This window comes from Myodes glareolus, chromosome 1 (assembly GCF_982192425.1).
Source record: "Myodes glareolus chromosome 1, mMyoGla1.1, whole genome shotgun sequence".
Classification (NCBI taxonomy): domain Eukaryota; kingdom Metazoa; phylum Chordata; class Mammalia; order Rodentia; family Cricetidae; genus Myodes; species Myodes glareolus.
Window position 1 is genome coordinate 140,737,472 of NC_142026.1, and position 70,807 is coordinate 140,808,278.

Below are 70,807 nucleotides of genomic sequence, written 5' to 3' on the forward strand. Positions count from 1 at the left end.
AGCTCGGGAGCCTCAGGCCTCAGGTCCCAGCACTTAAATCATTGGTTCCAGAGTTACGCTCCATCCAGAATGCACCTAACCCTTCCAGTGGGTTTGCTAAGACAGCTCTTCATTAGCTCCACCCTTCTGGACATCTTCTTAAGAAGACAGCTTAAGGTGGGGCTGTGGTCAGATGCGGCCGAAGCTGAGCTGTAAGCGTGATGATCTGACTTACACCTCTGCCCTCATGTTGCATGTGGCCACGACACTTCAGTGGAGTCTGAGCAGATTCAGCAGATGGGAGAGGGCTCTTGTGCTTGACCCACACTTCCTCCTTACCCAGCATGGGGCATGGTGTGCATATGTGTACATATGTGAACATGGGTATCTGCTGGCATGTGCAGATTTGAACATGGGCCTCATGTGTATGTGCACACATGAACGTAGATTTCTGCAGGTGTGTGCATTTGAGAACATGTGTCTGACTGAATGTATGTAGGCATGTATGGTAGATACACAGAACATGTAGATAGCTGCATGCATGTGCAGCAGTGGGTATGAGTATCTATATATGTCTGCATATGTCACCATGGGTGTTGGTATGCATATGTGTGTTTGTATGCATATTCACAAGTGCACCTTTGTGTGCATGGGTGAACATGGCTATCTGCATGCATGTACACATGGAAGTGTATGTTCATTCACAGTGTCATGTGCTCGGCTCAGTGACAATTTCAACATGGGTAACACATATAAAGCCAGTACAGATTTATCCCCTGTGTACTTCTCAAAATGGGCACGTGCAAGATTTGATCTTATCAAATGACCTTATACCAATTTAATTCATCTTTAATGATTTGATCACTCAAAGGCTCATGCTTAGGCTGTGTTTTCCCAGAGTGATGGCCTCGTGGCTCTGGTGACCCAGCAGAGGGTGTGGACGTCCCTGCAGGACCACCACTCCCACAGTATGTGAGTGAGAGGCCACTCTGTATCTTTCCCTTAAAACACAAATGTGCTCCTCATTGCTATAGAAACCTACAGTGTCCGCAAACATCTCCACCCAGCACTGAGGTCACCGCCCTCCATTTTCAAAGCGGTGTTTGTCCAAGTATTCTCTCTGCCATGTTTCCACCTATATTGAATTATAAATTCTGAAGCTTCCAACTCCGTATACATACATGGACACGAGAACACGTCTTCCTGCTAGTTTCAGGTTGCCGTGCTGGGCTTCATCCTAGCACACTCTGTGTGACAAGGTTTTAAATTACCTGAATGTGCTCCACCTGAGCAAGAGAACTGGCCATCGCCAAGTGCTCTGGTGAGATGGAACCCTCTCAGCTCAGATTGTGGAAGACAATGGCCTTACTTCTTCCCTCCAGATCCCAATCACAGCCCCCATCACCACCCCTCCCCACTTCCGTGGCTAGCACAGGAACCCCTGCAGGTGAGTTCTGAGAACCTTGCCTCGCTGCAGGTGATGCCAAGGTGGGAACTCAGCTCAGCAAGGGAAAAGGTGAAGTGGTGGGAAGCCTCTAATCTTCACTCCTGCTGCCTGGTCCTCAGGGAGCTCCAGCCTGGCATGGAACAGCACCGTGCGCCATCTCAGCTTGCTTTGCTGAGTTTCAGTGTCCGGAGGGAGTTCAATATGGCTGTGCACTGGGAAGGAAGAGAAGAACCTGGGAGGCGTGGAGTTCGTCAGCTAGGCTAGGCAGACAAGTGGGCTGTGAGGAGTTAGGGCACTACATTCCCAGGCTGGAGAGTGGGTTGGCTGAGGAATCAGGGAATCCTGCTCCATGTCTCCAGGACCTTTGTCGTCACCCAGTCACAAACCCACCTGCGCGTCTCATCACGTCCGTGTTTCTGTGCGGCTGCCCAGCGTGCCTCTGTGCTGGGTGGAGTCCTTTCTCCAGGTGACGCTGATGAGATACTGTGTGCAGGAATTGACTCAATTGGCAATTCTGAGCTCAACCTGAGTGGTTACCAAGGCCAGCTGGACTGGGACTGAACGAGCATGTGATCAAACCGAATTCTCTGAATGTGGCTGACATGGGGGCTGACTGAGAAGCCATTGACAATGGCACTGGGTCTTGTTTCCTCTGCATGTACTGGCTTTTTGGGATCCTAGTCTGTTGGGATGCTCACCTTCCTAGACCTGGAGGGTGGGGGGAGGAACTTGAACTTCCCACAGGGCAGGAAACCCTGACTGCTCTTAGGACTGGAGAGGGAGGAGGAGAGGGAGTGGGGGGAATGGGAGGGTATTGGGAGGAGGGGAGGAAGTGGAATTTTTTATAAATAAATAAATAAATAAGTAAAGAAAAAAAAAGAAATGTAGGAACTCGAGCCACAGGACTCCATCAAAGCATGCATTATGGCGAACATCGTCACCTTCTAGCCAGATACTCCAATTCCCTTTCATCTCAGTCCAGGGCGTTAGCTGGGGAGTTTCAGCATGCTCCCTGGCAGTGCTGTAGTAAATCCCCACAGTTGTTTATAAATGAAGTACAAGAGGCCAGGAGAGAGACGTGACTTGGCCATGGGCCCTGCAGAAGGTGGCAAGTTCTGAACCTGGCAGCTCTTTGGCCGTCTAGGCCCAGGGGTCACTCTTGGAGCTCACGTCCGCTCCAGCGAAAGTACGTCCCAAAGTCAGGGTGTGGTCCTGCGGGAGGGTAGAGCAGGTCCCGATCTCAGAGCTGGGGTCAGGCTGTGGTCCTGCCGGAGGGCAGAGCAGGTCCCGATCTCAGAACTGGGGTCAGGCTGTGGTCCTGTCGGAGTGAAGAGTTATGTAGTAGTATTCCATTTGTATTTTAATAAATAAAGCTTGCCTGAAGGTCAATGCAAAGCAGCCGCAGTAGTCAGCCATACATATCAGGCAGTGTTGGCACACACCTTTAACCCCAGCAGTCATACTAGTTAGCTATAGAGGCTGGGTCATGGTGGTACAGCATTGGAGAGGAATATAAGGCGGGATGAGACAGGAGCTCTCTTTCAGTCTGAAGATTTTATGGAGGTAAGAGCTCTCTAGTGACTGACTACTTTGATTTTCTGATCTTCAGGTTGAACGCCAATATCTGTCTCTGGGTTTTTATTATCTGTGCTACAGAGCTAGGCTGTGGTCCTGCTGGAGTTCAGACAGAGCAGGTCTGGATCTCAGAGCCAGAGTCAGGCCATGGTCCTGCTGCAGTGCAGAGCAGGTTCAGAGTGGAGCTGTGTCTACTTAAGATGCTCTCCGGAGTAGTCACGCTGAAGAGGACAGGACGGAATCAAGGAAATGTCAGGAGACGTGTGTGTTAAAAGCAATTATGAGCGAGTGTGAGACCGAATTATGGACGACTGCCATTATCATTAGTCTCCGTCTCTGAAGAGGACCGTTGGCCCGCGTGTCGCCTCCCTAAATGTATGCTGTCATTATCTCACCGCAACCCTTCATTAAACCGCCATCTGTGTGTCACCCAGAACTGATGCCCAACGGGAGCCCCTGTCAGGATGGGAGGGTTCAGTCCCACTGTCCCCCGTGACTACAGAGCACCCGTGAGACAGAGGCAGGGTCACACATGGAGCCACTGCACCTGAGTTCCCGCGATATCCCGACCTCTGAGTGTGGGTTTAATCACAGAGCCAGAAGAGGGCACAGGCTCACGGTGACTGGGCGCGCCTGCTCCGGCTTCTCTAAGTCTGACTTTAAGCACCCCGGATCAGCGCCAGCTGATGGGAGGACACATTTTTTTTTTTTAAAAAAAAAAGACTATAATTAACATAGACAGTGTGACAGACAACTCAGTGAGCACGATTTGATTTTTGGTTTAATTATTTTTTTTAATATAGTTAATGTAGGGGCAAATATCCTGTTGCTTTGGACCGTCATGTGAAACAGGCTGTGTGTGTCCTAATGCACACTAGCACATATAGCAGTGTGTTATTTGTGTTTTAATAAACAAAGCTTGCCTGAAGGTCAGTGCGAAGCAGCCACACTAGTCAGTCATACAGGCCCAGCAGCGGTTACATAATCCCAGCAGCCACTAGTAAACCATAGCAGTCAGGCAGCAGTGGTACACAACTTTAATCCCAGCTCTAGGAAGGAATAGAAGATGGAGGAGACAGTCTCACTCACAGTCTCCATCTGAGGATTCGTGGAGGCAGAATCTCGCCTATTTTGTCTAAGATTGAGGTAGCAGCCTCTGCTTTTGCTTTTCTGATCTTCAGATTGAACCCCAATATCTGTCTCTGAGTTTTTATTAATCATGCTACAAGCACAGCCCTTCACCCTTTCCTCATGCATGAAGCATGCGTTATAGCTTCATTTAAAACTGCAAGAGCTCCAGAATGAGAAAGGAGAAGGGTCTGTGAGAATCTGGAAGAAGCAATGGTTCCAAAGGCAGAAGAGACAGAAATATGTGACTCCTATGAGTCCCTCGACACACAGGGCTTTTCTGTGACGATGCAGTTGAGAAGGTCAACGTTCATGTTCCACATTCTTCATGCTTCACTTGCTGGAAAAGTTCAAGCATATACAAGTTAAGACAACAGAGATAGATGGGGGCAAACGTTTAAAACATCTGAGGGTAGAGGGAGGGAGGAGGCGTGCATTGTGCTGGCGTCGCACTGCAGGAACCTGTGGGCCCCAGGCCACCAGGAACTGATTGTCAGCCATGACCCAGGGCAGACAGAAGACCCGCGTGCCCCAGGCCACCAGGAACTGATTGTCAGCCATGACCCAGGGCAGACAGAAGACCCGCGTGCCCCAGGCCACCAGGAACTGATTGTCAGCCGTGACCCAGGGCAGACAGAAGAGTGCCCTGGTCCCTGAGCTTCTACCGAGTGATTTTGTTGTTGTTTTGAGATAGGGTCTCACTATGTAGTCCTGGCTGGCCTGGACCTGACAGAGCTCTCTCTGTCTGCCTTGTCCCCTCAGCGCTGGGATTAAAGCCTGCACTCGCTTCACTAAGAGTCTTTGGACATTGCTGCTGAATGAAAAAGTGAGAAAACCAGGGAGCAACTGTTCTAGCGGGAGGAAAGACGTTCTAAAGAGAGACACCCCAGCCCCACAATGACTCAGGAATGTTTCTAGGTCACTCATGCTGAGAGAGGAAGGATGGGGTCCTGGTACCAGCCAGAGGAGGGGCGTGTCCCCAGGAAGGGATGGCACAGGGTCTATGTAACTTGTCAGTGGTAAAGACAGGCAGGACCACGCCTGGTGCGGGACTGCTTAACTCTTTGTGACTCTTGTCCTCTGTTTAAAGCTAAACCTCATGTCTGGACTCTGAAGACGAACTTGATGCTATTTCCCTTCCTGAAGTGGCATATTGAATGATCTCCTCTGCTCTTTACTTCCTCTTTGGGGGCCTGTGGGGGGCATGTGACTGACCCTCACTTGTGAGGGCCTCCAGGGACAGGGAACCTGGTTGGTCCACCTCTGTAGATGTCCTGCCATGTGTCCGGGCCCAGCCTGGACAGGCGCCTCAGACTTCCCCTGCCCTTCCCACACATGGAGAGGGCACAGTGACAAGATTGGAACCTTTGACCCCTGAGGTCACACACTGGGTCTCCATGCCCCGTGGAGTGGCGGAAACTGTTGAGGGCCTTGAGATCAGTAGTTGATGTGAATTAGTTGATGTGAATTAGTTGATGTCTGTCCTAGTTACCATATTAGATAATGAAAAGATTTTAAATATTTATTTTTTATTCATTTAATAATAGTAATAAAAAGTAATTAAAAATGTAATAAAAGTAATAAAAAATATGTTACCCTAAATAATCTAACTAAAATTATGTATTTTTTAAAAGAAAAGAAATTAAATTAACGTCTAGCTTAGGAAAGAGTAGCTGAATTGGATTCTTGGTCTGTTGCCGATGTCAGTCTCTTAGGTGACTGGATTTGGGATAGGAGAGAGAGAGAGAGAGAGAGAGAGAGAGAGAGAGAGAGAGAGAACACTATTTCTTCAGGGAGGTGCCCATACGTGGACGTGTGTGGTAGAAAAGGGATCTTTCTGGTTACCATGGATATTCTTCTCTGGCCAGTTTCTGAAGATTAAAATACACCACTCCGGTCCTCCCATTTGTTCCTTTCTTGTTCTTTGAATGGATCTCTCTCCCACACCTGATTCAAAACCTCACTCATGAGCTGGTTGCTGGGGATCTCTGGATTATCAGATGTAGACACTCAGAGGACCACCTCTTCGGATGGACAGTGACTAGATCCTGGCAGACGTGGCTAGATCCTGGCAGACGTGGCTAGATCCTGGCAGACGTGGCTAGATCCTGGCAGACGTGGCTAGATCCTGGCAGACGTGGCTAGATCCTGGCAGACGTGGCTAGATCCTGGCAGACGTGGCTAGATCCTGGCAGACGTGGCTAGATCCTGGCAGACGTGGCTAGATCCTGGCAGACGTGGCTAGATCCTGGCAGACGTGGCTAGATCCTGGCAGACGTGGCTAGATCCTGGCAGACAAGTCTGGAGATGACCACTGATCCTGAGCAAGCCAACTCATTTGCATTAACTGCAGGATGTAAGGTTTGAGTGTGTTTCGTCAGTACTTCAAAGACTCTCTTTGGATGGATTTTAGTCCAATTAATATGCCTATAAAATAGATGTCATAGCAGCCTCAAAAGAGAAGGAATCTAAGACAGAAGCAGACCGGACTGTCCCGCACAGATGATCAGGTGGCAGCCACAAGTGCGCGTGCGTTCTCAAATATCTGAGCTTGAGAACTATCTACACTTAAGGGAAGAGAGCGTGCAAATTGGAAATATAACATCACTCCTTAGATGTTATCTATAAAATTCTCAATTTCTGGAATCTCCATTCCTCTCTCTCAGCGATCACACCAAAATACAGCGGTGGGCTCATGTCAGGGCAGCTTTCCCTGGGAGTCAGCTGTCTGTGGGCCCCACACTGTGCACCAAAGGAGCCTGACCCCAGGTCTGGCACACTGCATGGGGGAGAATTGGTTTCCCAGATGAGCAGACGGGGTTGTTTTCTCTCTGTCGTGTGTGTGTGTGTGTGTGTGTGTGTGTGTGTGTGTATGTGTGTGTATGTTTGTGTGTTACTAACTGTTGTTCTGTGCATGCCTGGAGGGCCGTGGGTGCTTACCAAAGGTAAACACACATCTTGAAAAGCAGCTGTTCACTTAGAGCCGGCTGTTTCCACAAAGAGCCATTGGAAATGTGGATTTCATAGAGACGTAGTCAGGAAACTACATTTATGTCAGGCTTTCAGCCATGAAGAAATTCATAGAGTTAGGGGACGGCATTTGTGGGTGCCATGCTGAAGGCACTCTGCCAATGGCTGTTCTCCATACAGGGCAGGAAGGCCAGAGGCTGACTGCCCACCAGCAGAGCCTGTGTTCCTGTGGGTGTGTGGGTTACTGCTGTCTATCTTGTCGGGCTGTCTCCACCTCCCCTCTGAAAACCCGTTAAAAGGTTGTACTGGAAGAGTCTGTGATCTGCCTTCTCTGTGCTGCAGAGGTCAGGACGCCCCATTGGCTCTGGACTGGGGTGGCAGGAAGGTTGCTTCTAAAGCCCAGGGAGGAGTCAGGTCACAGTTGTAGCAAAGAAGTGGTCAGCAAGAATGCGTCCTCATTGAACGATGCCCTGTGTGCGGGTCCCCTGGGCTCTTTCCTGAGGATTCCCAAGCTCGAGGCAGGAGCCTGGAGCCTGGTACAGCCTCTTCTATCCAGCAATAAGCTCGGAAATCCCAGTCCCCCTTTAACTGAGTGACCCCTACCTGCCCTTCGGGAACCCACAGTGTCCTGATAGTACCACAGTTCAGAAATCCCCTTGGGGTGTCTCAGAAAATTCCCTCAACTTTACTGGAGTGAGTTGGTCTTGAATTTGAGTTGCATGGGAAGACGTGTAGGCACGGTCTGGAACCCCAAAAGGCAGGTCAGAACTCCGGGGGTTGAGTGCCCAGCTCCCGCCTGTCTCTCATCCGGCTGAGCATCATTAGGGGCAGGACTCTGCCCACAGGCTTGCCTCGTTCTGGGGTTCAGGCTCAGAACAGCCATTTCCTAAAGAAATTCAGTTGTGATGTTATTTCGAGGATTTCCCAAATCCGAAAGGAAGAATGGGTAGAAGAAGTGAAGTGTGAACCCTGGACTGTTCTACAGTGGGAACCAAAGGGGCTGAGGGGACTTCAGCCCTGCTCTGCTGGTACAGCCCGGATGCCTTCTTGCAAGAAAGCACTTCCTGTGATTTTCCCGGATGCCTCCAGCAGGTGGGCTACTTTCTACACGGAAGGATCTGTCCACTGTTGGTCACCAGTGAAAAGCAAGTCAAGACTATAGTGTCATCCATAAGGGTTTGTAACTTTGGATCTGGTCACATTAAGAAAAATAATTAAAGCACTTAAAAGTGTCTCTGACATGTCTGTCTATGTGTGGTGCACCGATTTCTTTTTGTAATCAGCAGAGAACAGCAGAACGCCGGGGTCAGGCAGCACAGTGTCCAAAGCAAGCCCACTGCCAGCCTCAGATGTGCGTTTGGGTGGCCACCAGCTGTCTGTGTGCTGGTGCATGACATTGAGAGCCGTGGGCAAGACACAGTGCGTGCCCATCCGTTCTTTCCAAGGGCCTTAAGCTCAGCTGCTGGTGAGGGCTAGCAAGTATGGCATCTTCTCCACAATGAGGTACCAGTGTCCTCTGTGCTCTCTGCCCAGGGTGTTTGTAAATGAGGCAGCTCAAGCTCATGCTGAGACCAGGGTGAGCTCTGCAGACACCCCCTGGCCTGAGGGCAGGAGAGATTTGTGTTCAAATCAGTCACCCAGCAGGGCATGACCAAGGGGCAGGCAAGTTTGGCACCCTGCCATGTACGTCAACATCCTTACATGTCTTTTGTCAAAAGAAAAATTTACAAGATTTGGGGCTAATATAGCTAAAGATAAAATTTTCTCTGTCAAGGTTCTCCTTGGAAGCGATCAGGAGGATTCATACTGTCAAATTCAAAAGAGATTTTGAATTTAAGGTTAGTGAGAACAGAGCGAGACTTGAGGCCAACGCCTTCCCCTCAACAAAAAGAAACCACAGAAGGAGTGAGCAGCTGCATTTGTCGGAGGAGGGTGCTGGTGTGCAGCAAGCATGCGACGGGGATGCTTTGGAGCACACACACCTTGGATGTAGCAGAGTAGGAAAGGAGCCCTCTCTGCTGCTCTGATGGCCTAGGAACAACCTGAACCCAAAGTCTTTCTTCCAGAGTCCCCTCTGGTAAGCAGGGATGTCCAGCAATCTTCACTGAAAGCCAGCCTACGACCCTGTGGTTGCAGAACCCAGGTCCTTACGGTCCCAGCTTGTGCTGCCTTGAAGGGACCCACGCCACACCCTTTCCTGCAGAGACTTCAGCTGTCCCAGGACTATCAGCACTGTTCATGTACCATAGGGACAGCTAGCCACGCATCTCCCCCTTTCCTGCAGAGACTTCAGCTGTCCCAGGACCATTGGCACGGTTCATGTACCGTAGGGACAGCTAGCCACGCATCTCCCCCTTTCCTGCAGAGACTTCAGCTGTCCCAGGACCATTGGCATGGTTCATGTACCTTAGGGACAGCTAGCCACGGCATCTCCCCCTTTCCTGCAGAGACTTTCCTTTCCTGCAGAGACTTCAGCTGTCCCAGAACCATTGGCACAGTTCATGTACCGTAGGGACAGCTAGCCACGGCATCTCCCCCTTTCCTGCAGAGACTTCAGTTGTCCCAGGACCATTGGCATGGTTCATGTACCATAGGGATAGCTAGCCACAGCATCTCCCCCTTTCCTGCAGAGACTTCAGCTGTCTCAGGACCATTGGCATGGTTCATGTACCGTAGGGACAGCTAGCCACAGCATCGCCCTTCCACAGAACTGTGCTCATAGATGCTGTCTCTGGGAAACAAGGCCCAGCACAAGCAACCTTGGCAACTGCAGCAGAGCCCAGACAGTGCCCTGGCTTCAGTTGCTAGCACCCTTGCTCTGCAGAGAGGAAGCCGAGGGCAAGCAAAGGAGATCAGCCATCCATGATAGCATGGAGTGGACTGCATGATGTCTGGAGGGAAATTAGCTAGCCCTGAGTGTTTGGGAGCCTAGGGACACCCTTGTCTTACACAGGAGGTCACAACCTTCCACATTAGCTACTATATATGCCTGGGAGCCTGTGGTGATGCCCCTCAAAGGAGACTATACATGATGTGATGAAAACAGCCGTGGGCTCCTAGGCTATTGGGACATTTTCAGATGCATCTCATCTTGATGTAGCCAAAGAGACTGCATGGTGTGGAACAATTCTGTATTCTGTCAATTATGTTTTAAATAAACGCTGATTGGCCAGTAGAAAGGCAGGAAATATAGGTGGGACAACCAGACAGGAAGTAGAGGTGGGGCAATGGGAACAGGAGAATTCTGGGAAGGAGAAAACCCATTCCTCCCAATCCTGTCCAGACACCTACGAAGGAAGATGTGACCTGCCCCACTGAAAAAGGTACCGAGCCATGTGGCTAACATATACTAGAATAATGGGCTAATATAAGTTATAAGAGTTAATAAGAAGCCTGAGCTAATGGGCCAATCAGTTTATAACTTATGTAGACCTCTGTGTGATTTTCTTTAGGAAAATCACTGGCTGTTTCACTGGCTGTGGAAACTAGGCAGAACAGAAACCCCAACAAGCAGGTCCTCATGTTACACCTACATTCAGGCTGTGAAAACTCACCTACCCAAAACCGGAACCAACAAAACCTTCCTAGGCAACATCCTAGCTTTCATCCGTAGATGGAACTCTCCCTGTGACAACCGCTGTGTAAAACACAGACATCAATGCCTGACATAAGAACTGTGGAACCTCAGCAGAGACCCACTGCCAAAGGAGGCTTGTAACAACTAAAACAAATTAAAAATGGCAATCTCAGTGAAACTAAGTAAGTCTGAATGAGTGCAGAGAGGCATTCCCCGAACTCAGGAAAAACCATTTAGGATTTGATTTAGCAAGGAGATGGATGTCATCAAAACTACACACTGACGTAGGTCCTGGAGGTAAAAACTTCAACAACAAATCAAGGAATGCTGGCTTCAACAAGAGTCTGTCTTACAAAACACACAGCTGTCATTTGCCTAAACAACCTCACACCATGGCCCAGGTAAGTTAACCTCGGGCCTTCCCTCATCACAGCATCACAAAGCTGTAGGAGGTGGTTCCCAGATCACATGACATCCCTGTACATAGAAAATAGCCCATTATGTAAAATCGGTGGTTGCCCTGTGCGTGCATGGGTCCTGGGGCATGGAGAAGCAACGTGTGGAGGCAGGAGACTCCGGCCAGTACTTGCTTCTGCTTTGGAAGCCAGAGTTTCACTTCTGACAAGGATCAACTTTAAAGAAGGAGTAAATCCCCTTTGCAGCATACATTAAAGGAAACCACAGAAAGTTCCATTGGACACAAAAGCTTCTGATGACAACATGGAACGCCTCTACCTGCACAGCGAGCTCCTCTGCACAGCGCCATTGCCCAACAGCCCAGCTCCTTGCTGCCCAGCTTGCTGTTGTACCCACCTGTCCCTCAGCATAGATTTGCAATTGTTTTGTGTGAGTTTGTCCTTGCAATGGAGAAACAAATGAAAGACAGTGTTGCAAGCCAGAAATGGACTGACCATTGTTTTATGCTTATTTGCACTTATTTAAACACTCCTCCTTACCAGAAGATTCACTTTCTCTGCAGCTTTCTGTGTCTTTTCACTCAATTTGCCACAATGTATCTTTTAGCATTTATAAGTCTGCAGGCAGAAAAGCCCTTCAGACTTCAATTCTAAAGGTCTTAATTTCTTTACATTTTCAAGATTGTTTTTGTCTCCCCACCCCAAGTGGTATTCCATTGTGGAGGGAAACTGGAGGCTTACAGAATTTAAAGGTCACCAGACTTCGGTGGTCCTCCCTGGGGCTATGTATATAAACAGTTGCCAGGAAAGAGGAGACCCTTATGTGAGGCTGTCTGCCAGTTGCACAAGGAACCCAGTGAGGAGTTGCCCAAGTCACCCACACTCCTGCAAGAAACCACAGTAAGCTTACAGGGTCCCTAAACTAGGTTCTTTTGAGCTGCCCTAACTGCTGTGTGTGGGGTGGATAGGTGTTTTCTTCCAACTCCCCAGGGGAATTCATGCAACAGTTGGCCATAGAATTTCTGGGAGACTTTTTTTCTCCTCTTATCAGTTTTTTAATTATTGTTCTGGCATTGACGTTTTCTGGTAGGAATCTGGTTGTTAATTGATGGGCCCCATCTCTATGACAGAAAACTTTTGAGGCTGGGGATTCAGCTCGGTGGTAGGGCAGCTGTGTAGGATGTGAAGGACTGTGGATTTGCTCCCCTGTTCCACAAAAATTCTTTGTGTCTCTCTAGTTTGTTGAACCATGGTTTCTTGAGATTTCTTTCATTTTATCAATCTCTCTTCTGTGAGATTCTCATGTGTTAACTCTTACTATTCATCAGATTTTTGTAGGGTTGAGCTATGATTTCTTCAGATATGTTCACGTTCAGTTCCTCACTCTCTTGCGCGTCTCTTTCGGGAACTCCCAAAATGCACATTGGTCTTTCTCATGCTGTCCAGGAGGTGCCTGGGTACTTCTGACCTCTTCATTCTTTGCTTTTCAAATGTAAGATGACTGTTTCTTTTTTTAACCCCACTTTTCACCTTGAGGGGTGTTTAACTAAAAAACACACGTTGTATATATTCAAAGTATGCAATTTACATTTTTCATCTACGTATGTGTGGTAAAATGACTTTCAGCGTCACACTGACGAGCGTTGTCTGTGTCTCCGCTGTCTGCTGTGTCACAAGCTCAGTTAGGCTATAGTCTCCTTACAGATCCGGCTACACGCTAATGGCTATGAATGGCACCTCACTCCTCTCTTACAATGGCAACTTGTGGTCTTAGGTCAATGCTGCCCGTTTTCCCAGCCCGGGTCCCTGGTGAATCCTCTTCTCTCACTGGAGGGGTTTAAGTTTTGATCCCATGAGTGAATCTTTTGTTTTAGTTCATATAGTTTTCAGCTACATGGTTCACATTTGGTCTTTGAGCATACTTTCTCTTTATTGATAGTCTCATTTTCCCACCTATTACTTTATGGGTCTCCTTTGGTTTTCTTTGTAAATAGTTTCTTGTAGAATTTGAGTGTGTATATGGCAGTGAGTTACAAACTTTGCCTTGTGTGTTAAGAGCATATTTCAAGGGCATTTTCTGTTTTGTTTTGTTTTGTTTTGTTTTGTTTCTTTGGACTGTGACAAACTTTTCTATTTCTTTGTATGTATTGTCTATTTTTATTGTTGCTGAAAACATTTGGATATCATAATCAGACCAGCTGGCCCCTTATTTATTAATGATTTTTTCAATGTATCTTTGAAAAGATTGTTTCGATTTTTGTGTATGTATAGGTAGTATGAACTCAGTCAGTATTTCAGAGATTGCCTTTGAAGGAACTGAAAAATACTTAAATAGGAGTCTGTCTCTCCCAGTCTCTGGAATGTGGCTCCATACTGTTCTTTGTTTCTCCTGAGGATGGAACCTGGGGCCTTACACATGCCAGCTGAGCCCTGTAGTCTGAGTGACATGCATTTCTGCTCTGGGTCTTTTCCTTTAATTCTTATCTAGACAGTTCATACTCCTACCTCCCGTTCTGAGATCGGCAGAAATGAAGGTTCACGGTCACCTCTTTTCTGTTCTAAAGAAGCTCCTTCACTACCCTTTCCTCCCTGGCTCCTGTTGTATATTCCAGCTGGGCCATCCACACACCACCTAGTGTGTTGGAACAGAGGAAGCCAGCAGTGTTCCTAAAGCTCCGCTTGTCTCCCTCTGAAAACAGAGGTTAGGGTCACACCCTGGAGCATGGCTCCTCTCAGGAGGCCTGCAGCCGAAGTGGAGGAGGGAGAACAAGGCTGGCGAACATGACACAATGCTTTCCTCTGGGGTCTGAGTTGTCTTTGTCCTTATACTCTGTGTTCGCTCAGTTGCCTGAGACGTTCACCTGATGTGTTAATTATTTTTCTCATCACCTTAACAAAATAATCACCAAAAGCAACTTAAGAGTAGAATGGGTTATTGGTGCGGGACAATTGTCTATATTCTGTCAATTATGTTTTAAATAAATGCTGATTGGCCAGTAGCCAGGCAGGAAGTATAGGCGTGTCAATGAGAACTGGAGAATTCTGGGAAGAAGGAAGCTCCCTCTGCAGTCCTGTCCCAACCACAGAAGAAGGAAGAAGATGTGATTGCCCCGCTGAAAAGGGTACCGAGCTATGTGGCTAACATAGATAAGAATAATGGGTTAATGTAAGTTATAACAGTTAATAAGAAGCCTGAGCTAATGGGTCAATCAGTTTATCATTAATATAGACCTCTGTGTGATTTCTTTGGGGTGAAACGGCTGTGAGATCTGGTGGGAGGACAGAAACCAGGCAGGACAGAAATCCAGACAACAGGTTATTTCGGCTCACAGTGTGAGGGTGCAGTCCATCACGGTGGGGAGGCAGGGTAGCAGGCGCATGAAGCAGCTGGTCATGTGAATAAGAGATATGTAACTGACACCCCATGTAGGCATGGCTGTGAATCTGGCGCAAGTACCATCTCTCTTGGGACCATTTCACAGTGAGGGTCTTTGAGTAGCTCGTGTGGACTGCGAGCTGTTTTCAGCAGACTCACAATTTGTTCATTAACCAGCTAAAAGATTGTCTGTGGTGTAAAAAGTGAACAGGGCTCAAAGGGTCATGGAACGTGGTCTGTGTCTCACACAGCCAACATTCAAGTGCAGTTTACATGCAAGGGAAGTGTGCCTTCATGAGAACTCACCGTTGACGAGGCTTACCCCAGTGTCTGTAGATCTAGAGCTGGCACCAAGCAGGAGGTGGGCATGGTACCTTCACTCTGACCCACAGAGCCTTACAGTCCATGGAAAAGAAACATCCATCAATCCAGACATTCTAGAGAAGGGAGCTGGGCCACTGAGGGCAGCTGTCCATCTGTTAGTGTAAGAGTGTGAAGGAGAAGCAAGTTTGCCCCTAAGAACTTAGGATAAGAGTCAACCTGACAGTGAGGGTACTGGGAGTGAGTGCTCCATTAAAAAGAAACGGCATATGTGGAAACATGGAGGTGAAGGGGTGGTGAACCCTTGGGGCCATGGTATTGATGTGGCTTGACTAGTGGTGGCACCAAGATTGAGAGCTGCCTGTCATATCCAAGCCCCTGCCTGACCTTTGCGGAGGGCACTGAGAAGTGCTGCTGGGATATAAAAGAGTAACCTGGATGCTTTCACACTCTTGAAAATTGACTCAGGAATCAGGAGGGAAAGGAAGACACGAGGGGGGGGGGTTGGGAGTGGAGACAGGAGCCCTGCCAAGAGCAAGTCAACAGGACACAAGGCTCTGTTTCTGCTTCAGAAACATGGCTAAGCCCCGCTTCATGCTAGCTCACAATTGGCAGAGAAGCGCGGAATGACTGGGCATGTCTGATCATTCAGGGCAGCTCTAGTGGGTGGGAAGAGCTCTCAGGCTGAGGCCAAGAGATTTGCCTGCCTCTTAAGACACATAGCGCACTGTCAACCTGCGATCCAACCCTTTCATCAGGGGACAGATGCTGACACCACCCAGTGAGTGCGAGAGGCTCCTGTGCCCATGACAACCGAGATGGTGGCTGCCACAGTCACTTGTCCTTGCCAGAGACTAAGCAGGCAGAGGGAACGCACATCCTGGTGGGAGAGGGATACTGAGGGGTGCTGCCCAGCTGAGGGCTTCTCGGGGTGAATAAGGGGTGTGTACAGGCTCTCTCTGGCTAGTGTGAAGGTGGAAGTCAGATTCAAAACTGGAGACAGACAAGTTCTGTTCTTTTGGGCTGCTGGACCCTAGTGACACAGGGTTCGTCATTGGTTTTCTGGAGTCACTACTGCAGGCTGGGTTGGGGTTCTGTTGTCATACACAGTCCACTGTTGCCTATCGGTGTGGTGTGTGTGGTGTGTGTGGTGTGTAGTATGTGTGTGTCTGTTGAACACATATGTTGTTACCTCGACTCTCATTGCCAGGTGCCATCCAGTGAATGCCCAGCACTAAGCCCCCTGCTAGGACCTGGGAGTGCATTTCAGCAGTGTGCGTAAACCTGGGCTGTCTAACCAGAAGAGCCTAGGGTTGGCATTAGCAGCTCAGGTCATCTGAGCTGGAGTTCCCACGTCTGGGTGTTGTGACTTGATCTGGTTGGTTGGAATGAGTCTAAGGGGTCAGTTTGGGGCCCAGCAAGGAGGACATCAGCCAGGAGAAGCAGATGTGACCCTAGAGGGTGAGACAAGAGGGACTTCCATATAGCCATGAAGCCATGATGTATACAGGAGTTTGTCAAGTACCTGCTTGTTACCAAGTCACGGTTGTTGCTGTTATATGAGCACAAAGTGTGAGTTCCTAGCATCCATCTGCCCAGTCAGTGACTAAAGAAAATTCTGTGAAAACAAGCAGTGTCTATGTTAGCCTCCTCCCCTAAGCGATGGTCCTTTGTGTTTGAGGCAGTTCCTGAAGGTCCTCGTGGCTTTTCAGAGACAGGCGCAAACTCTGCACGTGCCAGGAAGCTTCCTGTTTCTCTGATTCTGTGTTAATCAGACTAGCAGCTGTGCTGTGCATTACTCTCGTCGCCATGGCTTGTGGTGAAGCCTCAGGGGCCTGTTGAAAAGACAGGTGATGTCTGTCCATCTTCTCCTGGTCTGAAGTCTGTCCGAGGCCAAGGCTACCGCCAGGGCCAAGGATGCATCTTAGCGACAGGCTGGGATGTCCGTCTGGGTAAATGCTCCTCTGTCGTGGGTGAGACCATGCTATACCACTGTCCATACATTCTGCTCAGTTGGAGTTGCTGTCACCGGTTCTCAAGAGTTCACTTCTACGGAGATGCACTGGTGGCCTCAGAAGGCTGTGGTGGTAATGGCTCACTCCTTACCTGGGCAGGCCTGACTATGTCATGAGCAGCCTACACGTACCCGCCACATCCTGCCAACCCCCAGTGGCGCAGCGTAAACCCCCCTTCTCTTATCCCTTCCAGATAAACCAGCCGCCTTTGCTCTGCTGCCCTGTCTCTGAGACCCAACTGCAGCGTTATGACTTTCTCAGGACCCAGGGCACTCTGCTTGGTCTCAGTGTTTTTACTGAGCTGGAAGCAGAAGCCTACGGGAGGAGCTAGTCCGCACTGCACGGGAAACCCAGTCACACTTAGAAACAAAGGGTTGCACTTAGCCCAAGCATGCCACCAGCTCAGACAATGCTGACTGCGGCGCAGGGAGCAAACAGCAAACTCATCCAGCAGCGGGGCTGGGGTGAGAACGCAGGGCTCAGAAAAGAAAGCACTACACGAATCCCATTCACACCCAGTGTCGGGGCAGCAGCTGCTAGGCTGAGCCGTGGAGGCGCTGCCAGGGTGGCTTTCTTTGGGACAGTCAGATCAACTTTCAGGGAATTCCACTCATCAGATACGACAGCGCGGCAGAGCAGCGAGCTTATCGCAAGCTTTTGTTTTAACAACTGCACGGCAGGGAATGAACTGGGCCTTTAGTGTCCCTCTGTGGACTGAACTCATCCTGGCACCGACTGTCACGTTTAAAGTACACTGTGTATTTGAGAGGTAGGAAAACGATTTATTTAAAAGACAAATTAGGTTGGCATCAAGCTCGATGTGGATTGAGTTACATTTAAAGATGTAATCTGGGGGTTGATGAGGTGGCTGAACTGCTGTATAGGTGTGCGGACTAGAGTTCAGGTCCCCAGAATCCACATTTTAAAAGAAATAGACCTATTGTATGAACAGTCTGGATGCAGAGAGAGGGGATTCCTAGGAAAATCAAATAAGCTGGAATCAGGGAGTTCTGGATCTAGCAAGAGACCCCAATTCAACAAAGTGAAGAGAGATCCAGGAACCTCATGTCAACTCTGGGCCTCTATGAACACGCATGTGCACACCTATACACATCTAAACTCACACACATATATGCATGAATACGCGTGTAGAACACATAACATGCAAAAAAGACATAACCTAACCCCTGGAGCAGACAGATGCAGTTTGCTGCCTTGAGGGGCCACCGAGAGTTGCTACTTTTTTTTCCCCCCCACCACTAGGGGAGTGTAGGACTTTTCTTGCAACCAAGGTCTGGTGTTTCGTTTTATGTTTTTGTTTCGTTTTTCCAGCTTGGAGGTTGTGACATACCTGCTCTCAGATGCACGGAGCTGGAGCCCGCACCATTCCGAAATTCAACTTTGTTCACGTCATACCATGGTTGCTTAAGAACGAACACACGCCTACCCGCAGTGGTTTGGTGAACCTTTGAGCTAGGCTGCCATGCAATTGGCCCTGTAAAAATGTTTCTGATCGAAGGTGTTTGGAGTAAAGTATTCCATGCAAAGACCTGTTAATATATGTGTTTATAATCCACTGACATGGAAGGAACGTATGAAGTGGGGTTCATGTCCGAAAATCAAACACCATAGCTCAAACCACTAAGGCTTTACATCTTTATTAAGGTGAAAATTCTTGAAAACAGAACAAATGTCACCAGCGCTGTCAGTCTTGTGACTGTTAGAAGTGGAGACGGCTGCCAGAGTGTGGTCTCCTAAGACACAGGGATCCCAGAGTGCGACCTCCTTAGTTGGTGTCACAGGGATCCCAGAGCGTGGCCTCCTAAGGTGGTGTCACAGGGATCCCAGAGCGTGGCCTCCTAAGGTGGTGTCACAGGGATCCCAGAGCGTGGCCTCCTTAGTTGGTATCGCAGGGATCCCAGAGCGTGGCCTCCTAAGGTGGTGTCACAGGGATCCCAGCACCTAGCAACAGGGATTTCCCGCACTGCTTATGTAACGCTGCCTTGTGAGGGGCTCTGCGATTGTGTCTATCCCCTGAACGCTGGCTCTCTGGGGTGATACCATCCCGGCTTTCTGGCACGGGTGGAGCACTGGGGGCGGGGCGCTGCTAAGTGGCTCCGATACAGTGATTTTCTTGCCAAGTTCAGGAAATTAATGCCGGGCTGGCTTTACCCAGTGATCCGCATCCGCCCTTCAGAGGCTGCCTGCCAGTTGGTGTTACATTTCAAAGGGAAGCCACAATGGATGTGCTGGTGCCAGGCGGAAGAGCTGGCCCTGCCACAGCGAGGGAGACTACCTGTCTCAAGCCCCCCTGACGCTGTTGGGGGCAGAGTGAGCTGAGCCACCCCAGCCTGATCCCCTCCCATGCTGGCGCAGCTCGGAGCTGGCATTTCAGTCATGCAAATTGGTAGAACCTGAAGCTCCCAGGTGTCTTTTGTGCTAAAAATGTGAAGTGTAGAAAAATGTTACTTGGGAAATTGATCCATCAAGTAAAAATAGAGATAAAATTAGCAATGTACAAAATAGACCCTCAAACAGCTAAGTGTGAGTAAGCAAGAGCCACGTAGTTGGGTGTCTTAAGGGAGAGGCGAGGATTACATTTTAGAAAAGCACCCAGCCAGCCTGGGGCTAAGCTGGCTCTAAGGTGATGTGGGGCCCACTGCTTCTAGGAGGACAGGGGTGTCCACGGCCCTGTGACCTGAGTCGGCTGCTGTTCTGCCTGATGTGGTCTGACCGTCAGGTGCTGAGAAACCTCCCCTGCACCTTCAAAGGTCATTCAGGTGGGGTGGTTCCGTCGGCTGCAGGCAGAAAAGCACAAGGATGATGGCTGAACAACTGGAGAAGGCCTTCAGAGTTGTCCTCCTCCTCCTTGGAGGAGCTCGTATCAAGAAGATGAAAACAGGGCAATTGATTTGGAAAATGAAACTGGCTCCCTGGCGGTTGGTGCAAAAACCCACAGATGAATTAGTGCATGTATTACTACAGCAATCTGTTCCCTTGTCTTCCCAGAAGACAGGAAAGGGCTCCCATGACCCCAGAGCAGTGCTCCCACTTCCGCCTGATCCTGAACTGCTCACGATTTGATTCCAGGGCTGCAGAAGTGACTTAAATGGGCGAAGGAATGGTTGAGAGAACGCAGGGGCCATCAAGCGAGCAGATTAACAACAGAGCGAAGGAGTTGTTGAATTGACAAAGGGTTCACGGGTGTGAAGACACTAAGTGTTTACAGAAGGAACACTCAGATGGAATGAGGCCTGACTGCTCCATCTTAAGGGACGAAACTGGCTTCCATGAAGTCTAAGGAACTGGAGTGAGAATGATGGTGGCAGTGGAGGCCAGCCCTTCACAGCCCAGGCTCCGCTGGGAGCAGCCTTTTGGCACCACGCCTACAACATCAGCAAGAGAGAGCCGCTCATCTCTCCTTTCTCCAGGTGCCCTGCTCCATGAGGTAAGTGGATGCCAACCCCAGAGGCGGGCCCAGGGGTGGGTGCCTGCGTGTGCAGGCTCACAACAGAGCCCCCGGCACCACGGGCAGGGCCCTTGAATTCACTGGGTTTACTTTCTTACAAGATGCACTGTCCCCAGAGGGGAGACTGTGACATGTATCTCCCAGGCAGGACTGTCCCAGGAAACATAAGCTGGAGGAGGAGGCAGACCCAGCACACGCCCTGGGCACCCCAGGCATCCTGTAGGCTACAGGGAAGAGCCTTCGGTGAGGCAGGAGCTGGCAGCTCTTGAGAGCGTTGATGGACTTTAGTTTCTGCTCCGTACAGCTCAGCTCCATATCACCCAAGAGAGCAGGGACTGGGCTGGGCTGTTTATTCTGGGTGTCCTCAGATAGGACACCCCATTGATCTAAATCACCATAAAGGATTTAATTGCTGTCAATAAATACTTTGCAGTGTGAGTTCTCCGAGTGGCCACGTATTTGGGGAAGTACAGAACACACTTACCTTTTCTGGCTGCTGTGTCCAGGCTGTAAGCCATCACATCAGCTCCATGGTTTACTAATCACCTGAGAGCAGCTTCATTCCCGGCCCCTGCCCTGTGCACATCTTTGAGCCTTGTTCCTAGCCTATCTTTAGCAGCTGTTACACAGATGATGAAACTAGCTTCCTTCCCCTCCCCTCTCCTCCCCTTCCTTCCCCTCCTATCCCTTTCCCTCCCCTTCCCTCCTCTCCATTTCCCTCCCCTCCTCTTCCTCATTTTCTCTCTCCTCTTCTCTTCCTTCCCTTCCCCTCCCCTCCTCTCCTCTTCCTTCCCCTCCCCTTCTCTCCCTCCTTTTCTCTCTTCTCTTTCCTTCTCTCCCTTTCCCTCCCTTCCCCTCCTTTCCCCCTCCTTTTCTTTCTCCTTTCCCCTTCCTTCCCCTCCCCTCCTCTCCTCTTCCTTTCCTTCTCCTCCCCTCCTCTCCCTCTTCTCCTCTCCCTTCCCTCCCCTCCTCTTTCTTTCCTCCCCTCCACTTCCCTCCTTTTCTTTCTCGTTTCTCCTCCCTTCCCCTCTCCTCCCTCCTTTTCTCTCTTCTCCTCTCCCCTCCTCTCCCTTGCTCTCTTTTTTCTCTCCTCTCCCCACACCTCCTCCTTTCTTACTCACCCTTTCTGAATTTTCTACAGTGATTGTCTATCCATTTGTAACAATAGAGACTAAAGCAGGGGTGCTTATTGTGAACTGAAAGGGAGGTGAGCACAGACAGGATTTCTCTGCGAAACTGAGATAACAAGTTAAGCAGAGACGGAACACGCAGTGTGCCTCAGTGTGTGTCCTCTCTGGTTATCCCCACAGCCTCCCAGGTCGCCCTATTACCCTGGGCACCGCTCCTTGGGGCCCGAACGGGAAGAGAGCTCCTTGGACAACTGAATGGATGTGCAGAAGGTCACGGGAGCCCTTGGCCTTGGCTTGGGTCCCAAGTGACACAAACAGAAGATTCTGGATGGCCACTGTTGACCCAGGCCTCCTGAACCAAGTGTGATGTCATGTTTTCAGTAAAACCAGACCAAAGGCTTACCCTTGACTCTTCATGCCACCAGGCGCCGCTCAAGGGGCTGCGCTCACCCGGGCATGTGGAAGCTGCAGGATCTGCCCCAGACAGCACTATGAGCTGAGCCGCTGATGTGCTCAAGAATGGAGTGGATCACCCTGGAGCAGCAAAGCCAGAGACCCAGGGGTGGCTGAGTGGCACCAAGAGCAGGTGAGCTTTGGCATCTCTCTGGAAAGCGACTAGTTCATAAAATGACTAATTCAAACAAAAGTTTCATTAGCTGTAATATTAAAAAAATATGTAAGGCAAAATTTAAATAGTTTCCTACAGCAATGGGTCTCTCCTGGGACTCAAATACAGCTCAACTGAGAGGGACATAGCGTTGTCCTTTGCAAACCTCCTTCTCCATATTCTTCCACAAGTTGAAGAACCCCTGGGTTAGAAAGGCTTAGAGGGCATTTCTAAGTCTGCTTGCTGATATAAGAGTCTGAAAATGAATCAATTGCAGACCAACTGGCCCCCAGGTAGAGGTGAAGGCTGCTTTCAATCCTGGTTTTCAAAGTATTTATTTAAAGTGAGTCCTTGCTGTGTCCCGTGGAAGAGCCCACCCTCTCCTCTTGACCTCTGTGACCTCATCCCTGGGCACAGCGCTGGGGATAATTAAAGCTGTTTATTCTTCAGGAGGCTCCGAGAGGTCACAGGAGTTTTAAAAATTAACCGGGTCCCCGAGCAGCTGTGCGTGCCCTGCTGGGGTCTTGGGGCTGTAGACACTCATGCTGAGGTTCCTAGCGGGGAGGGGACAGCCTGTTTTCTGACCCCAGAGCCAGCAGTCCTTAGAGTCCCTACCCCATCTGCAGGTCTCTGCTCCTTTCACATGCTTCTTGGCAAAACAGACACTGGGGATTGAACAGAGGGCCCCCACCAGCCAGTCAAGCATCTCCTGCTGAGCTCCACCATCATCCCTGGTTTATTTTAAGGCAGGGTCTCACTAAGTTGCCCAAGATGGCATAGAATCTTGCAATCCTTCTGCCTCCTACTGAACAACTGGGCTGACAGGCCTGCGCCATCTTGTCTGACTCCAAACTCTCCAGAGGTGGACAGCTTCCTACAACTGAAAATGAAGGACCAAAGTAAGCCAGAGTCTTTTGACAGAGGAGCTAAGGCTCCTTTCCGGAGAGCTCAGCACACAAGAGAACGGTCACCTCAGGATCGGCAGCCTCATGCTTCCTCTCCCAACCTCCAGTCCCTGGCTAAAGACTTCCTCTCGTGACATAGCTGGTTCAGCTCTAGGTGCACCCACAGCCCGGAGAGTCCAAGACAGTCCTCTCTCGGAGGCCAAGAGACTCAAGGGTGTGTGAGGTGGGTGGGGAAAGTACCCACAGAGTGGGAAATGGGGAATGCCAGCCCTTCCTCCATACAACTTTCTCTCACCCTAACCTGCCAGGACCTAGGAAGCCTTTCAAGAATGTGGAGGGAGGGAGCAATGTCATTGTATCAACCTCAGAGCTGGGCACCTCTCATCTTTGTGTGAGTTCACTTTCTCTGGGGACGGGATGTCGTAGCTGCTGGGGAATATGATTGGGACTAAGACCTGCGTAAAGATGTTTTTGTCAAGAGTCTGGTCAGCCTGGAACCAGAAAGAATCTGGAATCGTGCAAAAAGGTCAGGAGCAAGGAGAGAGAGAGAGAGAGAGAGAGAGAGAGAGAGACAGAGAGAGACAGAGAGAGACAGAGAGAGACAGAGAGAGACAGAGAGAGACAGAGAGAGACAGAGAGAGTGAGGGTTCAGACAAAAGCTGAGGCCCCAGTGAAAGCACCTGGAGTGTGTCCTTGGCCTCTCGGATTGTGCCCCACCCAGGAGGCTGTAGGAGCTAGGTGGTGCTCCTGAGGAGCCCTCAGCTCTGTGGGTGGCAGGCACCTTTGCTGGGGCTCCAGTGTGGGACTGCTACATGAACTGAAGGCCAGAGATAACTGCTTTGTATTTCCCTCAACTCCTATTTTCTTCTCTAGGAGAAGGAACCCATGGAAACACAGCCATGACGAGGGGCTCATCTGCCCCGCTCTTGTTTATTTAAGAGGCAGGGGACATGGCCAGGGCATCTGTTTTCTGCTTTTAGAGTGTGTCAATAGGGTCACAGCAAAACAACAGCAATGGTGGCAGACTCAGCCCCCGCCTGAGTGTGGGTTCCATAAGGACACAGCAGGGGAGGAGCCCGGCAAACAGACGGCACCCCAGTAAGAGAATATTAGAAACCCGAGTGGGCTATGGGAAAACAGTTATCCTCCTGCCTGAGACACGGTGCTGTGTGATGAGGGTGCATCAGGAGCATCCTCTCCTTAGTGAGGACCCAGGAGTCCGAGCCAGGATCCCAAGGCTCATATAGTATCTGGTGCTGCTGAGTGGGCTGTGGAGTAAGGCTGCACAGGTTCCGGGGAACTGTCACTCCGCCCTGACACAGGGATCCTGGGGGTGGAGAAAGCCTGCCTTCTGCAGCACACCAGGAGTGCAGGGCCTGGGATGGTCTTGCCTCAAGGAACTCTGCGCATCCCCTGGGCTTTGTGCAATAGTAACAGGAGGCAGAGATTTTGGACCAGCAGGTTTTCCTCAAGTTCAACAGCTGCAGGAGAAATGAGAATTCAAAGAAAGTCAGTCGTGGCGAAAGGCGAGGCCGAGGTGTGTGTGTGTAGGGGGGGGGGTTCACAGGAGGTGTGTACCCTGGAATTAGGACAGTATGAGCATACCTGCCTCCCTGTTCTCGAGCCTAGGTCTTCATTATAAGGCATTGGTTTCACGTTATGCTCATATTCAGACCACAGGGAATGGGGCTGCTTTTGTTGGGACTCCAATCAGAGTTGGCTCTTCTCGACGGTAGTGGGAAGCCCAGTTGGGAAACGAGGGCTTGCACAGCCTGTATGTCTCTAGCGGGAGTAGGCATGTCTGTGCCGATCCTGGAAGCAGTGGCGAGGATTCCACACAGCACACACAGCCCCATCCCACCCCAGGCTGCCAGAGCAAGTGTGAGAACCACAGGTAGTGATGATGGACACCAAGAGTTTGAGTGCCAGAGTCTGCCATTCTCTGGGGTGTTTGGGGTGAATGCCAAGGATGCCTCTCTGCCATCAGGCTCATTCTGGGGTGCCACCTGGTGCCACTCGAGGCTGAAAGTCATGCTGCCAAGGCAGATCCGTGTCCACTGAGACCACCTGTACGTTCAGCAACGCCAGAATCATACCTCTGGGGGTTTCTGTCTGTGGAAGATCTCTGAGTTCTTAGCCCACAGGCTTCCATTTTTTTTAAAGAAAGCAGTGATTGCAGAGCACCAGACTTTGCTCAAGACTAAGGAAGCTGCCACAGTACCTGGAGTGTTCTGGCCACCAGGAAATCATAGGCTGTCATGCACTGTCTTTATGCGCGTATAGAAAACACCGTGCACTTATACACTACATCACACATACACACACACACCATATATACCACTAAAACCCACATCCAGATATAACACACACCACTGCACATATGTGTGTCACACGCCACACAGTATATACACGGATACCATACCTACCCACCCCCACATCCTCACAACACACAGACTGCTAACACATACTCAGGCACACAGCCTCGCTGCTGTGGGGTGATGACAAGTAGGCGTGTTCTACCAAGGGCGCTCTGGTTGCCCTTTGGAGTGGGGTGGCAGGGTAGAGTCTGCACAGTTGGGATCTTGTTATGTGTGAGAGAATCTTGTTCCCTTAGTCGCGAAACAGGCAGCATTAGTGGATGTCGGAGCCGGGGACTGGTGCTATCCTGGTTAGTTTTTGTTGACAATTTGACACAACCAAGCATCACCTGGGAAGAAATCTCAACTGAGGGACCGTCCAAATCAGACTTGTGGCTATATCAGTGCCGAATCGTCTTGGTTACTGACTGATGTAGGAGGGCCCAGCCCACTGTGAGATGTACTGTTGGTTGGGCAGATGGCCCTGGGGTGTATAAAAGAGAGAGCTGGGAGGGAGCCAGGAAGAAGTGCGCCTTGGTGATCCCTGCTTCAGTTGCTGCCTCCAGGCTTCTGCCTTGAGCGCCTGCCCTGACTTTCCTCAAGGATGGGCTGGTACCTGGAAATGTCAACTGAAATACCACCCCTCCCGCCCCATTGCTTTTGGTCGGAATGTTTTATCGCAGTGACAGAAAGCAAAGAGCAGGTTCTGTCTGTCACTGGTCAGGCAGAAGACTTCAACTATCTCATTAGCATAGGTGTGTGGGTTTCATGCCTAAGTCTGAACACCAATGAGAGACAGGTCGCCAAGGCCACTGTTTTCTTCTGTCAACCAGCTCAACAGACCAACAACCAGGGTGTGCTAACTCCTGGTCCTCATAACAAGCTTTGGGGAAGGATGAATCGGCCTCTTGTTTTGTGCCTACTTGCCAGCAAAGTGCATAATTCATATTTCACTCACCCCCCTGCAATTTGCCTTCTGATTATGACCGAGGAGACTCTTGTTCTAGGTGTTCCTACCAGACGGGCCAGGTGGGTGGGATTCTTTTTTTTTTTTTTTTTTTAGAAAAGTCAAGTCAGTAATCGATGCCGTCTCTGGCCCACCCAGGTGTCCAACCAGAGTGAGGTGCAGCCAGGCTGTAGGATGTGAGTTTTTTTGTGGAGGAGCTTACACCCAGGACACAGAAGGAAGAGACAGTCCGCCCATGAGATGAGAAAAGAGCATTGCTCAGTTTAAACAGAGCTCAGCACCATCTGTTTCCCATACTGGATGGAGCCAGATGGTTGGGTGGGATCTTCTCCCAGGCCCAGGAGCGATGGTACCTCAGAGCCGGGCCACGCGACGACCATCAGCGGCAGTCGAGAAGCAGCAGTTGTGCCCTGGTGTCTCTCCACATGGTGTGGGAAATGACAGGCACGTGGGGCTGTCCATAGGCTAAGGCTGAGCCCGACCAACCCTGGCCCTTAGGTAGACATACACTGACCATCTATGGTGGCCACAGAAGGCAGAGCAGGTCTCTGGATTTGCTGTTCAAGGAATAACACACCATATCCCACTACATGGAGCTGCTTCATTTTCAGTGAGCTGATATTTCTGCCTCTGCAGAATGAATACAATGCTTCCCCCAGCGGGAGGCCGCGTGCCCCTTTCCCAGACATTCTTCCTGTTGCTAACACAGAGCACACAGCTGCACAAAAGCCCCAGAGGAAGTCCGAGTGAGGCTTCTGGTGTGGGACCAACCCCTGTACTCCACCTTCGCTGGGAGGGCATGGTAGGACGCACACACAGGGCAATTTGTGCGTGCTGTGTGCAGCCCCACGAAGTCGCCTTTCTGGAAGCTGAAAGCACCTCTGTTCTTTCAGAGGCTGGAAAATGTCTTTCAGGAAACATCCAGTTGGTTATCTTCTCAACCCTAGCCCTGCCGGTCCAGAGACACTTTCATCCAGGGCTCACTTTAAAAGCCACAGAAACCAGGGCATTCAGGTCCCCACTGCCCTGTGGACCTGTGGGTCCTGATAAGAGATCTTACTACAAAGGGGCCTTGCTGGCTGCCAAACACAGCCCCTCTTTCTCATGAAACAGGTTAACCGCTTGGCTGCCTGAGCAGGGCTTCAAGGTGATGGCTTCAAAGCAGAGGAAGCACAAATGGGTTCTAGCTCTCTTTGAGGACCCAAACCTCACCTGGATCCTGTTTCCTCCCCACCCCCTTTCCTAAGAAAAGCCTTGTGCAAAAAAACCAAAACCCAAAAACCAACTCTTTCGTGCACACAGCCTAAGAAAAATCTACCTTTAAATAGTATCATGTGGGCAAGTGAAGCAATGTATTCCACATGCTGAATTACTCGCTCAACTCCCGTCATAGCTGTGATCTAGGAGGCTCCTCTGTGGAGGGAACAAGTCTGAACAGGGCAGAGTGGGCGGAGCTGCTCCTTCTAAGCCCCCTGTTTACCCAGGAACCATTAGGTAGGCCTGCTGCGGAGGCCTGCTGTCTTCGGGGAGGTAACTGTAACTACAGGCCCGGTGGCAGCATTTGCTCTGCTTCCTCCAATTTTCCCTTTCCATCCAAACTCGTTAATCACCCTGGCTCCATTGTGTGTGTTAATTCTACCTGCACGGGTTCCATCTTCCACCTCAAAGCCAGGGAGGCGGGGCTGGGTTCTGCTGTGGGAGCAGCAGCAGGCAGGCACTGCCCCTCAGAGTTGTTCCTGGCCCGGGGCTCAGGTGTTGCACGAGGGTCTGGAGACCCTGGGTTCTGGATCAGGGACCCCAGTGCTGGCAGCTGGTCCTGTCTGTGTTTAGGACAGCAGCCTGGGAGAATTATGGCTATTGCTTTTACTTCCCTCATCTCTGAAGTTCCAGAGATTTCCTTCTTTATTTTTTAGATTCAATTTTATTAGTTTTAATTATATGTATGTATGTGTGTCTTCCTATGGGTGTGAACATGTATGCAAGTGCGCAAGTGGACCAGAGGTGCCAGAGTTCCCGAAACCAGAGTCACGGGCAGTCATGAGCTGGGAACCGCACACAAGAGCAGTTCTCCGTTAACTGCTGAGCCACCTCTCCAGCCTCCAGAGTTTTCTTCTTTCTTTTTGATGGAGGGATCAATTCTCCACACTGCCCAGTGTGGGGACTTGGTAGAAGCCATGACCCGGAACTGCGTACATGGTTTCCGTATTGCCTGGAAAGACACGCTCTGGGGCTTTGCTTTAGTTCTAGCCGCCTTAGTCATGGAGATTCTGAGAAGGAAAAGGCTGTGAGGGACCCTGGGGTTCTCTTTGTGCCACAGTGGCAACAGTCTTGCTAGCAATGTAGGGTGCTTGCTGTCACTGTCTGGATTTAGAAGTGTCCTTGTCCTTTCAAACTCTGAGCACCTATCTCTTACATTCTTAACTTTGTTCTGTGGCTCAGAACTCTCCAGGAACACCCCAAGGGCAGGTAAAAGAACTCTTCATCCTGGGTCCAGAGGCAAGTCCGTCCTCGCCAGTCCCCACGAACTCCTTCCTCTGACTGTCATCAAAGACAAGAGAGCCGTGAAGAAGCTCAGGGTGCAGGCTCATAGATGTGGCTCTCCTTCAAGGTTGATGAACACAACCATGCCCGTTCTGCCTTCCCAGTCTGGATGAACGATCCCCAGAATGCACCCACAGGTCACGCTCCAGCCAGCGTGGTCCAGGGAGCAGGAGCGGGTTGATTTCCCTCCCCAGTTTAATGGTTAACTGGTGTGGCTCTTCAGCCAGCCCTGTTTAATTGACTGTTTAACTTAAGAAAAGGAGATCTCTGTGGGAGCCTTGGCCCCTGCTGCTGGATGTCCTTTGTCCGTGTAACCTGCAGGTCAGCAGGCCCTCTTTGCTCTCTGATAACCTTTGCTATGGATGGAGTCTGTGGCAAGCGTGGGTGTCATTCACACCTCAGACCCAAGGGGTATGAAAAGACAAAGCATGCTGTTTAATTTCACTCTCAGTGTCTCTAGCCCCGAGGCAGCGGAGGTTGTGCCTGTCTGCAACAGAAGAGACAGAAGGAAGCTCTGAGGACAAACTGCCTGTGGTTCTGTCAAAAGAAACATTGTTGCTGGCCTATGACTGCTGCTTTTGTTAAATAACTGACTTGCCCCAGCAAAAAACAACACGGACAAGAGTAACATGTATCTTCTACCTTTATAAAATGATGTCCCAGGTTCAGCTGTGCAGGTGAGAGCGCCCACTGAAGCTGGAGCATCAGCTGGTCCAAGTCTTTTCCTCATCTGCAGAAACAAAGACAGAGAGACGGTGGGTCTGAATTTTGATCACCAACAGGGGCTCTTATCCTGAGCAATGGTGGGATTCCAGGCTTCCCAGGAGTCAATCCACCAGTCTCCCTACCCTGAGTTCCTGCTTCACACATAATACTCCATCCATCAGGTACAGCCTGACCCTCTGTTACACACGCCATGGTGTTTTAGCACATGACCTACTGCGTGTTTAGCTCTCTCACCTCTGTGCCTTTTGATCTCACCTGTGTCCCCCTAACCTCTTCTGGGATCAACAGTGTGGCCTTCACTGCTTCATGGTCCCTCTGGCCCTATTCTTTTCAAAGCGGCAGTAGCTCAAAAGCGGCAGGGACAGCCATAGAACCACATCACATTAGATGTTTTTCTGCTCTCATAAAACATTTCTGTTTACTGCCAGCATACTTCAGATTAAAAGGCCTCTTTAGTCCCATTGAAAAACACTAAGCTTGTACCTTAATCTCCCAGACTTCCTACGGCTGAGAAGCCAGCACACAGTGGGGAGTTGTGTTTGTGTGCTGCCAAGCAAACCTTCCTGGTATGTGTGCAGTCCAATAGCAGCAGTGCTGAGACAGGCCACACCAGGCACAGGTTTACACAGCCAGCGGTAGAACACTGCATGGGTGACTATCTGTGAGGATGAGGGCCACCCCAGGTGCTCAGTTAGTCCAGGTGTAGACACCCCTCTGGCCATCAGGTGATGGAGGCTAGGCAGAGCTGGCGGGCTGATGGCTGTGGAGTGTATTTTCCTTTAATCCATCTGATGGGCTCTCAGGGACTCACAGAGGCTGGTCCATCTAAATTCAGGGATGCTCAGTGTCCTGTAGGTTGCGTGTGGGGCTAATCGCTGTTTTCATTCCAGGAGAGCAGAGAGCTCTGATGTTCACAAAGTGAAGAAGAAAAGCCCAGGACCTAGGACAGGGGCATTCCTTCCTCTGCTCTTCCAGGGCAGAGTTTTGGGGTACATATTGAATCACTGAGAATGGGGATTACAGCCCAGTTCTAGGGCAGCCTGAGCTACTTCAGAGACCCTGAGCAGTAACATAGACTCGGGGATTTAGAGGGCGCTTTCCCTGAGCACTGGTCTAGCTCAGCCAGCGATTCTCTGTCCACACTGTGCCTGGGGGCTCTTTAGTACTGACTAGGTCCAGGGGGCGCTCAGGGCAGCCTCCGGGAAGGAAGGAGACTAGAAGGTATGCCGAGTCCCGGGAGGAGGCGGCCACTCCCTACCATTGCTGGGAACGTGCAAGAAAGCAGGGCCAGGTGTACACGCTAATCGCTAGGTGCCTTGCTTACACACATATCTTTTTCCTGGCCAGCTTTGAAAATAGACGGGCTGAACAAAACCAGGCTTTTCAGACAAGCCCTTAGGGACATTTTCTGGGGCTTCAAAGCCTCCCAGAGGTAATTGTGAAAGTAGAGGGAGACTGTGCCCACATGCAGATTCTGGCTGCTGGCAGAAGCCCAGGGCTAGCAGACAACCACCACCCTGCTGAAGGCAAAACCGAGAAGTGATCAGTTTTGACACTGCATTAAGACCTCCCAGCATTTTCCACTCAGGGTCTGGAGAGCCACGTCTTTGGGGGCGGTGTGCATCGAATTGTACCAACTGTATTATTTCAATGCCCTACAAGGTGAAATAAGCATATTTTAAGACCTGGAAGTTTATGGTTATGGATGACCAAGATCAAGACAGCACTGACATTCTTTGGGAAATGAGGCAACCACTGTCTTTCAATTTCTTCTTAAAGTTAATGATTTCTACCCATGTTTTCGTTTGCTAAGTCAGGAAGATCACACCAGCTAGGCTGGGCAAGATTCCCAAGTCTCCCAGCTCCCAGAAGCAGAATCCAGTCCCTGCCCACATTGAGTCTCTACCCAGCGCTGCTCTCCTGTGCTGCCTCTGACTTTCTCTTCTCTGCACCCCAGGAGGTTAACTCACAGTAAACCCTACTTTTCCTCTGTGTGACGTGGTCACTAAAGATTCTAGCATCTCTCAGCAGCTGGGTCCCCACCCAGCCTGGCAGGGTGAGGCTTTCACGGGCTCTGGCTCAGCCTCTGGGATTTAGAAATCATTTTCTTTCTTAACCAAGTCCAATTTTGAATTCAGTTGTTTCACACGTTTTAAAATCCTTTTGTGGAAGTCAGCAGGAATTCCTCAGGCCAAGGGTTGAAGGGAACACGGATTGGTGTATCTGAGAAAAGATTCACTCTCAGGAGATCCACAGAAGCGGAGAGCCCCCAAGAACCTCAGCATGCCCGGAAGTCACACTGGCATTCTTCTTCAACATCACATGTTTGGCTTGGGAAAAATGTGGTTTCCATTGAAAAATATGTAATATATTCCATCATTTTTGCATTTTATTATGCTCTTACTGACATCATAAGGGAAAGCAAACACTCCTGAGGGTCTCCTACACTCCAGGTAGGGCAGTGACAGGTTTCCTAGGGGTTGTGGTCAGTGTGTCCAGTAGTACAGAGCTGGGTGCTATGGAATTCTTGTAGAGAGGTCATTGCTCAGAGAGCTCAAAGAGTGTCCATAATATTTCTCTTCCTATAGGAAGATGTTTCATACTTCACTTGATAGCCACTCCTTAGCAGGTGGAAAGTTCCAGAAGGTTCCTCCCCCACCACTGGGAGTCTTTTAAGGCAAGACTCTTGACCCAAAGGTTCCAGGTCCACACATATCAAGCCACAGAAGAGGGCAGGGTTGGGGGTGAGTCATTCAGGTGGTACAAAAGCTGCTGACCCTGGTCAGTCTCCGACCAGCTAGGCGACTCTGGGCAAGTCACCAGCGTCTTCTTTACCTGTGCTGCTGTAAACCTTGGACTCTGAGGTGATTGGCTATGCTTTCTCTCTAGGTTGCCCCATTCAGCCTGCCGGGGAGGACACTAGGAAGCCCTGCTGAGCCCTTATGGATCAAGCCCCCAGCTTCTGATGACACAGAGGAGTAAGAGCCACGGTGTGGGATCTGATATTGGCTGCACCATCTGCCTGGGCCACTCTGTACACCCCGGTGCTATGGCAGAGGGCAGTCCTGGCTATGTCTAAAGAATGGCATGGACCAGTTACCACGATGTCAAGACTGTTCACCTGTCACTATGGCAACAAGGGCAGGAGACATCACTTCGGCAAACCAGAGGTATGTGATGGGAGGAGGGGGCTCTGCCTGCTCTCCGTGCGTGCTCGGTCCACGGGAAGCAGGAAGTGCTGTCCTGTCACAGTCTGTGGGAAACAGGAAACACAGACCCTGGAGTGGCTGAGCCATAGCCATGGCTAGACTAGAATGCTAAAGGCCTGTGTATGGTTGGGAAGAATCAGAAGAAAAGCATCAGGTTTGCTGAAATGGAAAAAGAACAGATGTACTTGTTTATCGATTATGTGTGTATACCTGTGAGGGGTTGGGGGAGCAGGTGTATATGTTAATATGTCAAACTTTGTTGCTTTTCCTCGAGATCTGATCACTTAGTTCTTTTTAGATGGGGTGTCTCACTGGCATCTTGAGCTTACTGATCAGGCTAGACTGGCTAGCCAGTGTGTTCCAGGACCCACTGTCTCTGTCTCCTCAGATTACAGGTACACGCCACCATGCCCTACTTGTACCAGGTGCCGGGGGTTGAATTCAGGTCTTCATGGTTAAGTAGTATACATTTTACCAGTCGTGTCATCTCTAAGCCCCAGGAACAGCAGGATCATGAGAGCAGTTCTGTATGTGTAAAGCAGAGAAGCTAAGGAAATCAAGCTGGACCAAACTAGAAACCTGCCAGATCCCTGTGACTCAGTGGTGGGTGCTCGCTTAGCGGACACACGATCTGCCCAGGGAGTTTCTCTGAACTATTATTCTCAGGATGGCAAAGTAAAATGCTGTCACCCAGAAACCCCTACTTCACCCTAGGCCCAGCTCCCCAAGATGCTCACTGGAGACAAAAATCTTGCTAAGAAGATAAGGCAGTGGTATCAGTTTACAGAGGCCAGTCTATACAGCTGCTCACATCTGCAGGAGTCATGGGAGCCCAGTGCCCTCTGCCTCAGTCAGAAGCCCCACATTCGCACCCCCCCCCCCGCATGGCCAAGTCCTAACCATGGCAGCTATGAACGAAGCTGGCTGAGAGGCGAAGGGAAAGCATGGACCGATGCAGTACAAGGGTGTCCTCAAAAGAGGACAAGGACAGGAGAGGGAATGTGGGGTGACTGAGGATATAAGAAGCCAGACAGCCATTAAACAGTCCAGGGAATGAGGAGAGTGCAGTGGCCATGTGGCATGGTCCCTAGCAGGTGTCAGGTCTCAGTTCGCTTGGTCATCCGTAGCTCAGTTCTATAGACTGGGTGGCTTAGAAGCAGCATACATTGGTTTCCTACAGTTCTTGGGCTTCAAGGCTACAGAAGATCTTTGTGAGGGCTTCTTGTCAGGCCATACACACACCTAGCTCTGTCTTCACAGTGGAAAGGGCTGGGAGCTCCCTGGAGCCTTTTATGAGCTTTACCCCATGACCCAACCACACTTCTCCAAGGTCCTATTTCTCTGCACCATCTCCTTTGGAGAAAAGATCTCAACAGGTCAGTTTTGGAGGCGCACACATGCTTAGGCACACAAGGGTTGAGAAAGAGGGGAACCCTTGCTGACTGGCATTTGGACCTCTAGCCTTCAGAGCTATAACTCCTGCGGTTTAGCCTCTGGGGACTCTGTGGGTGTGAAAATGGGGTTGGATGATGTTCACTGTACTCCCTGCTCTCTCTCTCTCTCTCTCTCTCTCTCTCTCTCTCTCTCTCTCTCTCACACACACACACACACACACACACACACACACACATACACACACACACCTTCATCCTACCTTCATCTACCTATCATCTATCTGTCTGTCTATCTATCTATCTATCTATCTATCTATCTATCTATCTATCTATCTATCTACAATGGCACTACTTCCCTATCCCTAAAATTATCATTTAAATGTCTACATGATCTCACAAGCTACAGACAGCTCATAACTTGGGTGCCCTTCCTTCTGTGCCCATCTTGCGGCAGCACCAGCAGCAGCACAGCAGCTATGCACATATATGTGGTCCTGTGTTTCAGGGAGATGGAAACTGAGAACACGGTGATGAGGAGAGAGTTAGAGATGAGCTGCGTAGGTGTAAAGGGGAGACTGTTGGCTCATTCCTGGCCTTGCAGATCCTAATAACCGCACAGAAACTGTATTAATTACAACACTATTTGGCCACTGGCTCAATCATATTTCTGGCTAACTCTTATATCTTAAATTAACCCATCTCTATTAATTTGTATTTTTACCACAAGGTTCGGATTTCCTGCCTTGCTATTCTCTGCTAAGCCACTGGCCGAAACAGATTTATTCATTAACCAATGAAGCAACAGATTTACAGAATGACATCCCAATCATGTCCCCCTTTCTGTCTAAATAAGGATTTAACTTTAACATAGTAAAATTACATATAACAAAACAATTATCAAGCAAGAATTGTGGTTACAATATTTAGTCCATTTACATTTGGCAAATTAAATAAAATACCCTATCATCTATCCTATCTTTGTGAGTGTAAAGTTTCATATCTAATTTATCTTTTAGCATAACTATGGAAAGCTATAACTATCTGTCTTCAAGTCTTCACAGACCCCAGAAGGGTATAATATTACCTAAGTAAACAGGAAGTGCATTGTAAGCAACTTTCAAAACTCTAGAATTGACAGAGACATTTTGCTTCCTGGACAATCACTCAAAGTTCTTCTGTAATGTTGGGGCATCCATCGTCAGCCTACAGGCCCATAGTGTCTGACAGACTTTTCAGTGAAGCAGGGAATTTGAAGGTCTGCTCTGCCTTGTACTGACAAAGTTCATCAGTTGCTTTCTTCTGTGTCCTGCAAAATGTCTGGCAGTTCTTTTGTACAGCCGGAACCCCAAAGGACCATCTCAACTACTTTTGGCAAGTTCAGCAGTCATTTTTCAGTGCGTCCTGCATGGCCAGTTTATAGTATACCATCAAACAGTCCAGTCAAGAGAAGTTTATTGCCCAAATGGCTAGCAAACTCCATAAAGAGACTCTTCGATGCTCATCTTCCTCTTGAAGTAGATGGTGCTGCCAGGAGCAGACGTGTCTCATTGTCATGAAAAACCCTAAGTTATTACAATATTTAAATGCCATTTTTTGTAGGTCTTTGAAGTTTTGAAGATTATCTAACTGAAATATATCTCTGTATATCTAGAAAACCCAAAATGACTGTAAGTTTGACTATTATAAATGACTACCTATTAATCTATAATTTTTAATTATACATTATTTTTAAAAGAACTGCCTAAACATAATACCCTAAACAAAACAGCAATACATATGACAAAATTGACCTTAAATTTGTATCAATAAGCCAAAGTCTGTACTGATGTGAAGTATTCATTTCTATACCATATCCCACTTTAAATGAATAAAAACTTTTATAAACAATCATTTTGGAAATTTGGATATTGTTTTCTTCAAACTGCTTCCTGCTGTTTGTTGAGCAAAGTATTTTTGAGATCACAGAGATCTTTTTTGGGGAGCTCTTGTTCCATCAAACCACATTAGCCTAAAAGGAATCCACAGGTTCTCATCTTCTGTAGAAACAAAAGCAGAATCTCTTTTCCAAAGCAACATATCCATAGACCCAAATTTTGAAGTCAAGATATCTTTATGTTGGTTTAACTTAGCAGCCCCCAGAATCAAATGTCTCTCTACAGGCAAAAATTTCAAAGAAAACACCATAATATGCATAATCCAGACTCTCTGTGTGTATTCCATCTTTACTTGGCTTATTTTTCTTTACACAGGCTCAGCTTCTAGCTGGTGTCCTCACCGGAGACCTTGCCCTAACTGATGGAGTGACTGGATGCTAGGGGCCTGTCTGCTGTGTGCTGCAGTCCAGAGTGTGAGAACCAAGTGGGATTGACAGGGCAGGGTTGTAGGACTAGGGGAGCTGGCAAATGACAAATAGACGTCAGGCTTAAAGAAACTGCATTTGAATGTGTTTTTATTAGGCACGAGGCTTATTTTTCATATAGAAAAGATTGTTTAAATCTGTTATTGTTTTTTGATGTGGTGTAGATTTTTAGAATTATTATATTAGATATATGAGAATAGATTTTTATTAGACAAATGTCTCTGGTGTGAGTTTGTGGTTGGTTATGTTAGACATGGCTTGGCATTAGTTGTAAATATAAATTTTTATTTTGGTTATGAGTTTATAACTCATGGTATTTTAAGCTAGGGGTAAGTGGTTGTGGTTAATAGTGATATAGTTTATAGTTTTTTATATTTTGTAATTTATGTAGAAGAATTTTTTTATATTTTTAATTTTTAAAGCCTTTTTTAAACCAATTTTAAGAAGTTACAGGTATTTATTTTTGTTAAATTTGTTTTAATTGTTTAAATTTGTTTTTTGTTTTTTATTTATTAAGTACCAAATTAAACCTGGAAACCTTTTTATAATGTTAACCCATTTTTAAATCAGTATTATATATTTTTTTATATGGCAATGGTTTATTAGTAGAATTTGGAAATTTAAACATATTATTTTTTGGTAGAAATTGGATTTTATTTTTTAGAACATAAGTAGGTAATGTCGAAAGTGTAAGGGTTTTGATGTAAGTAGTGGTGTGACGACAAAGGATGTCCTTCTGGGACAAAGCCAGTGGGCACCCATCCTGTGAGAGAGACTGAGCTGGCCTCTGCCCCGATCTACTCTGTCTGGGCATCCCGAGTCTGCTGAATCAGGAATCTCTTCTGTCCCTTGGTTGCTGTCGCTGTTCAGCTATACCACACAACGCTGTGCGCCTCTGTCGGGGTTCCTGCTTTTGAGGTAGCAGCTGTACAGTCTGTGCATCCCTTCTAGGGCACCCCTGTCCTCCATACTGGAGACAGCAGGTAGTTAGCTGTCTTAATGAAGCTCCTTTCTGGGCCTGTTTGCAGACTGGAAGGCCTGGCAACAGCCCTGTGCTTCTGACCACTTCTGAGAAAGCTAAGTGCTTTGTGCAAATAGCCAAGGAGCAGGGCAGCTTCAGTTGGCCGTTTCTCCTGCTGAGGCGAACCTTGGCTGGAGGGGATAAACAGAACACGTCCAGATGTCAGGGTTTATAGCATCATCAAACAAAGGGAGGTGTCTAAAGTCCCAGACCGTGAGCCCTCAGCAAGGGCGGCGGCCTATCTCCAGTGCCAGCTACCCTGTCCAGTCTTGCCTGTGGCATACAATCATGGCTTTGTGTAACCTGGCATGGGGACAAGAAGGTGTGTGCATGCTTGTGGTCGCTCACTCAAGTCAGGGACAGCCAGGGTGCCGAGGAGGGGTTGAGACGAGAGAGAGAAACGGCTTTGGGGTGTCACTTTGGGCTCTACAACCACATTCCCATTGCAGCTGAATGGGTGCGGTCAGATGTCAAGACCTGAGAAAGTCAACCGCAAGTTCCCTGGGCATCAGTCCCCTAGGTGGAGGGAAAGCTGTCAGGTGGCCATGGTAGGTGTGACTGTCATTCTGCTTAGCCTACAGAGGCCTCTCCACCTCTCCACAGGTCTGGCCACACAGTTTCCTGAAGGCCTTGAGTCCAAGTGGAACACGGTCTCATATATACCTCATCCAACATCTCCTTGGTCGACGGGGATTGGGGGTGACCCTACAAGCATTCAGTGGTCAGGACTCCACACCAGGAGCCTGATCCTTATCTTCCATTACTCGGAAGATAATGCTGGTATAGGGGGTATCTGGGTTCACCCCAGACCCAGAACTCTGATCACCCCCACAGGACACAGCTGGAGAACAGCTGACTGGTCTCTTTAGCAGGTAAGAGAGGAATTTGCTGGCCGGCCTGGTTGCACGTCTGTCTGACTCACTATCTTGCTGTGACTCTGTGGATATTATCCAGGAACTTGATTTTCAGTTGTCACCCGTGTGTGCATGAAATACAGACATAACAGGACTGTGGTGTCTCTTGCCTCTGACACTGGCCTGTACAAGTGTCTCAAGAGACATGTAAAGTTTATTGCCTGAAGCAGAAAGATAGAGAATTTATGGTGGGGGGAGGGAGAGAGAGAGAGAAAGAGAGAGAGAGACATGTCATAAGGCCCTATCTCACTGGCCTGAAGGCTCCTGTTCACACAGGAATTCTGTTTTGCACCAAATGTAAAATATTTGTTTTTATTTTATGATAGACTCACATTTTAGAGAACTTGAAAATATGGAGCGGGTCTTATCATGAACGAGTTGGGGTCACAGGCACAGTAACATGTGGACCGGACGTGCTGAGAGATCCTGCTGTGCCTCGGGACATCCCCCAGCTCCTCTTCATCTGTCATCAGGGATGGCATAGAACAGCAAGACCCCTTCCTCTGCTCTGTGGCTGGTTATATTAGCAGATGCCATTCCCTAGGTGCTGCTGTTCCCTGTTGGAATGCCTGACCTCCTTGGTTTGGGGACAGGAAAATGGGGAGCAGCTTACAGGGTGCATTTCTACAATACCCAGAGTTCTGCCTGGCCAGTCTTGGGGTGGTTCCTCACTGACAGCAATGCCAGACCACCCAAGTGGGGAGTCTGTCCCTCCAGGCAAACAGGAGAAGCAAGAGGCACCAAGGCAGCCTTCCCGGGTCAGGCCCAATAAATCCTGTCCATGGTAATGTCACGTCCTCCCCGAGTGCTGCGTGAGCACACAGATGGCAGAAATGATGACCCGCAAAATTAAAACATGGAATCCAAGATGGGCCACGTTGCACAGGGTCCAACTCTGACAAGCGTTAGTGGGGCTCCAACAGCGGCATGAGGCCGGGGCTGTATTTAAAACAAAATACTCAGAGGAAACCCAGCAACATGTGTTCTGAAGAAGATCTAGTGAGCGCTACCCCTTGGGACTGACAGACGGTCTCTATTTGTTCATGAACGTGACCTTCTGAGTACAGACAACAGAGCACCCCATATTTCTAGGCATGAAGGTTATGATTGGACTGTCAAACGAGATAACAGTTTTGGAAATGAGAAAAAAAAATCTTTGAGGTTTAAGAAAAATAACAGTGAACTAGCAAGACTAGTGAGGCAGAGCCTGTGAGCTGTGGAGTTCTTTCTCCCAGGGGTCAGGTGACTGTGTCCTCTGCCACCGCTGTGCAAGGAGGGTCTGCCTGAGGCCGGGCTCACTTGGAGGGAAGAGACAAGGGGGTGAGGGCAAGAACAGGGGTAGACTTAAGGGTTGGGTTAGGGCATGGCAGGGGTGGGGTGGGCGGGGGCAGTTTGGCGAGGCTTCTGTACCTCAGCTCTCAGAGCGGGTGAGAAAAAGTCTTAGATGTCGGCTTCTTCTGGGAAGAGGTGGGCGCTTTACCCCTGAAGTGTCAGCTAAAGGCAACTCCTGGGACTAGCCTGGATTAAGATAGTGGACCATCCACAAGCTGTAAATGGGTCTGTGTTTCAGCCGTGCGGTCGTGACCACAGAAAGAGGAGCTGACTTTGAAACCAGAGGCCTTGGTTGACCCCAGCCACACCCTTGCACCAGCTAAGAAGTCACCCGAGCAACAACATGTTCTTCCTTTCTGCTCCAGGTCCTTCATCTTTACTATAGTGTGGGTGCAACACATGGACCACACCCATTTCACAGAACTGTCGCAGGCACCGAAAGACCCTTGGAGGTGCTTTGTATGCGTGCTCAGCATATTTAATAAGCAATCAATGTGCTTGTTAAAATAAATGGCAGATAATAAATGTCAGTCATTGTTAGCTGCTGTAAATATTAGAACTAGTGAATGCCTCTTCAAACCCAAAAGATGGCATCCTCTTAGCTGCAGGCCTGTGGGAATTCTTTGATAAATTGGCCTCTCCCATCCATGCTGTATGTCAAAAGTTATATGTTAAAATCTGCCTATTGAGGGGCATGGTGGCACATACCTTTAATCCCAGCCCTTGGGAGGCAGAAGCAAATGGATCTCTCTAATTCTGAGGTCTAATTTTGAGCTGATTCCAGACCAACCAGGGCTCCACCGTGAGATAAGTGGGATCTCCCGTGGTCTTCTTGTGCTCAGAAGCCAGCAGCTGATGGGGTTCCACAGCTGGGCATCATCTGCATTAGGCGGATGAGCAAGAGGAAGCTGAATCTTCCTCATATGCCCTGTGTTTTGCTGTGTCACCCGTGGTTTTCTGGAGATGAGTATGAGGAGGAGCTTGAGTTGTTCCTTGGCAGTGTAAGAGGAGTACGGTCCCCAGAGCTGGCCGCAAGCCTCTCACAAAGCCAGTGAATGTAAACAAAAGAGGCCCAGCGCACAGAGCTGAGCGGGTGCACCACCTATGGAGTTCTGCTGTTTTGAACAAGGCACAGGTCCTGTGGTCGGGCAATAAGTCATGTTGTTCAGAGCCCAGGAGATCATAGACACCGATTGTTCCATGCATAAACTACCAATGGTGTCTGCTGTTGGGTGCTCTGTTGCCCTAGAGACCTGAGGGTGCACCCTGTTGATTTACATAGCCCATTTGCATATCAGACACGACTCGTGCCTACACAAACCTATTTCCAAATTCGAAGGGGATACGGGTATGCAAATAGAGACAAGTATCCCTAAGACAAAAGGTTTGAGCCTGCTGAATTCCTTTCATTACTGTTCTGTTTGTTTCTTCGTTAGGAACCTCTAGATAAAAGAAAAAGCAGAATGAAAATGTAATTAAAACGTTTTAAAAAATGAACAAAAATCCTGACTAGAACATTCTCCCTCTAAAGCTGATCTTATTGCTGTGCAAATTCTCAGCCGTCACGGGGAACGAGCAGCCCCGAACACATCGGTATTTTTGTGTGGCCCCACACCAACAGACCCAGGAGAAAGGGCAGTGGGGTTGGAGCTGAGCCTGGGCACCGTGGGTGGTTCCCTGAGTGCCCTCCCCAGACCTGGTCTTCACTGAGACAGCCTCTCCTGCTCTCAGCCTCTGCTGGGGCCAGGGGCCTTTCTTAACACAAATCTAACTATGACCTCCTGCTTCTGAGAAACTGAGTATACAGAGAGACAACAGCCAAGCCTCAGGTGTGAGGGGAACTTGTCCCACACCTATAGCCTCTCCAGAAACCATCCTGTCCTGTACACGCCTCAGGAGCTGCCCGCTATGGCTGTCGGGAAGCTGGCTAGCATCTTCAGTGATAGGCAGGGATATAAAGAACAGGAGACCAACAGGAGTCAGTAACACGCCCCCTTCCTATTTCAATAAGGCTACCCAGAACTCCTACCTCTAGCTTCCCCTAAAGCCAGTGGCCCTTCTGTTCCTACCTATTGGCTTTTCCATCTCATTGTGTGCAGATTTGCCCAACCCAGTGACCATAGGGTCCCTTGTTCAGAGACCCTGGATGTACAATCATTACTCATTCTTTGTGGATAGACCTTTGTGCATTTCTACTCTCCAAGGTCCTTGAAGGTGGCCGTCTGTGCTCTTGGGGGAACTTGGTCCCTGGATACCACACAGGCTCAAAACCTGCCTTCAGCCTTACCTGCTTCTCCACGGATCCTTCTCCCTCCTTTCCTCACCTAACTCAAACTCTGGCTGCACTCTGCTGGCTGGGCCCAAATACTCCACAGTCCTCTGCATCCAGCTGCATGCTCTGGTGCAGGTCCTGGAAGTCTACCACGCGGTCTCTGCTCACTGCACCAAACAGTTTCTGCAGAGTGGTCCCTCATGATAGCGTCCAGTAGGGTTCATCATATACAGCAAGTGTTCAGTAAATAGGATGAGCTGGATCCTGAATAGATCGGGTCTTTCCTCAGTCCCTGCTGTCCTGATTATAAGAACAATGAATTGTTCCCAGAACCAGAGACATCAGTTTCCTCTCTCAGAGTCCCAAGTTCTGCTTCTGATCTAGCTCCTCCTTCTCAGTACTTCCCCAGGGGATTGAGCAGGGAGACACTGGCCTTGAAAGAGGCCATTCTTCTGAGGATACTGCCTGAATCCCATGTACAATGTAGTCAGGCTTCTGGGAAGGTGGGACGGAGGCTGAGGGACCCTGAAGATGCCCAGTGCAGTTCCTGCCTGCATCACCTGTGCATGCAGAGAGCCAATCAAAATGCCTCAGATGAAAAAAAGGTTGTAAAGAGCCACCTACGCTGTGGGCCTTAAGTCCACGCTGTCAGGCACTGTTGCAGACCACAGGTGCTCTAGCGGTATCTCACAGATACTGGCCATTTTACATTCATTTCTCTATTCCAGTTGTTACTACTTTGCTCTGGATAGTCACTTGTCTGGATCGCCTGCTTTGACATTCTGCCCTAGAAGTCCAGATGTCGGGATGTCAGGCAGAAGGACCCAGCTGTTGGATGAGCTCACAGGCACCTCTTTTCTCCTGCCTCTGCTCTTAGGCGACAGAGTGGGGCTGGGTTTGCAGGCTATGCTCTTCTTTGAGGAGCGGGATGTTATTTGTGACCCAGAGTTCTCTCCAGCCCATCCCAAAGCTGCAGGATCACTGAGAAGTATACCCTTTCCTCAGAAGCCAGTGTGGCCATTGGTACCCACGGGACATCTACCTTGCTGCCCTCGTGGGATATGACCCATTTCCTCATAAAACCGTGTTGATACCCACCTACCTTCGCATAGATCAGTCTGGCCTTGAACTCACAAACGTCCTCCTGCCTCTGCCTCTGCCTCCCAGTGCTTTTACCGCCACCCCTGCCCTAAGCGTATTTTCTCAAATGTTACAGTTCATTAAAGAGAGGTGAGTACTTTTGCTAACATTGTATTTAATGTCTTTGCTAATTATAATCATATATACTTCATTTCTGCATTAGTTTGGCTTTCTTTTTTCTAAGATGCTTTTGAATTCAAACACGCTAGAACTTATGCAAAGTTTCTGAGGAGGCTGTGGTAGATGCGTCAGCTGGACTGTCTTGCACCCTTTGGGGGTGCTCATCTGCCAGCCTCTGCCACCAGGCGCCTGTGAGTCCCACATCACAGCCGCACTGCCCAGGGGGCTCCTGCTCTGCCACCCCAGGAGTAGATATGTCTGAAAGAAAATTACCCTGAAATATGTGAACTGACGCTCTCAGAAAAAAAGCCACACCTACGTTAAACATTCTAGAAGGCTGATTGACGATTAGAACGTCAGTGGCTGCCGTGGAGAGATGGAATTTATGGGCCGGGGGACGAATTATCTTGAGTTATCTTAAGTCCTCCAAACAGCCATTTATTGCCCACTTCTGCATGTGGCCTGCCATCTTCGTGGCTATTAGGTAAATCCTTTTGGAATGTACAAACAGACCCCTTAGATTTCACCAACCTCAAAGCTAAGAACGCCGTCAGATGGCGTCTGAGGTTATAGCAGAGGTGTTTTTGCTTTAACCCAGCTACTGATGTCCCCACCAAGATACTTTAAAAGTGCCTTGATTTATGACCTTTCTCTATTCTGCTGATGTAAAAATTGCACAAAAATGTTGTCACTTTAGGACGTGGTGCTTGGGTAACCCGAATTCAAGCTCCGGGGCAATGCTCATGTTTGGTTACAGAATAAACTGTCCCTCTCCGTTTCAGGTGAGATCCGTGTATTCTGCCTGAGGAAGCAGAGTGATCTGCCATGGAGCTGGTTGAGCCTCTTCAATGTGAGCTCTGCAGTGGCCATCGTACCTGTTTCAAAGAGGCTCTGCATCCCGGTTCCACTGCCTCTGTGTGTCACGATGCTTCCCACTGCCTGTGTTCTCAGACTGTCTACTCCCCCTGACCTTGTAGTATGTCCCGAGCACTTGGGGGACTCCTCACCTTGGGGAAAGCACCAGGAAATGTGGGTGGAGTCACTCTGCTAATCCAGAGAGGCCATTGCTCTGACATTATCAGCCTGCCTCTCATCCTGAGCCCTATAGCACCAGGAAGTGTGGGTGGAGTCACTCTGCTAATCCAGAGAGGCCATTGCTCTGACATTATCAGCCTGCTTCTCATCCTGAACCCTATAGCACCACTTGCTTCCCGTTTTAAAGAAAGCGAGTTCTTCCGGTGGGAAAGTTGTCCTTGTCTGAGCCACAGGATGTGGCTCAGAAGGCCCAGAGGACCCTGGTGGAATCTCCTACAATGTGTTCACCCATCCCAACCCCGCCTTCAGAGCAAATGAAAGCAGAAGACATGGAATGAGTTTCTGACTCTGGAAAATCAAAATGTATGTCTGAGTTCCAGCCACACAGGCAGATGTGGGCTGGAGAGAAGCAGGGTCTTTGTGTGGCCAGTTTCTAGTCAGGGGCTTCAGGGAAATTCAGCGGCTTCTCTGGCTACCTGAACACTTTCCTCTAAATGATAGCCATGTCCAGAGTCCTGCAGTAGTAGCCTTGCCCAGAACCTGTCCCTGCAGAGTTTCAGCCCTTACCACCCACCAGGCTCTGACCCCTAGGATCCAGGTCTGTCTTCAGAGGGAATCTTGATCATTTTCCACCCAGGGTCCCCACCTGTTACTCAGTAGTGAGATCCCTGGGCCAGCACCATTTAGGAGTTGAGCCTCATGTGTAAGTTGCTCTGGTCTCTGAATGGTTCCTGTTGGGTTTTCACAAATCCGACTGGAGACTTATTTATTTACTTACTTATTTATTTATTTGCAAGGAGACAAAAGACAAAGAAAGAGAAAAGGGGGATGGACACACACACATGTGGGATAATGCTCTTGTACACTGTAGATTTGTCACTCATATTAGTTAAATAAAATGCTGAATGGTCAGTAGCCAGGCAGGAAGTATAGGCGTGGCAACCAGACTAAGAATTCTGGGAAGAGGAGAGGCAGAGAGTCAGTCACCAGCCAGATGCAGAGGCAGCAAGATGGGAATGCCTTACTGGGAAAATGCACCAAGCCACGTGGCTAAACATGAACAAAAACTATGGGTTAATTTAAGTTGTAAGAGCTAGTTAATAAGCCTGAGCTAATAGGCCAAACAATTTATAATCAAATAAGCCTCTGTGTGTTTCTTTGGGACCAAACAGCTGCGGACCTGGTGGGACAGAAATGTCCATCTACACACACACACACACACACACACACACACACACACACACACGGCTGGGGCACAGAGAGAGCTGAGAGCAGACTGTGTAGCTGTGTGGCTTTCCTGATTTGCTTGTACAGATGTGTAGATAGGCCCAAGTGCATCTATTTCATGGGGGTACACTTGAGCCCCAACCTGCATAGCTTCAGACAGAGACTACATCCAGCAAGACCATGGAGCTTATGCCATCTCTCCAGAAAAAGCAGCAGGGATGCAGGTTTGGGTCTGGGCAGGGCCCCAGACAGCTTCATCGGGACTCCGAGTAGCTTTCATAGGCGAAAGTTCTACCAAAAATCTGCTTCCCCTCACCTCAGGAATGAGGCAATGAATCAGATCACGTTAGCCACACAGCCAGTGCTATGTACTGTGTATTAGAAGCATACAGATCTAATTTTTCTGGGACTCACAGCTAAGAGATTGCCATGACTTCTCTGGACTCAAGACATTTGAACGACACTAGACCCATTAAGGCTGTGGGGACTCTTTGAGAGTGGACTCGATGGACTTTGTGAGAAGACTTCAGGGCCCTGGGCAGAAGGCTATGGCGTGAATCTGAAACGTTCCTCACACATGATCCCCTGCTGGTGGTGATATTTGGAGAGACTGAGAACTTTTGTAGGCGAGTCGTGGATGGAGAAGTTGAGTCACTGGAGGCTGGTCCTCGGGGGTACATCATCTCGGGCCACATCCATTCCATTCTCTGCTTCCTGGCCTACCATGATGTGAACTGCCTTCCCATGCCACACCTTCTCTGTGTGATCGATGGAACCCTCTTGAGGCCGTGAGCCAAAACACACCATTCTTCCTTAAGTTTGCCAGGCATTTTGTTACAGCGATGGAAAAACTACCTTTTACAATAAAACCCCGGGTCATGGCTGGCTTCTAATGTTCCTTTAAACTCCGTGAAATTAGGAGGGAGACAGATGCCTTGGCCCGAGCAATCCCAGGAGGTAAAGGCAGGAAGTCAAGGCGGATACTGGAATGTTTGCTTTTCAGAGATTGTTCTCGTGGCCCCTTCAGAATGTTTGCAGGTTGCAGTGGGTGGCACCAAAAGCCCCTTGTTTTCTTTCACTTCGAAACCCCCAAAGCATTTATTCCCATTCTTTCCCTCCCCGCTCAAGGGAGGCTGATGTCTTTGTTCTGAACGTTAACTAATTCTCTCCACCTTTCGCCCTATACAAAGCTCTTGTGACAGAAAAATTTAGCTCAAGTGTGACACGTCATTGCCCCAGTATTTTCAGACAGTCTTCTTGTCTCCTCGTTTTCAAGGCTTCTGCGAAGTGTGCAGGGGAAGGGCAGGCACCCCATGAGATGCACCCCCATATCCCCTCCAGGGCAGCGTGTTGGATCCAGGAGAAGGCTGCCTCTGAGTACGGCTCTGAACAGCTGAGTTGAAAACCTATCATCCTCATCCTCTGAAAGGAGACTGTTTTTTTAACGAAAGACAAAAAAAGGTGAAAAAAATTTTTTTTCCAATTTTTTTTCCTACTCAATTCACCTGTGTTGAATCCAGAATTTAGGCTCTACTCTCAAAAAGCCTTTCCTCCCTTGGGTCAGTGCACATCCCATGTTAGGAAGGCAGACAGACAGGACAGCGGCTGCAGAAGGGGAATGTGGTTCTTTTATTTGGTACGACATCAGCATCGTGCAGGCATTTATCATATGAGTGTAGTGTGGAGCTGAATTCAAATCTGGTCCCCCGAACAGGATGTGACGGGCCTAAGCCGTCTCTGGGAAGGAATGCCTTCTTAGAGACCTCTCCCCACATACCAGCCAGAGCGTGATGGAGAGCAAAGCTGCAGCTGGAATCATGCAATGAAAACGGCTGGGTGAAAACTCACCCGAGAGAACTTACAACCACAGTGAGGGTGACTGAGAAACCTCAAGCCGACAGTGTGGTTCCCTCAGCCTCCTCATCAAATGGTGTGGAAGGGCCTTGCGCGTTCTGGGGTCTTAGGCTTAAAACACTGGCCTCACACCATGGTCATGACCTTCAGGGCTGCTGGCTGGAACCTGCGGATCTTCTTCTTCAGGGCCTTGGAGGCCTTGATGCGGCACAATTTGGGCACAGGGGGAAGCGGTGGCCTGGAGCTTCCTGGGGCCCGTGGCGACTGCTGGGGCGGCACCCGAGGCCACGCCCGCTCCCCCTGCCCAACCTGTGCGTTGCCTCTCCCCAGGCCACTGCGGCTATTCTGGACACAGCTTTCGGAATCGTTGCTACTAGACTCGTCCCCGAAGCGGTTGGCAGTGTGGTCACTGGCTTCCTCATCCTCGCTGGTTTCGGCAATGGTGGAGTGGAACAGCGAGGCACACTCTGCCGAGTGCTCCGAAGGGTCGGACTCGCTCCTCACACAGGCATCCTGACGGGCAAGTGCGGGCCTGCTCTGGGCCTGGGGACCACCTACTCTCCTGACTGGGGACTTAGGGGGACCCAAGCTGGGCCCAGGTTGGCTGACCGAGCGGGCTTTGGCTGAGATCTCTGTAGTAGACTGCCACCTGCGCTGCTTCCGCCTGGCTGCAGAGCTGAGGGGGGATGCCTCCATTGGGAACAGAACTTGGGATGCTGGGTAACTTTCCTGCTGGGCCACCACCAGGGGGACAAAGAAGGGCACAGGATATAGGGTGGACTCAGAGCAGGAGCGTCCAGGAGGCTCTCTGGCCAGTGTGGGGCCCCTGCTGAGCCCTCCCCGCTGGGGCCTGCATGAGGGGCCCCATTCTGGAGTCAATGCAGCAGCATGGGTGCCCTGCTGTCTCTCGGGTTGTGGTGGAAGCTGCTTCCCCAGCCTGGGCACTTTATCACTGATTCTTCTTCTGACCTTCACCACCTTGCTCTGGGGAGATCCCATCCTCAGCCTCACTGGGGAGGTTTCACCAGTGGTGTAAGAAGGGTAGGCAAAGGGCCCTGGGTCCAGAGGGGGGCTCTCAGGGCCCAGTACCCTGGATGGTGATAGGGCTTGTCCTTGGCCATAGTCATTGTGGGGCTGCTGGGCCTGGGAGCAGAGAGAGAAACTTACAGAACTGTCTCCGTGGACACAGGGATTCCAGCATGTGCTTTCCTCCTGCAGGGGGCTGCTGAGGGGCTCAGTAACCACAAGGGACACAGGCCCCTGTTGCTTGAGGCTGTCCTTGGCAGCATCCCTACTTGGTTTCGTTCCTCCCCTGTCCACTCCGTAGGCCAACTTCTCAAGCTGACCTCCACTGTCTGACCTCTGGCCACATGGCTTCCGTGGGAAAGGAGCCGTGTCCCCTCCCTGCTCCTGCAGTTCATCCGGCAGAGGGAGCTCTTGGCCCCGCAGACGCAACAGCCTGTGGATGTAGGCTTCGGCCGAGCCCAGCTCGCGGATAGACCCAGCCTGAGTCCTGTTCTGATCAACAGGGACCAGAGGAGGCTCCGGGGAAGGCGAGCAGATGTCAAAACGTGGCACTTCCTTAGGCAGAGCAAAGAGCGGGCTCTGGAGAGCCACTGCATGGAGGGGGCTGGGATACGGGTACACCTCCTGGCCACCCCTGGCCACCAGATCACGCTGGTACTTGGGGTCCAGTGTGTGGGCCGGGACCTCTATCCCCTGGCAGAGGAGGGATGGGGGTACAGCATCAGCACCAGCTCTCTGAAGCCCCAGGTCATCTGGGAGGACTCTCTCAAGATCACCTGGGAATGAGACCATGAAAAGCACATCAACACAGACAGACGCCAAGTCCCTGCTTCCCATAGGCGCATATGGGGGCTCTTATGGGCTCCGACAGTGTGTAATGGGCCCCCAGCTTCAGTGAGAAGGAGAAGAAAGCATCATCTCAGTGCCTCCACTTAACCACGGCTGGGAGGCTACCTGGAGAAATGTGTACAGCCATACATGGGACATTCACGGCAGGAACTGCTCCAGCATCCACCACCTGGGAGTGAAACTGAAGACTCTGCACAGAGAGACCAAAGCTGGCACAGAGCCCAGGTGTGTGTGTGTGTGTGTGTGTGTGTGTGTGTGTGTGTGTGTGTGTGCGCGCATGTCCAAGTGGTGTGGGAGAACTGTCTGTATTCTGTCAATCATGTTTTAAATAAATGCTGATTGGCCAGGCAGGAAGTATAGGTGGGACAACCAGACAGGAAGTAAAGGTGGGGCAATGAGAACAGGAGAATGCTGGGAAGCAGGAAGCCCATTCCTCCCAGTCCTGCCCAGGTCACTAAAGAAGTAGGATGTGACCTGCCCCACTGAGAAAGGTACTAAGCCATGTGGCTAACATAGATAAGAATAATGGGTTAATATAAGCTACAAGAGCTAATAAGAAGCCTGAGCTAATGGGCCAATCAGTTTATAATCTTCTGGAGACCTCTGTGTGATTTTCTTTGGGACTTAATGACTGGGAACTGGGCAGGAAAGACACCCCAACAAGCAGGCCATCATGTTACAAGTGACATCTTTTTCTCTTGGGAAAACATGGAGGGTACTTGTGCCTCAATTCTTACTCTAAATGTGGTGTGTCACATGATCTGAATGCTTCTTTGGAGTTTCTGGATGTTCATTTAAAACAAGAAAACCACATACGTGCACACACGCACACACACACACACACACACACACACACACACTTGCTCCATCCATGTGGGTCAGCCTCTTCCCCACTGAGCCCAGGTACCATCATCTGCTATCCTTCTCACCCAAACGGCACTCTTGCTCTCTCCTGCCCCTCTCTCTCACCTGTAGACACCGGTCTAGGCCGGAACATGCCCCTCGGGCGGTCTGTGTCCTCTGCACCATGCGGGAACCTGCTCTCTTCTCCACTGGGCTGTGGGCTCCATGCAGGGACAGTGGTCTCATCAGCAGAGCGAGGTCGCCAGTCCCCCATGCCAGACCTGGACTTAGAGGAATGGAGCACAGGCAGCCAGCTGCCCAGTGAGGGGGACAGGCGGTCACTGCAAACAGATGCACATGAGGTAGAAAGGGAGCAGGAACCACCGTCACTCAGCTCGTAGAAGCCTAGACAGAGCAGACACAGTGGTCAGTGCACCCCTGGCCAGCGGGCTCTACCCGAAGACTCAGATTTTTTTCTTTTGCTTTTCCTGGCACAGGGAGTGGTGAGGGGCTCCTAAGAATGCCTGTGGGGACAGGTCCACAACAAGAATGTTCTAGATTCTTGCTGGTAACCTTGCGAGTGGCTACAGAAACAACTGACCCTACCTCACCTGAACCCTCACCTGAACCCTATAGCTGTGCTCAGAAGGAGAGCTTCCTTTGCTACAGGTATCTCCTTTCTTTAACACGCAACTGCATGGGGCATTTCCTTCCTGGGAGTCCTCAGTCCCAGGGATTGCTGGGGTAGCACATCCCATGTTAGACTGCAAAAGCCAAGTACCAGAGGGCCAAGGGGACTCCACATACCCCGGGCTTGCTGTCACAGATACCTTGTGACCACTGTAACCCAGACACAGGGATCCCTGTTGCCAAGTTTCACCTGGAGCATACTGAGAAAGCAAAGGTGACCAGAGTCACACAAGCCAGCAAAGACTGCCAACAGTGACCTTCTCTGAGGAGGTCTGGGATGGTGCACAGGGAGGGAGGGGCCAGTTAAACTGATGTAAATGACGTAGGTGATCTGCAGCATGGTTTACGGCCATCCAGCAAACCCAGGAGCTCCTGGGGTATTTAATCCATCAGCTGGTAGTTTACATATGTGTAAGCCACTGTGTAAACTGTACTGTATGTAAACTCTTTAGCTTATATATTATATTTAAACTTCATATGTTTGTTATATTTGTATTTTCTCTCAGCGTGTTTATAGCTTTTTATGTCTTTAGTCACATCCACGTCCCAGGCTGCTCAGGGGACCTCAGGTGTCAGATCAGCTGAGGACACAGGCTGTCCACAGCGTTAGGTCTGTGACACCTGTGTTAGGGTGTCCAGCACCATCAGCCGTACCCGAGCTGGGCCTGCTGTCACTGTCCAGGGCCTCGCAGGACGACCTGCTCACATCCAGCTGCAGTTCGCTTATCTGTTGGTCCAGCTGGTCCAGGTGAGTCTTCAGGCCTACATCCTGCCGCCTCAACCGTGACTGGGGGCAAAGAAGGAGAAAGAATAAAAACCGACGTGAATGCAGAGATCTAAACCAGGACCAAGGTTAAAACAGGGCCACCGTGGACACCGGGAAGGCTCCCAGACTCCAACTCCGAACTCATGTTAACTCGTGGGAAGCAACTCCCTGGGTCTGCTGGAATGTACCGCGAAGGATTTGTCTCCCCTTGGCATGTGTGTGTGTGTGTGTGCATGGGCACACACACATGTACAAACATATGCACACAGTCTAGCAGGAGTGAAGACAGTTCTTCACACAGCACCTCCACGGCCTATGGTACCTGGGAGTGTGCACTTGGGTAGGAGACCCCAGCTTCACTTGGAAAGCTTGGCAAACCTTTTGTGCAAGACTGTCCCCAGAGGATGGGCTTCTTTATACTGTAGTCCCCAGTTCTATAGATACACACGCACACACGTGCGCACACACAGACAGACAGACACAGACAGACAGACACAGACAGACACAGACAGACACACACACACTGTGCAGCCCACATGAAGTGGGGAGAGTTCTGTGTGCTCATACATAAACTAATCAGTACTGAGCATTTAGTACGAACTGATTTCTTTCAACCGTGCAGTTTCCTGATTTCTGGGCTGGTGGCATACACATTTTTCCTCTAATTAACAAGCAGGTTTAAGGCAAACAAAGAGGGACACGGCTCATCTGTGGAAGAGTGTGACCATTACTTTTCTAGTGGGGAGCTACATCAGAAATCTCAGCAGCGTGGGAAATCACCGGCACCAGATGCCGGCAGTAATGACTTCCTGTTCACCAGAACAAGTGCTTTCGCAAAGGGCCAGGGTGAGCTGAGTGGGATGCTGGCCTGGGCTGGCACGGCTGCCAATCTCAACAGGCTCAGCCTTCCCCTGCAGGAACTGACCCGGGGTGGGGGTGGGAGCCACCTCCGGGTGCTCTTGCTCCCACAGGAAAGAAGATTTTCTGAAGAGACAATGGGCACCAAGAAATCGGAATTTCCCTAGAATCTCATCTTCAGCAGGGACCAGCTGGAGCCAAAGCTTGTCTCCCGAGAAGAAACTCCCCCAGTTCTGACAACTCACCTACCACCTTCTCGGCATCTGAGACAAGGACAGGGGAGTCACACCCTGATCAGGACTGCTCATCTCTTACTTCTTTTTAAATCTAGAAGGGTACCCCAAAGATGAACTTGGGGGTATCACTGTGCCTTTTTGCTTGTCTCTTCTTCATGTGGACATACTGAATAAATGTCCTTTCTCGGCGTCTCATTACGACTTGTCTGTCGGTGGCCCACGTGGCTTTTTAGGGCTGCTAGGTGCCAACTCTACTAACCCAGGGTTTGAAGAGTGTCTGAGGGCAACAGTATCTCCTACAGCCGCCCATGTCACAACTGAACAAAACTTCCCAGAACCTGCTCCCATCACAAACTCCCAGACAAGCAGGATGGAGACACAGGCATGACCTTTCTACCCCCTCAGAGACCGGCACTAGGCCCATCAAAGGACTGGCATGGATTTTTCCAGTAAGAGATTTTTCTTTGTCCTACTCTGACGCATGCTGCCCACAGACACCAAGCACGTCTGCCGGGTCCAGTCCAGTGAGTGACAGCCTGTCTCTCTCAAATTCCTTTCTTCAGAGGTCTGGCTGATTGCCCTCTCCCAAAGGTTGGCCCCTATGTACACATTGGCACCAGCTGCTCTGTAGATAGCATCTGTCCAGCCAGCCCAGGCAGCTAGTTCCTAGTTAATGGTTAAGGTCTCAAGACCCCAGAGTCCTTAGGAGCCTCTGGGCTCTGCTGTGAGCTCACCATAGGGATTGATAACCCCCAATTAATTCCTCTACCCCTACTTCAAGTTTTCATCACCATCCCTTAGGCTGAACTTCAGGGTCAAAGCCACTGTGACCAGGGCGGAGCACGGCTGGCTACGGAGCCAGACTGTGGCATTCTTCCCAGGACCAAGCCTGCCTACGGTTTGTAAGCCTCATGCTGATGCCAAGGGTGCTCTGGGCCACTTGGGTCAGGATCCCCCAAACTGGGGTCAGGCGTCAGAGGCCTGGTGCAAGGGAGAACTAACCACCCCCAGCACACCTGCAAATCCTGGGCTCTTACTATGTAATGCTCCGGGATAGGACCTTGTACCTTCACCAGCTAAGTCTGGCGGTCACCAAATGCCCGAGTCCTGCCATTCCATGGTTCCACTGAAAGGCAGCTGGCTGATTCCTTTAGAAGGTCCACACCATTGCACAGAACTGGATCTGAATGTGTTACACCTTTCCCCATGGACAGTTCCACCCTGCAACCCCAGCATTTGACAAAAAACAAAACAAAACAAAAACTTTGTAGTATATTTGGAGGATAAAAAGTTCAGGATGTAGAGATGGTATCTAAGACACTTCCTTCCTCTCTTGGAATGCTAATAGTGAGCACAGAAAATGTGTTATGCATGAATTACCCCTGACCGCCTCCTGCAAACCTCATAGCGCATCCATCAATAGTGAAGGGCCCTGCTCGCTGGCTCATGGGTGAGACTGGCGGAGACCCTGGAGAAGTCTGCCCGGTCCTCCTTGCTCTTGGCCTCATCTGCTTCTCATGTGACCTCCATCTGCCCCCTGTGTGTTAATCAAGCAAGCTGCTCAGGCCAAGGAAAACACCACTGACGGTTACGGAATCGCTGTGGCTTGCTCCTGTGGTGTCACCGCCTAAGCCTGCCAGGGAAAGGGACAGCTGATGCATATTGTCACTTTTAGAACAAGTCGTGACCGGTCACCCCCGGTCCTCATATGGGTCTGCTGTCCCAGGACGCCTCTTCTGGATGTAGCGGAGGCATGATAGAATGTTACAGATTCTTGGCATAGTGCCAAGCCAAGAGGGTGCTATTCTACCTAAGCTCACTTACGCGAGTAAAAACTCTAGCCATTTCCTGAGACAAGCCCAGGGAAAACACTCATGAAGACAGCCCAAAGGGCCACCTGAAGCAGACTGTGGGGTCAGGGGTCAGGGGGCATGGGGTTTCATCAGCAAAGAAGTCTGGAATAAGGAGGATTAAGTGCTGCAATCACCTCTGGTTTTGTTTTGTTTGTTTTTTGGCCCCAGTCATTACGAGTCACTGATTTATCTAATGAACAAAATTCCCCTAAGCAGCTGCTGCTGAGTCCCTTTGTGACACCGCAATTAGCAGGGCGTAGCCCATCTCTTGAATCCCTAGAAACAGCTAAACCCGTCCTTACTTGAGAATTCCCGCAGAATAACTGCAGGGGACTCCAGGACTCTTCCGGTCTTCACACCTGAACACTGACTGAGGGCCAGGTGAGCCAGCAGGAGGGCAGTGAGCTATCTAGATCCTGCCGGGTTTAACTGGCAGCCCTTTCATTATTTTCTTTATCTAACAAGTACCCTTGCTCTCCCCCTCAAGAAAAATGTTGAAGTGCTAAGTGCTGGTTAAAGCCACATAAATTCAACTATTTTTCTCTTTTCCTGTGACTAAGTTTCATAACAAAGCCTGTGTGTTCCTTCTGGTCTCACGGAGAGGGATAGTGATGGTAGTGGTGAGGGGAGTGTGTGCGTGAGCGCACGTGTGTGTGTGTGTGTGTGTGTGTGTGTGTGTGTGTGTGAACAAAAACTTTGTTTGATGTCTCCAAAGGCTGCTGGTAATTGTAGTGTGAGGGATCACAGATTGGGTCTGTGTGCTGCTGAAGCGGAGTTAATCATCAACCTTAAGGGAACGGGTCATGCGTGTAACCGGCAGTGCGCCTGCCTGGTTGAGGTCACGTGAAGCGGAGTGTGTAGTCTTTTGAACGACAGGCACCTGTTGTAATGCCTTGGTTCTTTCCTGGGTGCAGCAATTTGCAGAGTCCAACCCACACCAGCCATGTCTGTCTCTGGGCAGCTGAGAGTCTCACAGTCTGGAGGAGGCTGCCAGCTGGGTTCCACCTTCAGCCAGTTCTCCACCTTCCTCTGATACCCAGGGAAGATTCCAGGTGTCCTGGGGAGTGACTCAGACCCTGGACTTCCTGATTCTTTAGTCACAAATCCAACGCAGTTCTGAGCTAAAGCTGACTGAACACAACAGTTTCACCCTGGACTTTTACCAACTCTCAACAGGACAGATTCAAATTTCTCCGTCAAAGAAATCCCACTTAAGAGTTATGGATGAGACTCCACTACACCCGAGACCATCATTTTGTTATTTTAAAAATGCTGCAGTGTCGGGTGGTGGTGATACACACCTTTAATGCTAGCACTTGGGAGACAGAGGCAGGAAGATCTCTCTGAGTTCGAGACCAGCCTGGTCTACAAAGCGAGTTCCAGGACAGCCAGAGCTACACAGAGAAACCCTGTCTCGAAAAACAAACAAACAACAACAACAACACAACACCGCAGTACTGCAAAGCACCTTGAGCTGTTTCTAGAAGCAGGTTGTAACTCTAGCCCTGGAAGGCTTCCAGTGGTCCACAGAGGTGCACTCAATGGGCGCGGGTAGCTGAGAAAGCACCACCGATCCCCCTTTCCACGTCCCTCAGACAGGAGCACACTCGGTTTTGTTTTTAAAAACGGATCAGGTGACACGCAATCTTGGAGACTGGCATCAGCCAGCAAGACTCCCCAGTGACACAAGTGAACCCTGTAGGGTGCCCTGCGGGATACGGTACCGCTGTGCAGCGGGATGACCTGCTCCGGGACTGAGGCCAGAGTCCCCTGTGTCTATCCCGATTTGCGCGCCTCCGCATCAATGCTGTGTCAGCCGCAGAGGCGCTGCGCATTCAACACCAGGTTCCGCGCGCGGCTCCCCAGCACGCATCCCGTAGCGTGCTCCCCACGCAGCCGCGCATCAGGCCTCTCCGCTCGCTCAGTCCACGCAGCTGCACCCCGGTCGCTCCCCAGCACGCCCCCATGGCCACTCGCATCCCGTTCTCTCCTTACCAGCTGCTCCCGCAGCGCCGCCAGCGCCGCCTCCAGCCGCAGCTCCTGGCCGCGGGGCCCGGGCGCAGGGTGCAGGCCCAGGGCGCCCCGCACGCGCGCCTGCTGCGTGGCGCGCAGTCCCTGAAGCTCCTGCAACCCGGCCAGTGCCGCCCGCAGCCTCGCGCCCACCCTGCGGCGGTCCCAGCCCGCGGGTCCCGGGCCGCTCGGAGCCCACATCTCCCCGCCGGCCGTTCAACCACCGCGCTGCGCGTCCCCGCCGCGTCTCCCCGCCCCCGGCCGCAGGTCGCCTAGGTGGGGTGGGACCTATCGTTGGCCGCGGAGGGCGGTGTTTGCGACGCCCGAGGTCACAGCGGCCGCCCCTTGCCCGCCCCGTCGGCACGCCGCGCCCTAGCACAACCCAACCCCTGTGCCCCTGAGACCTATGCGCTCCTCAGGAAAGGCCAAAGCCCCTCCGCAGAGGAACAGAGGAGAGCTTAGGCACGGCCGGAGAAAGGTTTTGTTTAGGTTTTTAAATTGAAAGAAAAAAAAAGACAAAAAAAATCACATTGCACAAACCACATTCCTGTTTAGTATGGAACACCCACCACCAGGTTTCCCAGTGCACACCTGTATGTACCTGAAAACCTCTGGTTGCTTCGCAGTTTACCGAATCCTCCCTAGCGCACATGCCACACACCTTTAAGGACGCTTCTAGCAAGTTCCTGAGTTGTGCAGCTCTCACCATGGTGGTCACTTCAGGAACACTGGATTCCAGAAGGAAGCCTTACACACATGATCAGTCGCCCGCACCTCCTCTGCACACATGCTCAGACACCCCCTCTACAGCCACGCCCGCCTCCAGTGGACACTGTTTTGAGTGGAATCCTGCTATCCGGGTCTTTTTACTGTTCTTAGACTTCCGGATGCACCCATTTTGCACCCCCAGAACCTCCTTTTTCTGACGGAATCATTCTCGGCTGTGTGGTGATAGCCCTCATGTTTCTCCAGCGTTTCTTAGGAAGAAATTGCACCTCATTTCTGCACGCAGGCCGGGTGGAAACCCTTTCCTCTCACTTGAGCGTCCACCTAAGGCAGGAATCGGTGAATCACAGGTGGCTACTGTGCTCAAGGTTTTGAAGACATGCCAGGCTGCTTTCCCGAGCGTTCACCTTTGCCTCTGAAGCAGGGGTGGGAAGGTGCCAGCCGCACCCGCGGCATGAAGTATATCACCCAGAGTGCCCAGGGCTGTGGAGCACAGCTGGCAGCCAGCAATTTCTGAGGCCGGAAGAGGCTAGGCATCTTTTCCCTGAAGAAATGGCCTCCCAGGCGCTCTGCCTGCTCTGAATTGGTGACATCTTTAGTAATTAAGATCAGAGACTCTTTTATACTCTTTCCTTACTAGACACCATCTGCAAAATCCTTAGATACGGGATTCTCAGTTTTTTCCCCTCCTTCCAGTCTGTAGGCTTCTGTTTTGCTTTCCTGTTTTTGTTTTGTTCAGTTCTGAGACAGGGTCTCCCTACACAGCCCTTTCTAACTTACCATGTAACCAGCCCTTTCTAACTTACCATGTAGACCAGGTCAGCCTTCTGTGTGTACCTGGATGGTAGACTCTCAGCACCAGGCTCAGTTAAAATTTTCACTCGTTATTTTTATTTCACCGCATCTATTTTCTTTCTCTTGTCACTGTGCTTTTTGTGTTATGACCAAGAAGTCGCTGTCCGATTCTACTGCAGGCTTCCCCTAATAAGCTTTTGTAGCTTTAGCTCCTACCCTGAAGTTATACATCCACTCCGGCTGATCTCTGACCTTGGTCTATCCACCAGGGTCTCTTTCTCTCTTCTGAAGATGTGTATTACATTGGCCCACAACCATGTGCTGGCAACAATCCCCTCCCCACGGAGCTGTGTGGGACCCTGTGGAGAACCAATTGATCGCACTGAACGAATCTTTGTTTACTGTCATATTAGACCTTGTTCCAGGCCGAAGCTGTGTCAATGACTCGCTTTCCAGGGGTTTTGAAGTCTGGATGCTTAAGTGTTCCCTGCTCTGTGCCCTTCACATTTCTACAGGAATTTAGGGGTCACTTTGCCAATTTCTGCCGAGGAGACAGCATGGGTTTTGTTGGGGAATGTCCAGAATCTGTCAATCAGTGGGAAATACGACCCGAGGTTGAGTATCCCCGGTGCAGAAATATGGGCCACGTTGCCCACAGTCAGATCTGTGATCACTTTATTCAGCCGCGCCTCACAGTTACCAGGGAGTCTTGTGCCCGTGTTACATTTGTTTTTGAGTATTTGCTTCATCCTTACACCGTTGTAAATTATTTTCCAACTTCATTGTTTAGGTGTTTCCGGCTGGTGCACGGAACTAGGCAGTTTATTCTTGTATGCTGTGACATGTAATGCCTGTGACGATGCCCCGCCCCCACAGCTTACCCGTTACAAAGCAAGGAAAGCTTTTCCTTCCAATCAGATGGGCAGACATAGTAAGGAGTAATGATGCCCACGGTTGGTGAAAAGGAAGAAACCTAGGGGGTATAACGGAGGCCAGGGACCCTGGAAGTCAGTTTGACAGTGTAGCCAAAAGACCTGAAAAGGAGCCTGTCCAGAGCTTGGATCTGAAGAAGTGGCTGGGGACACGCACAGAAGAACCATGGTGATTGGGTTCATTGCACTCAGCTTGGCAGCATAAGTGTGCATGCGCAGTGTACAGCGAGTGCAGTGTACAGCGAATGGGATCCTCAGACGGACACTAGCTCTTCAAGGTGCCTCTCACTGCGAAGTTCTGTTTATATGGCAAGGCTTAATTAAATGTCACTAAATATTAACTACAATACTTGAATAGGCCTACCATGAACTGGGCTGTATCTCTGCCTATGCGATCCCCAGAATCTCTTTGGACCCCCCTTTGCCGGCCTCCTTGCTTCCAGCCGCCCCCTCGTGGTCGGTTGCCAACACTGCAGCCAGTAGTCCTTCCATCTTAAGGCCGACCTTGGTCTCTTCATTCTCAACGTGTGGCTTCCAGCCACCCAAGGAGGGAACGAGGGAGGGAGGGAGGGAACGCCCTGCGTGACTTTCTTCCATCCCACCCTCCTTTCTAATACATCAGTATCTCTCCATTGGGCTCAACTCCTTGCCTGCTGCCCCCTTACATCTGCTAGGTTCTCTTCCTGAAGGAACGTTTGGACACTTGGTCTCACCTCCCCCGCCTTTGCTTCTTGAAACACCGTCCAGAGCATGGTACAGCTTGCTTTTCGGTTCCATTATAGCTCCCTGCTTGTCCCACACACTGGCTCAGGAGACTGAGGCTGGAGAGCTGCGTTTCCTTTGATGAGGTATTTTTGACTCTTAGACTCTGCGCCTGATTCTCAGTAATGTTTACTAAATAGACGCATGGTGACAGCTATTTTTTTTTTGGCTTGAACAGATTTTAAAAATTGTATCTTGGCCTTCTTAAATAACTTCGTGCATTGCATAACGTGTTATATAAGTGTTTTTTTACCAAAATAATATGGAAGACACAGTAGATGTATAAAATGTCTGATGTGCTCTCTCTGGTCCCTATGAGCTGCGGTTTTCTTCTGTGTGTTTCTGGAAGTTTCTGACAGTATCTCCTATCCACCCATTAGCTTATCCCCTGTCTGTCTTTTTTGTATTCCTAATATACATCTGTACGGCTCCGTGTCCATAGTGTTTGTCCCCTGCCGTTTCAGTGCTGTCTAACCTTCCCTTGAAGTAAGTATTCCAGCGTCCGGACTTGCTTCCGTCATTCAGCTGACCGATGCCCAGTTGTCTCCTCTCTTCTTTCCACAGCAATGCTGTAAAGATCACCCTTGTACACATGGTGTAACTCAACCATATTAAATCAGTAATTGCAGTATTGCTGAAGGCAAGGGGAGTTGTGCAAGGAGAGTCTGTTGAGATGTCACATCCATCAGCACAAGTCTCCTTATCTGGTGAAATGATCTTGTGACAAATCACTGCTGAGCAGAGCCACCCACCCGCAGCCCAGGGAGTTGTAGTTCTATTATGTGTGGTTCCACAGCCCACAGTAGTAAGGGCGCCCCCTGTGGGACAAAGAGATAACTTTATTAGAGATGGCTCACGTCACTACATACAGGTGACCTCAGCTACCTGATTAGAAAGGCAGCAAGCGCTCCATCTTCAAGCTGGACTCCTGTCCAAGGTGGAGGACCTATGCAGCCATGCTGAAGAGGTCCCATGCATCAGAAGGGCCTGGAGCCCACAGCACCATCTGCCCACAAAAGCCTATGGACATGAGGGATACACTAATTGGTCATTAGGCTCTACAGCCATACACACTATACCCCGTTACTTGTGATCAGCTTTCCAATGGTCCTTTGTGGTTCCTGTAGTATGAGGAGTGGGCCTCATCCTGCCACCCAGCTATCTTAGCCCCGAAATAATCACACAGAAACTGTATTCATTTAAACACTGCCTGGACCATTATTTCTAGCTTCTTATTGGCTAACTCTCCCATATTAGTTTCTAATAATTTCTAATAATCTGTATATCACCATGAGGTTGTGGCTTACTGGGAAAGATTCTAACCAGCCTCTGTCTCAGGCAGGAGAATCATGGCATCTGCCACACTTCCCTTCTTCTCAGCATTCTGTTCTGTCTATTCCGCCCATCTAAGGGCTACCCTATCTAAAGGCCAAGGCAGTTTTCTTTATTCAACCAATGACCCTATCTAAAGGCCAAGGCAGTTTTCTTTATTCAACCAATGAAAGCAACACAAATATAGAAGGACCTCCTATACCATCTCCCCTTTCTCTGTTTAAACAAAAAAGAAAGGCTTTCACTTTAACAGAGTAAAATTACATATAACAAAATAATTACTAAGCAAGAATTATAGTCACAATATTTATATTTACTTTATCTTTTATCATAACAAAGGAAAACTGTAACTATAACTATTCTTCAACTCCAGCAAAGACTCCAGAAGGATATAATATTACCTAAGTAAACAAGAAGTAAGCAACTTCCAAAACTCTAGAATTGACAGAGACATCTCACTGCCTGGACAGTCACCTAAAGTTTTTCTGTACCGTTGGGGCATCCATCTTTGGCCTACAGGCCCATAGTATCCAGCAGACATTTTCATGAAGCAGGAAATTTCAAAGGCAGTTCAGTCACTTTTTTGTGTGTCCTGCAGAATGTCTCACAGACTCTTTCATGAATCAGGAACCCGGAAGGATCATCTCACCTTTAGCAAGCTTAGCAGTCCTCTCTCTGTGGGTTCTTTGTGTCCAGTCTACGTAACAGTCCAAGCGAGAGCAGTGTTTTGCCCAAATGACTAAGGAGCCTCTTCAATGCGCATCTTCCTCTTGAAGTAGCTGGTGTTGCCAGGAGCAGACGTGTTTCATTGTCATGAAAAGCCCTAAGTTATTAAAACATTTAAAATGCCATATTCTATAGTCTTTGAAAGATATGAAGAATGCCTATCTGAAATATATCTATGGACATCTAGATAATCTAACTAACATGACTATAAACTTGACTATTACAGAAGATTATTCATTATCAACCTATATTTCCTAATTATACATTACATTTTAAAATGAACTACACAATCACAATACCTTAATCAAGAGCAGAAATACATATACATATAACAAAATTGACCTTAAACTTGTATCAATAAATCAAGATTTATACCAATGTCAATTAATTATACCTATATCATCTCCCCCTTTAAATGTAAAAGAACATTTATAAAAAATATTAGGGAATATGGGTGTAGGGGCTGCAAGAAGTTGTACATCTTGGTGTTCTAGCACAAACTGTTACCGAATGACTTGCTACCAACTGTCCCTCTCCTGTCCCCAGAGGTCAGTGTCAGGACTGGTCCTTTGAGAGAGTGAACCACAGAGAAGCTGTCCCCATGTAGGGTGTCACTGAGGTGTGAACCGTCCTCACCTGAGGTTCCTGGGAACAAGTAAGAAAGCTGGCACCGTGGCTGAGATTTCCAGAGTGCTTTGCCTGTGGCTGCCACACCTTGAACTCTGGGGTTTCGACTTGATTTACAAAGTCATGTTATGCTTCTATAATGTTAAGGGCCATGGAAGAGTCAGATCAGTGTCTGTTTCTAATTTATTACAGGCACAAAGCCTTATCGTGTGCTTCTGCCACATTAAAGCCCTGTCAAAGAGCTAGATCATTTATGACAGACACGCAGACCGAACTGGACTGTGTTTCTTTCTGTGTGTATTCAGCATTCAATAGTATGATTCGGTGGCATTTCAGTCCTGACTTCTTTCTTGATGACAAGGCTAAGGGGACAGACTTGATTACCAGAACCTCGGGAAGGTGCTGGCCTCGCTGGGCTCAGGGCTGGGATTATCCTTCCGTGGGAGCAGGGTAACACCAACAATGGGAAAATACACCATGTAAGCACAGGTGTGATGTGTCTAGTGTATAGGTAGGTACATGTATACACATGTGTGTGCACATGTGGTATGTACAGGTGACTAGTGTATGTGTGCCAGTATATGCATGGCTGTACATATAATGCATAAGGTGTGTATGTATGTCATACTAATCTATGGTTGGTGGTGACTGTATGCATGTGATGGTGTGTATGTATTCATGTGGTATGCACATGTTTATGTGTATGTACATATGATATGAAGCATGTGTAATATGTATGTGTACTTGTGAATGTGTGTGCTGTGCATATAATGTCTGTGTGCAAATATATGCAATGTGTGTGCCTGTGGTATGTGGTGTATGTATCTGTATGCATGTGCTATGTATCCATGCATATTCATGTGCAGGAATTTTTCCATATTGGGAAGCAGAATATGGTATCCTACAGCTAAGTAATACTTAATCATTTTTTTATGTCAATGTTTTAGGGCACTATTATAAATATGTGGCCTTATATAAGAATATAACGGAATTACAGATAAAAATGCCTTTCATCCTTATGTGTGTGTTTGTGATTTTTCATGAAAGGTCACCCTACTGCCATGGTCATCTGTACGGTGTGGCTAGCACCAGGCCTAAAGCACTTCCTGTCACATGTCACAGTAGACATAGGCCATCAAGGTTTACTGTGAAGAGCAGAAGGCATGTGAAGCTGCAGCTGAACAGGTTGTGTGATGTTGTCCCCCTGTGTAGCTCCTGTGAAGTGGGCCTTCGTCCTTGCTTCTCTCTTCAGTTTGAGTGGCCCTGAGGAAGGTCACAGTTAGGTTCGTGCCACAGAGGCTGGGGTCAGGGTCATGAGGCAGCTGTGTCCTCCCTGCTCTGGATGGGCCGCCATGCAGACATCACTTGACCCTCGGGAGTGAGTGCATCTCCCCTGGTTACCATAGCAACAGGTGGTGAGAGATGCGTGAGAGCGCAGCTGGAGAAGCTGGTCCCTGGAACTGCCCAGACACACCACGTGAGTATGCTGTATCCTTCCAGACGTGCTGAAGCACATATAATTTTTAGTGAAACTTTAATTCTTTTTATCTTAAAATGTTTCCCCCCATTTCCCACGTCAGCACGTGTATCTGCACAGTCAAGATCACCCCCACCCTGTGTCTGTAATAGTGTCTTGAGCTGGTTACCTATTGCCTGGCTTTATGTTGACGGCTGTCCCTCTCTGCTGAGCCATGGTTAGGGCACAGCAGTGTTAGCCTGTCCTCTCTTCAAAGCCTCCTCTGCCCTGCCTTGCACGGTTCTCAGAGTGTGCAGGGTTGGCACATGCTGTGGGCTTGCATGCTTCCTTGGTATTTCCTGTTTGGCTCATTTATTGGAACCTTAACTGGGGTATTTACTATTGGTATGCATGATCTCTGAGCGACGCTGCACGACACAGAAGAAACCGGGAACACGTAATGCAATGTGTGATGTCAGCATGTGTATCCGAAAGTGACTGAGAGGTAATTACAGAAGTCCGTCACAGTTTCTTTGTGTGAGATTCAAGTTATTTGAAGAGGCTGACTGAAATGAACAAAACCAAAAGCCAGCGCCAGGCTTAAGCCTGGATCATCCAGATTGGAGATGCCCCCTTAACAGCACGAATAAAACATCCCACATACCCTACCGTGGTGGTTAATTTTGATGATCAACTTGATGGGATTTGGAATAACCTAGAACACACACCCCCCTGGGAGACCACGAGCATTTCCTGTGAGGCTCAGCTACAGTTCCCAACCCAAAGCCGTTGACTCCTGCTGTCTGCACCTCTCTGTGCCCTCCTGTTGTTTCCTTTCAGTCCTAAGGTGCAGGGTTCAGTCTCTGCTAGGTCCTCAGTTCCCTCATCTCACCTGACCATTCCTGCCCCCTGCTGTGTCCTGTCTACTGGCCACAGGGCACATGCTGGGCATGGACATGACTCTGTCAACATTACTCTCATCAAACACCTTTACTAGATATTCTTAGATCGGCCACTGCCACAGTCTCACCAAGAATATTATTACTAAAAGCAACCATATGGTCCTAGTTAGCTTTCTAATAATGTGATAAGAGACCATGACTGAAAAAAAAAGGCAACTTGGTGACGAAAGGGGTTTAAAATAATTCACCCCAGAGGACGTTTTGTTCATATGAGAGGGAGCTCGAGGTGAGAACCTGGAGGCAGGAGCTGATACAGAGGTCATAGATGCGTGCTGCTTACTGGCTTGCTCCTCACGGCCTGATCAGCCTGCTTTCTTATCCCACCCAGGAGCATCTGTGGAGAGTAGCACCACACTCAGGGAACTAGACTCTCCCACATCAACCATTAATCAATAAAGCACCCTACAGACTATCTACAAGACAGTCTTATGCAGGCATTTCCACCGTGGAGAGCTTGTGTCAGGATGACAAAGTACTCACCAGCTCATAAACCACTGAAAAATTAACTTCATGAGCTCAACTAAATGTAAATATTAAAATTTAATTACATAATCCTGAGAAGCAAGGGGCTAAAGACAATTAAACATCATGTGGCCTCCTTACTATTGCTTCCTCTCTAAGTACCTACTGGCTGCTAAACCCTGTGTTCTTTTGTTTACGTCTTGCGGTGACTTTTGGGTACCTGTTTGTCTATTTGCACAGCGGGAGATCTAATTTCAGGAACTGACTCAGACCAAGGTCAGTACAATGTGAAACCAGTGGGGGTCATATAACATAGAGCAGAGGTTTAGGATACTCCTCTCAGCGGAGGATCCGGGATTCACCAGGCAGTTCCATTCCACATGCAGAAATGAGACGGCTGGAGGAACCCTGATACCTTAGCATTCCCATGGAGCAAACAAGGCTTTCTGAGCTCTGGGTGCATCTGGGCATATGGTCTCCTAACGCTGGTCTACAGGGTGGAGCAGGACTTCCCTGGATATTGCTCTGAGGTCTCGTTCTTACAGTCCTCCTTCTGTTTGCTCAGCTTGTGCCCCACGTAGTCTGGCTAGGCATCTCTGCTGGGGCTTCCAATGCCAAGACATCTGCCTGCAGCCCAGAGTCCTGATGCCCAGGATGTGGCACACAGGTCATGCTGTGACCCTCCCTCCCCTTACTCCAACATTCCAGCTGCCTGTGGAGGATTTCTCCAGATCCTTTGCTCTCTCATAATGTGGTCACTGGTGAGGTGGTCTCAAGCCTCCATGTTGCTGTAGTCTGTTTCCTTCCTCTCGTGGGCACCAACCCATTGCGGTTTGTTTTCTGTTTCTGACTTGGCCTTTATTCCTTTGACATTTGCCAATGTTTAGGAACATTCCAGAACAGATACTTCAGTCAGGTGCGCAAGCCAAATGACAAACAGCAGTGGGATTATTTAACCCTCCCAGTGACATAGCCCAGAGACTGCGTCAATGCCTCTGTGGATTATCTGAGCTTAAATGGAGGCAGGAAGCCATGAGAACATTCTGTCACCAGCTTCTCATCCTGGGAAACTGAAGGACAAAGGGTCTTGGGTTGCTGTAGACTTCAAAGATATTTCCTGGCTGCTCTGGGCAAATCGAGCCTGCTCCCCCGCCCCCCAACATATCTTTAAAGTCCTGAAGTAAATAGGATTCCTGCCAGCTTCCAGAGAGGTCTTTCTTTCTGTCTGTCTTCTTTCCTTCCTTCCTTCCTTCCTTCCTTCCTTCCTTCCTTCCTTCCTTCCTTCCTTCCTTCCTCCCTCCCTCCCTCCCTCCCTCCCTCCCTCCTCTCTCTCTCTCTCTCTCTCTCTCTCTCTCTCTCTCTCTCTCTCTTATTGATCTCTACATTTTTCTCTGTTCCCTTCCCTGTCTCTCCCTCCCCTTCAACCCTCTCCCACGGTCCCCACGCTCCCAATTTACTCAGGAGATCTTATCTTTTGCTACCTCCCATGTAGATTAGACCCATGTATGTCTCTCTTAGGGCCCTTCTTGTTGTCTAGGTTCTCTGGGATTGTGATGTGTGGGCTGGCTTTCTTTGCTTTATGTTTAGAAACCACTTATTAGTGAGTACATGTGATAATTGTCTTTCTGGGTCTGGGTTACCTCACTCAGAATGATGTTTTCTACCTCCATCCAACTTCAGAGAAGTATTTCTTAACCAGGGGCCAGTTCCTTATTTCTTCTTCTTTTATAGGCAATTAAAGATCTGTTCTTTATTCATTTTATTATTCAAAAATGTAAGTGCATAAATGCAATTATTTTCCTCCAGTGTCTCCATGTTTACATTCAGTTTGTCTTTTAACAACACATGTAAAAGAACCTTTTTTCTTAGTCTCTTCTCGTGGCCTCCTTTAGGATGGCAGCTATGGACTCGGCTCTGCTTGCTTCACCTCCCAGTGCCTCTGCTGTGGGGGTTGATTTTTCTGGGGGAATAACTAATACGGAGAGACCAAAAGGCAAATGGAGGGTCATTGGCCTTCTGAACCTGCCTCCAAGCCCCCAACACAGCTTTATTTACATGCCCACAGAAGACCTAGGCTCTGGAGAGCTTGGGTCATAAAGAGGAACCAATCAGGTCTCACGGACGTGACTATTGAGGTTTCAGGAGGACCCTTTGTCCATGGATATTGGCTCATTCATGGGATGTCACCAGGGTCCCACAGGTGAAGCTCCCTGGGTACCAATGCCTCAGGCAAGCTGCTTCTTTTCAAATGTCTGCCTGCCAAAGTCTCCAGATACAAATTCACTGCAGATAAAGATGGCCCAGGAAGGCCCATGAGTGGGGCTATTACCGCCCTATAGATTTCATCCTCCTGGCCCGTGTTCTGAGCAGGGAGCACCCACCTCCCAGGAGACCGTATCTCTGCTGCATAAACCTTCCCTGCATGTCTAAGTATCAGGAAAATGGAGAAAGGGAATGAACTGTTTTTGGGTGTGGCTGGTTTATGAATCCTTGCCCTCTTGATGAAAGACTCTTTTAGATGGAACTTGCTTGAGCTGGATGGAATTTCAGCTGGTAGGACATCACACAGAGTTTTCAGAAGAAGTGTGTGTGTGTGTGTGTGTGTGTGTGTGTGTGTGTGTGTGTGTGCTGGAGATGAACATGGGGCCTTGGCCTTGTGCATACCGGGCAAGCATATCCCACTAAGTCATTTCTCCAGCCATTGATTTTAAGTTTTCCATTTTTTTGATTGTATATAGTAAGGGCACCTCATGTTGTTTGTGGTGAGTGTTGGGCCAAAATTATCTCAGAGACTGTGTCTTGAGGCCGATAGGACAGAAAAGGCCTGACTTGAGCTTGAGTGAGGAAGAGACAGCAAAAACTAGGTAAACAACTCTCCAGCCAGGGGAAGGGTTTGGCTGCCTCTCATTGGCTGGAGGTACCCCCACATCACAGGATGTCACTTACCCTTTATAAGTGGATGCCCACAGTGATAAACTGAGTTCCTGCTTTGACCCAGCTTCCTATCATGTCAGATTGTCCTGCTTTGTGGGTCTACAGCAATAGGCGGATAACACACTCACCTTTCCCTGGAGAATAAGGGGGTTCAGGAAGCCTAGCAGCGAGGACATTCTGATTCCCCGCCAGCTATCTGAGATACACATTACTGCAGTTGCTTGGCTATACTGTGGACATGGCAGCGGCATCTGCTTTTCCTGGAGGGTGCTCACAGACCTTCACACGTGTGGACTATACATCAACTTGGATGCCACTGATAGGTGTCTGAGTCTGACAAGGGTAATGCTGGCATCCTTAAAGGGCAATCAAGCAGCCAGCCCTATTTATTAGCTCTGTCACCTGGGTATTGTGCAAGTGCCCAGAGGCTGTCTGGTCTAGGGAGCACTACTGATTAAAATTACTGATTAAATCCTGGCTCCTGCAGCTGTTTTTTTTTTTTTTTTTTTTTTTTTTAGTAAATTTTATTAAATTATAAAAGTTTCCATTTCCGCCCCCCCTCCCAACACCCTCCCACTCCCCCCACTCCCCCCCCTCCTTCCCCTCCGTCCCCCAGGGCAGTCAGGGTTTCCTGCCCTGTGGGAAGCTCCAGCTCCCTCCCCCTCCCTCCAAGTCCAGGAAGGCGAGCGTCCAAACAGACTGGATCCCCAAAATCCAGCATATGCAGAGGAAACAGGTCCCAGTGTCATAGTCAATGGCTTTTCAGAAAGACCCCGGGCCAGCCACAGTCAGAGAATCCGGCCAAATTCCGAGAATCTGGCTAGATCACGTCCTCGTTCAGTCCCAGTCCGACTGGCCCTGGTAAATTCTCATCAGATCCGTTCCCTTGTATCAGTGGGTGATAGCATCCCTCGCAGTACTGATTTCGTCTTTCATGTTCCTCCTCCTTCCGCTCCCCCTCCGGACCTCGGGGGGCTCAATCCGTTGCTCCAATGTGGGCCTCCGACTGCATAGCCGTCCTTCTCCAGACAAAGGATCTATGGTGATAAGCAAAATATACATCAGTATGGTCATGGGCCACGGCCGATTCAGGCACCCTCTCCTCTGTCCAGAGAGCAATCTGGAGGATTTCTCCTTGGACCTGGGATCCCATATATAATCAAGTCTCCTGTAAACCCTAAAATGGCTCCCTTAGTTGAAATATATTCTTCCCTGATCCCATATTCATCCTACCTCCCTCCCCCCCATCCCCGGTCACCAAGCTTTCCCCGTTCCTCCCCTACTCCCTTCTCTCTAGCCCTCTCCCCCTCCATCGACCCTCCCACCCCCCCATGCACCCGAGGTTACCTGGGACTCTTGTCTATTTCCTACCTCCTGGTGGATAGCTAAATAATCTTCATCAGGTTCATCTTCTTATTTAGCTTCTCTAGGATCACGAATAATAGGCTCAAAGACCTTTAATTATGGTTAGAATCCACTTATGAGTGAATACATACCGTGTTCCTCTTTTTGGGTCTGGCTTACCTCACTCAATAAAGCGTTTTCTATTTCCATCCATTTGCATGCAAAATTCAAGATGTCATTGTTTTTAACCGCCGAGTAAAACTCTAATGTATATATGTTCCACACCTTTTTTAACCATTCTTCTATTGAGGGGCACCTAGGTTGTTTCCATGTTCTGGCTATTACAAATAGTTCCTGCAGCTGTTCTTCTGAGGTCTTTTCTACCCTTGTAGCCAGCTTCCCTCAGCTGTACTGCACAGCTCGCTGGCCAGGACTACCCTCAAATCACTGTGCCTGCAGAGGCTCGTGGGCTCTGAGGCATGGTGTGCCTTGGCTCTGCTTCCTTAGTAGGGCACTTGGCAGGGGTGAGGTGGATCACTGGGATCTCTGGGAAGGGATGGCACTCTGCACACATCAGGGCTATAAGCCTTAGTTTCTCAGGGTTATCCTAAATGACGGCAGTCTCCTTAATTCATGTCCAAAGATAAGGAGACATTCCCCTGGGGTCAGCCAATATCAGTACTAACAGCAGGCAAGACATTCTTGGTCCCTTGGCATCCGACTTTGGCCCTCCCAAGGTGTGTGATGTCATGCACCTGAAACTCCGTTTCTGTGTCTCAAGTTTGGCCATAAAAGGTACTTTGTAGGTTGTAGGGTGAGCTAGGGAGTAAACGGGCTGCATAGACCAAGTTCTCAGAACAGGGCTCAGTAAACACTGACTGCTATGCTCAGAGTCAGAATGCAGCAACAACTGGTAGGGAAAGTTCTTTGTCCTGAAGAGGTGACTTCAGGTCCAGGACGCCTCATCCTGTCATACTATCACAGGAAATAAAGCTGTCTATGCTCCTGAAACCTGTGGGCTGATGATTGGACAGTCCTGGATTTAAGGCTTGGCCTGGTGCTTCTTGATCCATGGTGCCCTACAAATGCCCAAAGGTTGAGCATCCCCAGGAGGATATACAGTGACTTCGGCTATGCAGACACAGGGAAAACTCTCTTGGTATGTCACCTGGGGTGAGGACAGCAGGCAGGGACTGGACGCGGACACACATAGAACAGGGCCTCCCCAGAACCTG

The 70,807-nt window shown here is 49.5% G+C and overlaps 1 protein-coding gene and 1 long non-coding RNA gene across 7 annotated transcripts; one reads left to right on the forward strand and one right to left on the reverse strand.

The window, feature by feature from the left end:
* Window positions 1-21,240: 21,240 nt before the first annotated feature.
* Window positions 21,241-46,412, forward strand: LOC125391782 (uncharacterized). Of its 4 annotated transcripts, XR_015001005.2 has the most exons (6): window positions 21,241-21,989; window positions 29,444-29,535; window positions 32,396-32,676; window positions 36,359-36,456; window positions 38,093-38,361; window positions 39,974-40,265. It is a non-coding gene; the product is annotated as an uncharacterized LOC125391782 (long non-coding RNA). The 4 variants fall into 4 exon arrangements; XR_015001009.2 differs by lacking the exons at window positions 21,241-21,989; window positions 29,444-29,535; window positions 39,974-40,265 and adding an exon at window positions 44,050-46,412 and having other exon boundaries at window positions 32,290-32,676; XR_015001004.2 differs by lacking the exons at window positions 21,241-21,989; window positions 29,444-29,535 and having other exon boundaries at window positions 32,290-32,676.
* On the reverse strand, window positions 45,065-57,464 carry Dact2 (dishevelled binding antagonist of beta catenin 2). 3 transcript variants are annotated; one of them, XM_085687128.2, is made up of 4 exons: window positions 57,116-57,464; window positions 51,446-51,578; window positions 50,228-50,506; window positions 45,065-49,185 (listed from the first exon to the last, which is right to left on the reverse strand). In XM_085687128.2, the coding sequence occupies exons 1-4, from the start codon at window positions 57,221-57,223 to the stop codon at window positions 47,510-47,512; spliced, it is 2,196 nt and encodes a 731-aa protein (XP_085543254.2). In that variant the 5' UTR covers window positions 57,224-57,464; the 3' UTR covers window positions 45,065-47,509. The 3 variants fall into 3 exon arrangements, with proteins under 3 accessions (XP_085543254.2, XP_085543256.2, XP_085543249.2); XM_085687130.2 differs by having other exon boundaries at window positions 57,176-57,463; XM_085687123.2 differs by lacking the exon at window positions 57,116-57,464 and adding an exon at window positions 56,500-56,750.
* Window positions 57,465-70,807: the final 13,343 nt, after the last annotated feature.

Coding starts and splice junctions, on each gene's coding strand:
- Dact2 (XM_085687123.2), bottom strand. CDS start 56,715: ATGTGGGCTCCGAGCGGCCCGGGACCCGCGGGCTGGGACCGCCGCAGG. Junction 51,579..56,499: donor CGGCGCTGCGGGAGCAGCTG/GTAAGGAGAGAA, acceptor CTTTGCCCCCAG/TCACGGTTGAGGCGGCAGGA. Junction 50,507..51,445: donor TGACAGCAGGCCCAGCTCGG/GTACGGCTGATG, acceptor TGCTCTGTCTAG/GCTTCTACGAGCTGAGTGAC.